General features: G+C 44.9%; 2 protein-coding genes across 5 annotated transcripts; both read left to right on the top strand.

The window, feature by feature from the left end:
• The first annotated feature begins 13,989 nt into the window (after nt 1-13,989).
• On the top strand, nt 13,990-30,461 carry LOC117873010 (prolactin-releasing peptide receptor-like). 3 transcript variants are annotated; one of them, XM_034761961.1, is made up of 3 exons: nt 13,990-14,077; nt 15,939-16,382; nt 28,236-30,460. In XM_034761961.1, the coding sequence occupies exons 2-3, from the start codon at nt 15,964-15,966 to the stop codon at nt 28,867-28,869; spliced, it is 1,053 nt and encodes a 350-aa protein (XP_034617852.1). In that variant the 5' UTR covers nt 13,990-14,077; nt 15,939-15,963; the 3' UTR covers nt 28,870-30,460. The 3 variants fall into 3 exon arrangements, with proteins under 3 accessions (XP_034617852.1, XP_034617853.1, XP_034617854.1); XM_034761962.1 differs by having other exon boundaries at nt 13,991-14,077; nt 15,474-16,382; nt 28,236-30,461; XM_034761963.1 differs by lacking the exon at nt 13,990-14,077 and adding an exon at nt 14,313-14,487 and having other exon boundaries at nt 15,474-16,382; nt 28,236-30,461.
• Nucleotides 30,462-39,649: 9,188 nt separating this feature from the next.
• On the top strand, nt 39,650-61,604 carry RAB11FIP1 (RAB11 family interacting protein 1). Of its 2 annotated transcripts, XM_034761959.1 has the most exons (6): nt 39,650-40,064; nt 50,434-50,882; nt 52,070-52,916; nt 53,928-56,276; nt 57,639-57,744; nt 60,007-61,604. In XM_034761959.1, exons 1-6 carry the CDS (start codon nt 39,706-39,708, stop codon nt 60,220-60,222), a joined length of 4,326 nt encoding a protein of 1,441 aa, XP_034617850.1. In that variant the 5' UTR covers nt 39,650-39,705; the 3' UTR covers nt 60,223-61,604. The 2 variants fall into 2 exon arrangements, with proteins under 2 accessions (XP_034617850.1, XP_034617851.1); XM_034761960.1 differs by lacking the exon at nt 53,928-56,276 and having other exon boundaries at nt 39,654-40,064.
• Nucleotides 61,605-67,347: the final 5,743 nt, after the last annotated feature.

Genomic DNA, 67,347 nt, shown 5'->3' with positions numbered 1-67,347 from the left:
TCTGTCTTTTACACAGTGTGTTGTTTCAGTGCGGACTGAAGAAGCATGGACATAAGATCAAAGCAGGACAGCATTAAAGCTGCAACAGTGTCAGGCTCTGATTACACACAGCCTGCGCTTACATTTAGACAAGGAAACCTGAATAAGCAATGTCCCATGGGGAGCTCGCTGTGGAGAAATTCCAATTTGATGCCCTGACTGCGCAGCGATGAGCTGCAGAATGAAGGGATGCAGTGTGTTAGTCATGTCTGACTTGGCTTGGAAATTAGCTCTCAATTATTCCTCTTAACTACCTCAGTTGTCACTGTGTTCTGCTCTCAGAGGAGACATCTCAGAGTGGCTGTGTAAAGGGATGTGTGTAGCCTAATATGGGGACTGGGTCCCAGGCTGGCTTTACTCGCTTTGAACCCTCTGAGGGGAGACTGGCTGGGATTCCATTGCTGGGGATTCCCTCTGTTTGCGGAAGTCCCCAGTGAGAACCAAATTAGTGCAGCTGCCTTCTATGCTGCCACCCACAGCAGGCCCTGGTGTGGTGTGAGGGGATGCCCGGGGCTCGCTGGTGCATGTCAGAGGTCAGAAGGAAGTGTACAATATTCTGACACTCGTCAGATGACCCCCACTCTAGGCCATGCCCACATTCCTGTCATAATCCAAACCCTAGATTGAGTTAATCTGAAATCCCCAGCCTTGAGCAGCTGCACCAGGGCACTTTTAGTGTGCGTGGTAAGTGTTTCCACCCAGGAAGGTAATATGGCATAGCTAGTGCACTTTTAATTCACACCTAGTTTACTGCGCACCAACTTCCACTTGTAGACAAGCCCTGGTGAGACTCTCGATGCTAGGCGTGGGGGTAAGAATGCAGAGTGTGAAACAGAAGTGGGGCAGGAGGGCAATTAGAAGGAATGGAGCTGAGTGGGCATGTTCCCCACCCCCATCAATCTCTCTCCCAAAGTGACCATACGTGTTCAAAGTCACCAAACGTGTTCAAATGTCCACTTGCTGTTTCAGCATAAAGAACTCACGTTATAAAATGATCATAAACATCAGTTAAGCCTTAAAATTTCTCCTTCTCACACAGCAATTGCTATGTCAGATAAACCACTAATGGGGCTTTGTGTCTATATCCTGATTTGCTAGACTGATAGCGAGCCAGGAATAGAACCCAGGAGTCCTGATGCTCCTGCTCCAACCAGTAACCCACAGCACTGTGGATGGGGAAGAATTCTGCCTCTTTTGCTTCCCTGCTGCAGTTACGTTTTTGCAGTTACCACGTGCATGCTGGGGGGAGAACGCTCTGGGGGAGGAGATGCTTCTTCCCAAAGGCTGGGGTTGGAGCCGCAGCAGCTATTTTTGGAAGCAGTGTATTGAGAGAAACAAAGGGCATTTGCACAGGGTTGTGATGAACAGTGTCTGTATTAAACAACAGAGAGTCCTGTGGCACCTTTAAGACTAACAGATGTATTGGAGCACAAGCTTTCGTGGGTGAATGCCCACTTCATCGGATGCATGTGTCTATTGTGTGTCCCAGCATCCATCACGCCGCATTAGCAGCACAGTTAATTGGGGAAATAAGAGAGAGACTCTCAAGGCCAGCTAAAACGCTGTTGTAAATGTCACACAAGTGGGTTGCACAATGGCCCCACGTACCGAGCAGTGCTCGCCATAGGATGAGCTATGAGCCGAGCAGACACTGAGCAGGAGAATTATAGATGGTGATGTTTGCAGACAACCATAACTCACTTCATTGGGAGGCGTTCTGAACTGCTCCTTAGCTGGGTAGAGGCTGGCTCTCCCACGCTGGCAGCACCTAGGGGTTCGGAACTGTAAGTCACACGGGTAAAAGCAGCACAGCAAAGGCAGGTAAGCTGCCTTGCAATGTGATGCTTTGAAATAACTCCTGGTTGATTGGACCCTCCAGACTATGGCGAGGGGTTTGTTTAGATCCCCTTTATTTGTTAGACCAGCACAGGCCAAGTGTCTTATCCAAAGTATTGTGGGCATCCATTCCTAGGCAGTGTTGGGGTAGAGCGCAACTGTCTGCTGAGGTGATAGAGACAAGGTGGGTGAGGTAATGTCTTTTATTGGACCAAATTCTGTTGGTGAGAGAGAGAAGCTTTTGTGCTTACACAGAGCTCTTCTTCGAATGTATAAACATGAACACTTGTCTCTCTCATGAGTAAAAGTTGGTCCAATAAAAGACATTACCTCACCCACCTTGTTTCTCTAATAGCTTGGGACCAACATGACTACAACAATACTGCATACACCATGCTGATGGGACAGCAGCAAAGAGTCCTGTGGCACCTTATAGACTAACAGACGTATTGGAACGTGAGCTTTTGTGGGTGAATACCCACTTTGTCGTATTCATCCACGAAAGCTCATGCTCCAATATGTCTGTTAGTCTATAAAGTGCCACAGGACTCTTTGCTGCTTTTACAGATCCAGACTAACACGGCTATCCCGCTGATGGGACAGTCACCCAGAACGTCACCTGCCTACTGTATTTTTCACTCCATGCATCTGATGAAGTGGGTTTTAGCCCACGAAAGCTTATGCCCAAATAAATTTGTTAGTCTGTAAGGTGCCACAAGGACTCCTCGTTGTTTTTGCTGATACAGACTAACACGGCTACCACTCTGAGAGCTTTCTGCCTCTAGAGGTGTTATGGAGAGAGAGGAGGAGTTGAAGAAGTTGGTAAGGGAAGGCTGGGTGATTACGCTCTGGGCTTCCAGAAGAGATGCTGAGCCCTCTGTCTGCACCTTCCCCTGAAGCAGCTGGAGCTAGCCCTTTCCAGAGAGAGGATACCGGGCTAGGTGCAGCCCTGGTCTGATCCCCTCTGTTTGGCAGTTCCTGTGTAACAAATGCATGTTCTAGAGGGACCCATTATCTTGATTGGGGGTCATCAACTCCTTCCAAAGGGCTCTTTATGTAATAATCAGGTCATTTATGGGGCATTTTATCGGAGGGCCTAGGAATAGGGATCCCTGTATTTTTCCCTTCCCCTGTGGCTACAGAATTTTATTTGTTTATAGTACTGCTCCATACGTATTCTTCTTTTCTCCTTGTTCTTGATGTTCCCAGTATGTATGGCTAGTAACAAAAAGCATCAAAGAATAGATTTCCATTTATGTAGTAATTGGCTGAGGGGGAGGCTAATGGCATTTGGGAGGCACTGGCTACTCACTGCCAAACAAAACCTAGCAATTTCTGCAGAGGGTGAATTGCCTGAAAGGAGAGTAGGACATTCATGTGAAAAGATGTGTTCTTTAAAAAACAACAGTCTGTGAGTTAATACCAAGCTACATTAGCAACTGGGCGAATGCATTGATGAATGCCTGAAAGGGACAGGAGTATTGCTGACTGCAGAGTAATTAGCGAGCAGATGCCAGAACCTGGAGGATTTAATGTCTTTACAAAAACATTAAGTCTTAAATTCTTAGTCATAGAGTTTAAGGCTCAAAGTGACCCACCAGATCACCTAGTTTGATGTCCTGCACATCACAGGCCACTGAAGCCCACCCACTTTACCCCGGTATTGAACCCCATAGCCGGGATTAGATTTAGACCAGTCTACAGGCACAGCAGTGCAGCAGCGTAGCCATAGCCATGCAGCTGCACTGCTGCAGCACGTCTGGGGAAGATGCTGTATGCCGACAGGAGAGAGCTCTCCCATCAACTTAAAAAACCCACCTCCATAAGCGTCGGTGGGAGAAGCTCTCCTAACAACAGTGTTGTGCCCATGAGTGCTTATGTCCATTTAATTTAGGGCACTAAGGGGGGGCAGTTTATTCACATTCCTGAGCGATATAAATTCTGCCGACGTATTGCATGGCTCAGGCAGAGAATTGCAGGGCCGGGGTGCACTGCTGCTTGCACCCCCTGCAATGGCAGAGAACTGATTTAGTGAGCTAGGCACAGATGATACTATCTTCTTTTAATGGGGATTCAAAGGTGCTGGCTCAACAGCCTCTGTCTACACGCCATGCAGCAGGGCCAGGGATGGCTAAAGCCACACGCCCAGCCAATGTGGCTCAACCCAGATATGGAGTGATCATGTAGTGGTGAGAGGAGAGGTCAGTCTCCATGGCCCATTTAGTCCTGGACCTGCCTGCTGATGCAGCCAGCAAGAAGGCTAGTTAGTCAGGGCCCGCGCAACCCATTAGGTGACCTAGGCGGTCACCTAGGGCGCTAACATTTGGGGGGCGGCGACCTCAGCGGCCGGATCTTCAGCCACCCCGGTCGTCATCGGTATTTCGGGGGCGGGGCCTTCCGCCACCTAGGGCAGCAAAAAAGCTGGCGGCGCTCCTGCAGTTAGTACAGGAGATAGAGGGCTCATCCCATAGAAGCCATTCGTACTAGAAGGCCCCTGGAGATGAGGTTTTGACAGAAGAAACAAGCAGGCTCTGCTCCTCTTCAGTGTGGCTTGCACTGCAGACCCTAAAAAAATAAATCAGTGAATTCTGGCTTGTCTCTTGGTCCCAGTTCCTTGGCCCATTGCCCAAAAGAGTTTGGGAGGAGGAAAGGGTCTTGAACGTAGTGACTTAGGCTGTGAACACATGGCAGCTTACATCAGTATAAGTTACGTTGCTCAGTGGTGTGAATAAACCCCCGATCTATGTAAATTACACTGACCGAAGTGCCGGTGTGTTGGCGGGAGAGCTTCTCCCAATGACATAGCTACCGCCGCTCCTTGGGGGTGGAGTAATTATGTCAACGGAAGAGCTCTCTCCCGTCCACTTAGAGCAGCTACACTACAGAGCTGACAGCGGAACAGCTCTACCAGTACAGCCGCGCCACTGTAAACTCTCTAGTGTAGCTGTAGCCTAAGCATTAAGACTCCTGGGCAGATATCACTTACTTTCCAGCTAGGGTAAGAAGCTTAAATGAGCATGTTTGTAAGGTGTTTTCAGCTAGTCAGATAAAAAATCCATCATGGGCTTGATTTTAAGTCCAGTGAAATCAATGGCAAAGCTGCCACTGACTTCAGTACCTGGAAAGATACTTGAGCAAATTATTAAACAATCAATTTGTAAGCACCTAGGAGAGAATAGGGTTATAAGGAATAGTCAGCATGGATTTGTCAAGAACAAATTATGCCAAGCCAACCTCCTTTCCTTTTTTGACAGAATTACTGGCCTAGTAGATGGAGGGAAACAGTAGATGTGATACATCTTGATTTTAGTACGTCTTTTGACACAGTCCCACATGACATTTTCTGAAGCAAAGTAGGGAAGTGTAGTGATGAAATTACTATATGGTGAGTGCACAACTGGTTGAAAGATCATATTCAAAGAGCAGTTATCCATGGTTTGCTGTCAAATTGGGAGGATGTAGCTAAAACGATCCCACAGAGGTCAGTCCTAGGTCTGATACTATTCAACATTTTCTTTAATGACTAGGATAATGCCTATAAAATGTGTGGATAACACCAAGCTGGGAGAGTTACAAGCACTTTGGAGGACAGGATTAGAATACAGAATGGCCTTGAAAAATTAGAGAATTGATCTGAAATCAACAAGATGAAATTCAATAAAACATGCAAATCAATAAAAATCTACAGTGGTGAGGCCTTGACTGGATTACTGTGTCCAGTTCTGACACCACAGTTTAGGAAAGAGGTGGACAAATTGGAGAGAGTCCAGAGGAGAACAAAAATGATAAAAGGTTTAGAAAACCTGATCTATGAGAAAAGGTTTAAAAAATTGGGTGTGTGTAATCTTGAGAAAAGAAGACTGAGGGGGACTTGATAAGTCTTTCAAATATTTAAGGGCTGTTATAAAGAGGACAGTGATCAATTGTTCTCAGTGTCCACTGAAGGTAGGACAAGAAGTAATGGGCTTAATCTGTAACAAGGGAGATTGAGGTTAGATATTAGGAAAAACTTTCTAACTATAAGCGTGGTTCAGCTCTGGAACAGGCTTCCAAGCTTGAAGTTGTAGATCCCCATCATTGGACGTTTTTTAAGAACAGGTTGGACAAACACCTGTCAGCAACGGTCTAGGTTTACTTAGTCCTGCCTCAGCTCTGGGGGCTGGATTTGATGACTTTTCGAGGTCCCTTCCAGACCTACATTTCTCTGACACTGTGATTCTATAATAAGGAGAGTATTTTCCAGAGTCTAGTTCTGGCAGAGTAGCCAACCTCCCAGGAAACCTGAGTAAAGCTGGTAAATACATTTCTTTTGATTTCCAAGGTGGGAATTAAAGGTTGGGCTAATTAAAAACCTCACTGAATGCCACTTGCTCTGCTTGATACAGCAACAGCATGAAGACTGCTTACTGCGGGAGGATTAAGCTGGACAAAGAAATCCAGGAAGAAAGGAAACGCAAAGCGGATTAAGATCAGTACAAATGAAAATAAGAATGGCTAGGCTGGGTCAGACCAATGGTCTGGCTAGCCCAGGGTCCTGTCTTCTGACAGTGGCCAGTGCCAGGTGCTTCCGAGGGAGTGAACAGAACAGGGTACTTTATCAAGGGATCCATCCCCTGTCACCCAGTCCCAGCTTCTGGCAGTCAGAAGTTTAGGGACACCCAGAGCATGAGGTTGTGTGTGTCCCTGGCCATCTTGGCTAATAGCCACTGATGGATCTATCCTCCAGGAACTTATTTAATTCTTTTTTGAACCCAGAGAGCCCGATTGCCCATTGTTCTCTTGTGTTGTCATTCACACCTGTGCAGCGTGGGTGTGAAATGTTACCCAATCGGATTTCTCCACCAGATTTCTGCACAGGTGGGAGTGACTGCAGAGGTGCAAGTCAGTGGAGAACTTTTAAAAGTCATGAACAGGTAGGTGTCTGTGTTGCAGTCCCTGTGTGCTTGCTAGCACATGATGAAAGATGCATGAACACTGTGTGTTTTCCAGCAGATGAGCACAAGGAAGCTCAGCACAGATGTCCCTGTAAGTGAGGCATTAGAGGAACATTACAAGGTTTAAAAGCTCTTGACCTGCATGCTGCCAGCTCTGATTAGAAGATACAGAACATAGGTCAGGACTCTGGCATGAAAAACAGGGGAGACAGGGTGTGCTTTATTCCTGGGGGTGTGGGAGGGTGAGAGAGCAGGATGCACAGGTTGAGATGTAGGAGTGCCAGCATCTGCATTGGGGGTTTACCCCCAGTGTAGCTACTCCTACGTCAAACTCCATAATACAGACAAGCTTTTAATCTCAGCATCAGCATCTTGCAATAAAAATTCTGAGAGCCCCACTGCATCAGTTACTGCTGGGGGCTCGTGACATGAACGAGTTTATTTTTACTCGTGTAAGTTTTTCCAGTCTTACCGATGGTGGCAAATGACTGTTGTTTTGAGCTGGATTGACTCTGATTGTTCTGGGACTTGTCATGATGGCATTTGGGGGCTGATCTTATGCCGCTGCTCCTTAGTGTGTCTGAAAATACTTTTCTGGAATAAAAAGCTCGGCCTTGAGAGGTGGCGATGCACTGGAGCAAATTACATGCTATGGTAGCCAAAGGCTGTAGTGCCTCCTTCATGCATTGATGCAACAATTTGAAGCTCAGGCTCCTGGCCGGAAACCGGGTAATTAGTGCAGTTGTGGTCTCTCATCTTCTGTCCCACTGGTATTTTTAGATACATAAAGGTGCTCGGTGTTTACAAACCACATCCTTTTGTGACTCAGGCGGAGAGGTGGAAGGAGCAAGAGGGTTAAACAAACCCTCTAAATAAAATATCATTCAATATGGATCCCCCTGCCCTATGGTCCTGTCTTGTTAATGACCCAGTGAAACAGAAACGCTGTGCTCAGAGAAGGTCAAGAAACTGAATTTCACTTCCGTGAAAAATGTTGAGGTTTTAGAAAAAATTTTGCCCTGAATTTTCAAAGCCAAACCCACGGCATTTTTCATGGAAGTGAAATTCTGCCATCTTTCATCTTAGAAACACTGACACATTCTGCAGTGAGGTTTCCAAAATGAAAGATCCCCCCCTGGGCATCCAAGCTCCCCTCCAAACGGAATAGTTTTGTGGCTACAGCACGGGCCCGGGACTCAGGACATTTGGGTTCCACACCTGATTCTTCCTTTGCCCCCCTGCATGACTTTGGGCAATACACTCTCTGGGCCTCAGTTCTCCAGCTATAAAATAGTGATAACAGTCCTTCCTTTTCCCACCCTTTGTCCAGCTTGTCTATCTCACCTGGGAGCTCTTTGGGGGCAGGGACTGACTCTTATTGTGTGTATGCACAGTGCCTAGCACAACAGGGCACCTATCTCAACCGTGGCCCCAAGACACCAGTGCAACACAATGATGAGAGTGAGACAGACAGCTAAGCTGGAAACGCCCCTCCTCAGACTGCCTACCCTATTCACCATGTCTCCTAGGGCTACTGGACCCAAGCTAGATGGGATTTTCTCTCATTTAACTCCCCCCAACCATCCCCCACAAGGCATGTTAAGAGCCAGAATTGGGGACCCAGCCACACACCTTGTGCCATTGTTGATTTCTCAAGCCCCGGCCCCGCTGGTTTTCTGTGTTCAAATCCTCCAGCTGATGTCCAGGTTTCTGATGCGCAGAGTTGCATCCACCCAGCCTGGCTTGGATCACATCATTGCTTTAAAAAAAGAAACAAAACAAAACTCTGTCTAGAAAAATTAATTAAAGGGTGAGACTTTACTCCCCAGTCTCACGCTGACAGGAAAAGCAGGTAAATGAATAAGACTTAGGGCCGATCTAGCACCTTTTTTCTCCATTAGTTAGCACTTGCAGGTTGCTCTGGACACTCACCATACCTCCTGGGACAGCTATGACCCCTAGTGCAAGTGACAGACCCACCTCCAGCTCTTGGCTTGGTCTGTGGAACCCATTGCCAGATGGAGTAAAACCACCCACTAACCTGCTCTGCATTCAGAGCTAAACACAAACCCCACCTCTTTGCCCAGGCCGGCCTGTAATAGCACTCACAGCTCACGCCCTCATCCTCACACTGCTGCATCCAGTAAGCAGCCCCTGAGTCTGCACCTTGCCAGTGAAGAAGGAAGGAAGAGAGGCCCCTGTTGGGTAGGTGGGTTGGTTTGTAACTCAGTGGGAGGCACTCAGCTACTAGACTGATAGGCTCTAGTGTAACACCCAGGATGGCTGAATGGATGGTGGTTTCATGTCTGTGGTGGGAGATAGACAGACGTCTGTATGGGGGATCGATGGATACACACCCTGTGCGGTAGGTTCGGATTATTATGGGCTCTGGTTTACAGCTGTGTAAACTGGAGAGATGAAGTGGCTTTAGCAGAGCTGGGACGGACTCAAAAGTGCCTGGCTGCTAATGCTGCTAACAGGAGATCGTGCAATGGTAACACAGCCTGGTAGGATCCAATTACAGCCCTCCTCAACTCAGACCCAGCTCCGCTTGTGGGATTAGAGATGAATGGATGGAAGCCCTTTGAGAGGAGATCCGTGCTTTGGGCCGCTCGCTGCCGGTCTGGACTAGGAGAGATCTCAGGTACCTTCACCTCATTCTTTTTCTGTTTTCCCATGCCCTTGTTTAGGTGTTTGTGGAGTTCAAACAATGTCCTGCATGGCGGCACATCACAGAGCACTTTGAGATAACCATGGCAACAGGACAGTAATTAATAGAAGACACTCAACGCCATGGAAACAAAACTGCAACAAACAAAGCGAGCTAGCAGGTGAGCTGGATGGCTCAGGGGATCCGAAAGGGCCTTGTAGCCCTAGGTCACCAGTTCAAACCTAGCCCGGGCACATAGCTCCTGGGTTTTAGCATTTGGTGGCCTATGTGACACTGGGGAAGGCGGAGCTTATCTCAGTTTGGTTCTTAGCAGAGATGTGTTGGCAGGTAGCACTGACTGGTAGTCTTAGCTGAAGACAAAGACTGAAGGAGCCATGCAGAGGTGGGTCCCCCCGCCCCAGGTCAGTCTGACTCAGTAGCATCGATTTGCACTAGTGTAAGTGTTACACAAGGTGCAGGGTAGTGGAGAATCAGGCTCTAGCTTTGTATGACACCCTGTATGCACCATTCAGAGAGATTTCTTCTGTTTCTCCCCTAAGCCTTGTTTTCTCATTGACGTAATGGCTGGGAGCTTTAGCTGGATCATTTCCTGGTACTTAGGAGCTTCCAAGCTAGTGCATTAATGGCCTGCAGTGCAAAGAAAATGAATGTCCTCAGCATCACAGCCATAGTAGCTTCAATTCATAAATCCGAATGATTTGGGGAGGGACAGAAGAGCTCAGTGAAGGCCAAACCGGTGTCCTTTGCCCCCTGCCCACCAGCCCCCAGGGCTGGGCATCTGGGGCTTGGAGAATGACACGTTTCACCCCAAGAGCAACAGACTGTTTTCTTCTAATGTTTGCCAGTGAGTGGCGCACTGATGAAAGGTGCTATGCTGAGCCCGGGTGACTGATGCTCCATCCTCTAATCATCCAGGGTGAAATTCACCCCGTGCACCACTGCAGCCCTATTTCGAGGCAGAAACATACTCCTTGTGCTGGCCCCTCTGCATGGGGTGAATTTCTCCCCTCACAGCAGGTGCAGCCTAGGCTGTGTCAGCTCAAGCATCCCCCATATCCCTCCCCTGACCAAGCCTCTCAGCCTGGATGGACCTGTAGAGCTAAAAGGGCAGTTCAGACTCCATGGCAACCCTGGAAACTGAACGGCTCCTTCTCTGTAGCCACAGGGCTTTGAATCTCAGCCCTTACATAGCAATGAAGTCCCCTGAAATCAATGGCTTCACTGCAGAACAGACCAGGGCTGCAGGGACTCTCTTGGGTAGGTCAGGGGCTGGGGCTCATTCCATGCTTGGCCTCGCTGCTGAGATGGTCCATAAGGATGACTGCCAATTAGAGCCAACTGGGTTGGAGGGTTTTGTGATGTGGCCATCTCCCGAAAAGGAGTTAGACCAGTGGTATTAGCCAGAAAGTCTCTGCCCACTTGCAGTTCAGGTCGTTACAATTAACCCCCATAAATCCCCCTGCGGTTTCAATCCAATATGGAATTCCTTTCCACTTCCTCTCCACTTGTTGAGCAATGTTGCTGTGCACTCCTAGGACATGATCTGAAGCCCATTGAAGGCAGTGGAAGCCTTTCAATTGACTTCAGTAGGCTTCAGATCATGCCCTTAAACAGCTGCTGCACTCCACCTCAGAGGTGGCTGCATTTCAGGAGTGGGAGAGGCAGAGTGGAAAGGGCATTGCTCTCAGGCTTAGAAAATCCAGGTTTTCACAGGCTCCCTGTGTGACCTAGGGCAAGTCCCTTAATCTACTCTGTGCCTCAGTTCCCATCTGTACAATGGGGATAATCGCACTGCCTTGCCTCACAGAGGTGTGACTGTGAGGGCTCTGATGCTAAGATGATAGGCAGATCTCTATATATATGTACAGTATCTGTTTTCAGTCTGGGCTTGTAAAGGGCTTTAGGAAGAGTAGTGCTATCTAAGCATGCGCTGTAAACTATCAGTAACACTAGAGATGTTTGGGTTTGGTGAGAGATGAAATTAATATAACCACTTTATTCTGTAGTGTATCTTTCATGCAAAGAGTAACCCCAGAGCACTTCACAAAGTTATATGTACAAGACAGCAGGCAGTAAATGGTATCTCTTTTTTAATGAATAACCCAGTGGTTTAAAGACATTTGATGGTGAATAAATTAAAGCACATTTTCACATGAGCAGGAAGTTCAAACACAAGTTTAATGCTGATGATACTCTATTTAACATAAAAGACGCTTTAGATATTTCTCTCAGGCTAGCTTCAGCTTCCCCAGTGAGTCGGTGGATTCTGCACAGTTGTGGGTCTCCGAGTGAGCGTCAGGCAGAGCCCACTTCCAGAATTAATAAGGAGAACTAGAGATGAAAGCCTGTGTGTCCCACTGGGGTAGGACTCTTTTTGAACGAATGACATAAAAAAGTAATTCTCAAATTCATGGGGTGCTTGTTCTGAACTTGTGACCACAGACAACCCCCATGGGGGGATTTGAAGGACTGTTCACCAGCCAGAACCCTTGTTGGAGTTGGGGTGGTCTCAGGTATTAGCATGGGTGTAGCTTCTTTTATTGCTTGGATATGTTTTCTCTGTACTGCTTTTCCCTTGAGAATAAATGTGCTTGCTTAGAAAGATCTGTGTGGTAACTTCACTGTGGCAATTTCACTGTTTTCTCCTCAGAGACGGTAAAGTAAAGCAGGCCTGCTGAGGCAGTCTGATTTTGCTGGGAAATTCACAGTGGAGGCAGGGAACTGTGCAGCCTGGAAATAGCCTGATCATAAGAGAAAGGGATGCATGTCTCCGCCCAAGAGAGGAGATGGCTGGGGAGCTGGAAGTCTGAGGGTGGAGGAGGAATACAGATGCAGGTGCCCAGAATTGTGACAATCAAATAATGCCTGCTGAAAGCAATTAAAACTGATCACAGTAAAGGACAGATGTTGTGTTCTTTTTTTAATACAAGTGGCTCATTATTGAGGTTTACATAAAATTTCATGATGGCTCAGATGAACTGGGAATGAATTTAGTAGAAGGTTCTGTAGTCTCTTTAGCTTTGTTGATCAGGAATTCAAACAGCTGTTAATGAATACCCCTGAATTAAACAAGCAATGGAAAAGGAGATGCATTGTAAGAAAATAGTTATTATAAAGAGGCAGTGTCCTCACAGAAGCAAACCTCTTCAGTGTTGAGGGCATGATTATCCAGCACCAGCTGAGGTGGAGCGGGCACTGTGTGCGCATGCCTGACATACGCTTACCACAACAACTGCTGTACGCCCAACTCACCAAAGGAGAAAGGAAACGGGGAGGCCAAAAGAAACACTTTAAAGACACTCTCAAGATAAACATCAAGAGATGTAGCATCGACACCACACACTGGGAGACAGCAGCCCAGGATAGGGATAACTGGCAAAGTCTTGTCAGAGAGGGAACGTCCACTTATGAGGAAAATCGCCTTGTCCTTGTTGCAGAAAAACATCAGAAAAGGAAGGACTGACAACTATCACGCAGCAATTACGGCCCAACCCTGTCTTCCATCACCACCTGCAATGTCTGCCAACGAGCCTGTGGCTCAAGGATCGGACTCCTCAGCCACGAAAGGACCCATGAAAAATAAAAGCTGTGAAAGATCATCCTTGACCTCGAGGGATCACCAACTGGATAACATTGTTCCTCCCAAAGAATCCTCGTACACAGGGATCCTTTCATCCACTGCTGAAATGTAGCCACCTCTTGGGTGGAACATGATAGCTGGATTTAACACTCTGACTCTTGCAAAAAGCGCATGCCAGTGAGATTAAACATCAGTTGTACTTATTTTATCGGCTTGTATTGGACTGATGAGGGCTTTGAACTATGCCGCCAAAGGTTACAATACCGTCTAGAAACAGGGGTTGTCTCTTAGCTGCACTTTCAACCTTTGACTTTCCACCTGGAGCTTGTTCAGCACTTCACTGTTCTTTCATAAATATCACAGAGAAGCAGTGCTTAATTTATAATGACAAAGGTCCAGGCCTCAAGCAATCAGGTGCTGGGGCTCAAGTAATTTTTACTTTCAAAACTGATGTGGCAAGCCCAGAGATGCTGGGGCTACGAACTGCCAAGCCCAGAGATGCTGGGGCTACAAACTGCCAAGCCCAGAGATGCTGGGGCTACGAACTGCCAAGCCCAGAGATGCTGGGGCTACGAACTGCCAAGCCTCAAGGTACTGGGGCTCAGCCCTGGTGAGCCCTAGCACAAATTAAGGACTGTAGAGAAGGGCCATTGAGATGTAAGCAAAAAGGGCCTTTGACATCTCTGGGCTGAGGGCTCCAGCCTGGAATTTTCTCCTCCTCCGGCTTCAAAGAAGTTACTGTTAATTTGACAGTTGTGCCAGAAGAGAATCAAGCTTGCTATCCTCATTGCGGTTACAGGAAGGAGCAGAGAGAGGCAGCAGCCAGTGGGGGGAGTGAGAGGGTTGGAAGCATGGATCTCCGTAAGTTCAGCACACAGCTATGAGCATAGTTGGAATACAGAGCCTCAAAGGATCAGAGAGCAGTCTGAATTCTCTTCCTCTCTCTGACACACAAACCCCTCCTGGAATTAACACAGTTCCTGAGTGCCTTTCCACCCTGACTTTCCTCTGCACCAGGTCAGTAGAGAATGCAATAGTTCTGTTGTTTGCACTTACAGATGGAATATTCAGCCCAAATGGAGAAGCAGATTTTTCTTTTTCTTTTAAATGTACTGTATGCATAACCAACTAGTGAGCAAGAAATGTACCTACCCGGTTGGAATGGTTCTGTAGTTAGATGCTACTGCATTGTAGAAGTTACTTAATTCCTGACCACTGGTGTCTCATTGTAAAAATGCCCTGAGCGCACTGAAAGTGTAGACAGCTGAGATGGAATTATTTTGCTGTTTAGTATATCATTTCAGAAGAAGCAAGGACTCCTATACAAAATAACGTACAGGAGGATTTTACATTCATCGTGTTGTTGAGACAGCTAGCTTCTTTCTACAGTTCACATTTGGAAGCTCATTTGGGAGCAGAATGGAAAGGTTTGAGTGATATAAAATGTATTACTTTGCTTTGATTCCACAGAAATAATACTTTGAAATTGCCTTTAATAATATATTGTTTATTTTGAAAGCATCTTCCATATGAACAGTGTCTCAAAATGCTCCCTGTATGGAAAAGTTCTATACAGTTGAATAAGGATAAAACCAACGGGGCTCAATAAAAATTAATCTAAAAATATAGATTTAACAGAGTCTGCTAAGCTTTCTATAGGTTTTTTGACCCACCCTATAGAATTCGAAAGCAGGGATAGAATTATTTATTCAGTCCTGTAAGATGTTTTCTAAATATCTATAGAAAGTGTGTGATTTTTGTTCTATTAAATTAGATAAGACTTTGCCGTAGGAGTTTACAGAACTGACAAAGACAGAAATGAAGGGTTTCAGGAAAGGAGAAAAGGGCTACTTTACTAAAAAGCTCACTAACCCTCTTCCATAGACGAATGGGAGATTAGGCACTAGAATAATGTTTTTCAGGTCAGACTGAAAAATAATTTGAGCAGCAACTCACAATGCTTTGTGGGAAAATATATATTTTAAGAACATAATAAAACCTGCTGGATGTGGAATGCACCTGTGTGTACTCATTCTGAATAACAGCAGGAATCCGTTCATTATCTCCTACTTATGGGGAAATGAGTTGTATACGCTCTTGAATGATGTACAGAAGAAGTTCTCATGGCATCAACTTCACCAGCATGAGTGCTCTGTCCTTGTGGTTGTGACTGGCCAGCCAAAACTCCCTGACAGACAAGGATAAGAAGGGACATGAATGGTGGGGGTGACTTGGAGGGATTTGTATTCCAAGACTGAATCTAATTCTATGTCCACCGATTTCTGTCTTTCTTTCAAATCCTAAATTTGGGGTCTGGCCCTCTCTTCTTGGAATTGTCCCCTTTATCAGCGGAGAGCTGTTTATCTGAATCCCTCTTCTTCTAAACCTCCATTTTCCCATCTTTTTTTCCCAGGAATCTGTAGAACAAAACCCTTCCCAGACCTTCCAGTCAAGCCAGGAAAATTAAACAGGGGGAAATATTCTGAGGAAGTTTGAGACAAAGAAGTCAGATTATGAGGAGGCTAAAGGGACAGGACTGAGGGGAACTGACATTTCAATTCAACTCTCAGGCTGTGACCCGTGAATTACAGAACAGAGAGGAGTATCAGCACATAGACAGTCATAAATAACTGTTCACACAGGGATACTCAAACATAGATGGAACTGAGAGACTGAATTAGGTTAACAGGTCACATTTTACCTCTCAGGGATTGTTTCCTGCTCCAACCAAAAGAGATGCCCACAGAAGGATTCAATGGCAATTAAATGGTGCATACACGGGTTGCTAACTGTGTCCATGAACTGCAAATGAATGGAGTCATGGTTATGACCCTGTAATTAAGGTCACTAATGCTGACCCCTTCTGCTCTTGTCTAAGCTTGCATCTCAGTTGACTTTGACTCATGGAACCAATTGGGAATTGGGACAGGCTCCCGACCAATGACAGCATCAACGAGATCATCCTCAAGAACAGCTCCAATTCCAGCTCTCAGTTTACGGGAGTCCAGTTGATCCAGTCCTTCAAGCCCCTCATCATCCCCTGCTACACCCTGGTGGTGCTGATCGGCATCTTTGGCAATTATCTTCTCCTCTACGTCATCTGTAGGACCAAAAAGATGCACAATGTCACCAACTTCTTCATCGGGAACTTGGCTTTCTCAGATATGCTGATGTGTGCAACGTGTGTTCCTTTTACCCTGGCCTACGCCTTCAACCCACAGGGCTGGATCTTCGGGAAGTTCTTGTGTTACTTCGTGTTCCTGATGCAGCCTATGACAGTCTATGTGTCCGTCTTCACCCTCACAGCTATTGCTGTAGACAGGTAACTGTAGTTCCTAGGTTTCAGAGGGGTAGCCGTGTTAAGTCTGTATAGGCAAAAACAACAAGGAGGCCTTGTGGCACCTTAGAGACTAACACATTTAGTTTATGCCCAAATAAAGTTGTTAGTCTCTAAGGTGCCACAAGGACTCCTCATGGTTTTTGTAGTTCCTAGCCTTTGGAAATAATTATTTTCCTTTTTTTTTCACGTGGGCGAGGGAGTTATTTAGTAATTTTTTGGCCTCAAAATAGCAAAATCTTTTCATGAAATTTCACTAAGAAATCTTTGCAATTTCACTGCAGCCCATCTTGCAGCCGCAGAATTTAGCTTTTCATTAAACAAGTATTTGCCGAGTGGTGGCTTTTTATTGCATTGGAGCATGTGACGCTTTGCAGTTTTGCGTGATTCACTGTGAAAAATGAATTTCAGCAAAATGAAATTCCAAGTGTAAAAAATGTCCAGGTTTTTGCACAGAAAAAGGATCACTTTGGAGATGAGGGGGAACTGAAATTTTAATTATTTCAGTAATTAATCATAAATCTTATTACTTTCCCTTACATCACACTTTGCATCTTCAAATGTACAAATGTTAATATGATAACCCTTACAGCACCCTAACGAGGATAGTCATGATTTTACAGATTGGAGAAACTGAGGCACAGGGTGGTGAAGGGACTGATTGATTTCGTTTTATTAATGTATTTGAATGGTGTTTATCTAATGTGCCTATTGACACCTCTAGGATCTGTCACTGACTTGTGAGAGACTGTGGGCAAGTCAGAGGATCAGACTTTCAGTAGAGCTCAGGAACAGATTTGCAAACATTTAGCATCCACAGCTGGAGACAGATTTTTAAAAGAACCCTCAGCTCCCTCTGCAACACTTACGTCCAGGTACTAAAAGAGCTCAGCCATCAGCATGTTGAGTAGAGCTATGCCAGGACAGGAATTCTGTTTCAAGAAGGATTCTGAGATGTCTAAATCTTAGCTCCGTTTCAAATCGGAAAAAAACTTGCAAATTTCAAAATGCTCTAGGAAGGAAAATTCCAGAAAAAAAAAGTTTCAGAGCAATCAAAATGTTTGGTGTCAATTTTGACTCTATTATTTTATGTTATAATATATAATATAATACAAATAAAAAGAAATTCAAAGCAAAAAGTTGTTTCAAAAATGCAAAATCAAAATGGTTGGTTTTCATTGCCGGGATTTGTTCCCCCCAAACCAAATTTTGGTGCATACAACATGGTTTTGATTTTGAGACAACTGCATTTTGTAAGGCAGTTCCACTGAAGTTCTTCCAACCAGCTGTAGTTCTCAGCTCTTTGATAAGCCTGGCCACTTACAGGTGTCTAAGTGGGAACTGGGCTCTTCTGGAAATCTGATTCTAAGTTGTTTTGTATAATGGGAATACACTATCCAGGGTGAGAGGCTTAGTGTTTGTAAAGCATTTGGGCATCCGTGAATGAGAGGTGCTAGAGACATTATTACAGACACAGCCGGGAGTTCCTGTGTCTCAGTCGGAATGAATATTAATTTCCCTCCCTCTTATTATTTCCCTCCATTTCCTTTGCTGCAGCTGTTTCCTACAGTTCTCGTGGTCAGTTCTGCTCACACATGTTAACTTGCAGCCCCATTGGCTCAGTATACCCCGCTGAGATCATTTAAAGGATCAATACATTCCTTCAGGGCCCCTCCTTGGCCTGACTCCAAGCTCTAGGGATCGAGGCTGGGAAGGGGGATTGAAAGTTGTGTAACACCAGGGCAACCAATGGGGAGCAACTCAGTAGTAGCCCCTGCATTCCTCTGTGTTCCGGGGCTGTGTTTCCCTGAAGAAGGCTGCAAAAAGGAGTAAGCTCCTTATTTTCTCCCCTCCACCGCCCAGGTGTGAAAAGGAGGGACCTACTCTTGCCCACAGGGATCTGGACCAGTACTGCGGGTTTCTTCTCCCACAAGATGGGATTAAAGGGTGCTCAGCACTGCATAGGATCAGGCCATTAGGGCCAGGACCGGCTTTAGCTTTTTTGCCACCCCAGGCAAAAAAAAAAAGGCGTCCGGACTGCCGAAGCAAAAAAAAGAAGAAAAAAATGGCAGCCGCAGGGAGCGCGTGGAGGGCAATCAAGGCGGCTCGCAGGGGGGTGAAGGGCAGCACCCGCCCGCTTCCTCCGCCCGTGGGAAGCCAGGCGCTGCAGCCCGCTCACATCTGAGAAAGAGGGGCTCCCCCCTCCAGCCTTGGGGTGCCTCTCCCAGCTGGGCAGGCTCCGAGGGGGCCGACACAGGTAGCGCTGGCTGGGGTCTGCGACCTCTGCGCGGGGCCCGCATTGCAGCGGGGCTCGGCACAGTGCAAACGGCGCTGGGATCAGTGGGGCCCGCCCCTCCGCTGTCCGTCTGGCTGCCGCAGAGCCCTCCCTCCCTCCGGTGCCCGCCGGGCCGCCGCAGAACCGTCCCTGCCACCACTGCTCACTGGGCCGCCACAGAACCCTCTCTCCCTGCCTCCGCTGCCCGCCGGGCTGCCGCAGAACCCTTCCTCCTTCCCTCCCTGCCTCCGCTGCCTGCTGGGCCACCGCAGAACCCTCCCTCCCTGCCTCCGCTGCCCACCGGCCGCCACAGAACCCTCCCTCCCTCCCTCCGGTGCCCACCGGGCTGCCGCAGAACCCTCCCTCCTTCTGGTGCCCGGGGGCTGCAGGAGGTGCTGGCTCAGCCGCTCCTTTAAAGGCGGCTCGGCCGGGCCGGGCTCAGAGCAGCGCGGGAGGCGGAGGCCGGTGCAGGCGCCAGGGAGTGGTACGTCCCGGGGAGCCTGGCGGCACGATGAGCGGTGGGGATCGCTAGTTCCTGCCCGCCCCGGACCGGGGTCCATGCCCCTGCAGGGCTGGGCTGGCCGCCCCAAGATTGGCTGGAATGCCTCCCCTTACAATGTGCCGCCCCAGGCACGTGCTTTCTCATCTGGTGCCTGGAGCTGGCCCTGATTAGGGCCAGATTTTCAGCAGAGGTCACCACCTGTTTAGGCATCTAAAGGAAGTGGATGGGTTTTCCATTGAGAGCTATGGGAGCTGCTGGGCACTTTTGATAATCTGGCCCTTAATGTGTATAAACCAAATTCACAGGCCCTTCCTCAGTTTTTACTCCCACAGAAGTTAATGGGAGGCTTGCCTGTATGAGGACTGAGTAAGAACCTCAGGCTTCGGCCCTAGGTTGGGTCAGTTGTTTCTTGCTCTCTAATAGCTTGATCTTGAGAGGCATTGAGTAGCACAATCAAGCCCAGATGAAGCAAGCACCTGGAATTAGATTCCCATTGGTCACTTTCTTCTAACCCAGCTCAATTTCTTGAGGCTTCTCTTCATTTTCAAGTGCTTTTCTTTTGGTGCCTGTCAATTACCTCACTTACAATCCATGCTGTCTGGAGTCCCCTCAGGGCAAGATTAATAAATGTCAGCCATCCAGCTCTTCAGATGTTTTCTGCTCACTAAAGCAAATCAGCTCTCACTCCTGACAGTTCCCAGGCAGACTTCCCATGAGAATCTGCCACACCAAACACAGTGCTAGCGGTCATTCAGCATCAAATCTAGCACTAGTGCACATCCAGGCCACCAAAGACTGAACATCTGAACAACTCAGAGCATCATCTCCTGCAGATGACAGCTTCTATTGCTCTGAATTCTAGTACATAACCCTAGAAACTAGAGTTGCCAATAGCCTAGTAGGTCCAGCTTCCGCTGCACGGTGCAGGATTGCTCCTTTTCGTAGTTCACTGTAGTAGGAGGGGCTTGGGTTTAAGTCATAGGACTGAGAATTAGGAGATCTGGCTGCAGTTCTGGCTCTGCTGCAATTCTGTGTGTCACCTGAGGCAAGTCACTTACTCTGCCTGTGCCTCGGTTTCCCCTCTGTAAAAGGAAGTAACAACACTTTGTTCCCCCAAAGGGACGTCGTAAGACTGTTCATTAAGGTATGTGAGGTGGTGATGGGTGTCAAAGGAAAACCAATCCATATTTATACCACTGTAGATCTTCAGTAACTTCACTGCCATCAGAGGAGTGACACTAGTGTAAGTGAAAGGGCCCCCAGACTCGGTGTTACAGACTGACTGACAGTGGAGTAGTGCCTCATGCCCACACTGGAAAAGAACAGGTCTGTGCTGCTGCAGTGAAAAGACCAACTGGAGAGAGTAACGTTGGGTATGTCTACACTGCAAATAAAGGTTATGGTCGTAACTTGCCTTAGCTAACTCAGGTTATAATAACAGTGAAGACACTGCAACTCGAGTTAGCAGCACAAGTTCAACCCTATAGGCCAGGGGTTGACAACCTTTCAGAAGCAGTGTGCCAAGTCTTCATTTATTCACTCTAATTTAAGGTTTCGTGTGCCAGTCATACATTTTAACATTTTTAGAAGGTCTCTTTCTATAAGTCTATAATATATAACTAAACTATTGTATGTAAATTAAATAAGGTTTTTTAAGATGTTTAAGAAGTTTCATTCAAAATTAAATTAAAATGCAGAGCCCCCCGGACTGGTGGCCAGGACCCGGGCAGTGTGAGTGCCACTGAAAATCAGCTCGCACGCGTGCCATAGGTTGCCTACCCCTGCTATAGGCTTCCACTCGAGCTGCTAACCCAAGGTAAAAGCCGAGTTGCTGTGTCTTCACTGCTACTTCAGCTCACATTAGCTAACCCAAGTTAAGAACACGCCTTTTCTATGGCGTAGATTTCCTCTTAAAGTGAGACAGTTAGGACCAGAGCCTCGGCTGCTGTAATCCATGTCGCTCCAGTGAAATCAGTGGAGTTAGGTCAATTTATACCAGCTGAGGATCTGGCCTGAGATTTTTACATTCACTGAATAATCTCTGGCATGTTTATTCAACTGTGTGTACGCACAGGAGACTATACATATGTCCTCCTCTGTGTGTCTCATACGGTGCTGAGCACATTGTCTACACTACACAAACAGCAGTAATAACTGATCGTATCAACAAGGAGATTATAAAGCAGGCATCAGGGCAAATGGAAGTTAATCCTCCTCAGAGGGATGCAACAAGACTAGTCTCAGGAGAAAGCCAGGCAGTATCTCCATGCTTCCCCGTGATGTGTTCATTCACTATTTGCTAACCCGCTCTTTGCACAGCTCTCCAGTCCACTGCCTGGCAAATAGAGACTCATTCAGGAGAGAAGCTCAATCCTGACCCACTCCCCACACACCCAGCTCTGTCACTGCACCTCATTGCTGAGCTGAGCACCCACTGCTTTTCCAGCACCAGGTTTCTGTTGAGCAGAAAATACCAGCTGTGCACTATAGCTATATGGGTACAACTAGGATCTAGGATGAGAAAGAAACAGCCCATTTTCCCTTGTGCCAGGACTGGGATTTGAACCATAATCTTTTGTTCTTTTCTGTTGTCTTTGGTTTGGGCTGTAGCAAGCTTCTGACCTGGTTGGGAGAAGAGCTTGTTATTGAGGGCATTGACATGAAGTCACTGCAGAGCCCACTACACATACATCAAACTCTGTATTACAAGGTGTCTTTTCCCTCAGTGCTGTTGCTTGCTGTAAAAGTGGGAAGTCTATGTGACAGTGCGGCTTATGGCATGATAGTGACATGATCAAACATCTCTACTGTGCCCAGACAAGACTTTGTAAATCCAGTACCAAGCTTCTTACTTTCTTGGAGCTGCTGCAAACACTGGGTGTGACAGATTGATCCAATGACAGAGCCTAGATCACTGCAAATAGCAATTCCATTTCCTTTCCTCCTTCTGCACTTTGTATTGAAGTCCTGTGGCTTTGGCACTCATCAGGGCTGGAGAAATGCCATGGTACGGTGAAGATTAAACCAGTGTCATCACGCCAGAAGATTCCAAATTGTGAAGCAAACACAACAGGAATATGCTACTCAATCTCCTTCTCTTTGTGTGAGGCATATTTGTGCCCCATGCTTCTTTCCCTATAGGCAGAAATCATAAAGTGTTCCCCATGCTTGCAACTTGTAGCCAGCTGTGTTGCAAAATAAGCTAATTTCACATCCCTTCACCTGACCAGGAGGGCTAAGCAGCCAGCATGGGACTGGAAATGTGTGTGTTTAGTTTGGCAGTGAACTTTCTACTGCTCTTGTTCCGATTTCAGTGCCACTAAATAATGATGTCCTTGACTGCTGGTTCTGTAGAGCACTAGGTATCATTTCTGCAAGTTCCAGGTTATTAATACCTTGCCATACGAATCTGCACCAGACAAATTGTTCTGACCCCCAAATGGCAGGCACGATCCCTTCCTAAACGGAGACAGACATGGGATCTGGGTTGGGGCTTGTTTTTTTGGGCTTTGGAACATTGTGTTTCCATGGCGATATCACTTTTGTAGGGAAGGCTGCAGTCCCAGTGGGGAATGGAAAGAAATAGGCGGATTCCAAAACTAAGCCCCAGATACAAGGAGCATTTTTAATGCAAACATGACTCAGATGCTGGCAGAACAAAACAGGTGCAACAGAGGCAAAGCAGATTAGACGAACAAAGGGAAGATTTAGGCTGGACTAGCAGGAAAGAACTTTCTGACAGTGAGATTTCAGAGTAACAGCCGTGTTAGTCTGTATCCGCAAAAAGAAGAACAGGAGTACTTGTGGCACCTTAGAGACTAACAAATTTATTAGAGCATAAGCTTTCGTGGACTACAGCCCACTTCTTCGGATGCATATAGAATGGAACATATATTGAGGAGATATATATACACACATACAGAGAGCATAAACAGGTGGGAGTTGTCTTACCAACTCTGAGAGGCCAATTAATTAAGAGAAAAAAAACTTTTGAAGTGATAATCAAGCTAGCCGAGTACAGACAGTTTGATAATAAGTGTGAGAGTACTTACAAGGGGAGATAGAGTCAATGTTTGTAATGGCTCAGCCATTCCCAGTCCTTATTCAAACCGGAGTTGATTGTGTCTAGTTTGCATATCAATTCTAGCTCACCAGTCTCTCTTTGGAGTCTGTTTTTGAAGTTTTTCTGACAGTGAGATCTCTTAGGATGTAGGATGACCTGCCAAGGGGGGTGTTGGAAATCTGGTTACGTGAGACTTAAATATACTTGGTAACTGTGCTGTTTGGTCTGATCCTGCATTTTCTGATGGGGGGGCTGGACTAGTTATGTCCCAGTAAGGCTTTCCCATCTTGAATTTCTGTAACTCTCTTTGCATTTAGTGTTGGGCTGTTCCTCCATGTTCAAGAAGAATCTAGACAAAAGGAGCTGCAGCATTCATAACCCCCTTTATAACTGCACACTTAGGGCTACATGTTCAGGGAGCCCTACTTTTAACTACTCCCTTTCCTTCCCTAAAGCAGCATTAGTGGGTGATTCTGTGGTACATTGCAAGGTACAGAAGGCACCACTAGCTTGGAATGGAAAATGTCATTACTGAAAATATCTCTCTGTTTCTGTCTGTCATCTTAGATGTTTCTCAAGCTCCCATCACCATAAGTCTTCTTGGCTGCATATTATTTATCAACATAAAGCCTGATTCACCACTCTCTTATACATGTTTCATGCCAGTGTCACTTCACTAACTCCAAATGAGTCATGCCAGGGTGAAGCTAATGGAGTGGAGTGGTGAATCAGGCTCATATTATTCAATCAAACCAGGCCTCTGTGTTAATTTTTCTCCATCCAGTCTTTGGAGTTCTGGCACCTTCCCAGGAATTACGAAACTGGTCAGTACCCTTAAATTCAAAGGTTTGGTTAGGAAATTATAGCAGATCAGAAGGATTTAGCTAGAACACTTAGCTGCCCTTTTCCAAGGGACTCTTTCAGATAGGATGACATTCTCCTGTGTGCAAAGAGGCAGCACACAGCCTATTCACCACCCCAGTTCCACATGAGTCCTCAAAATAAGTAGGACTTAGGTGGTGCAGGAATTTCTCACCCTTACATCCCTAAAGAGATATATACGTTCTGTGAGAAACGGTCATATCGCAGCCCAACAGCATCCAGAATGAAATGGCCTTAAAATATTTACTCTGTGAATGGGGCAAGTCACAGAACCTTCAAATTTTGTTTCAAAGTATCACCTTTGCCAATGCAATGCAATGGTCAGGTAATGTTTAGTTCAAAGGTCCCATTTATACTAGAATTAAGGAATTCCCTTGCACCCCTGAGAAGGAAATCAGGAGTAAGGCTCTGATCCTGCAAAGACAGGCGTGTGCTTCATCTCAATGAGCTACTCGTGTGTAAAGTTAAGCGGGAGCACACATCTTTTATAAGCCTAGGTCCAGCCTGAATTTAGCCCTGTATACGGCTATCCCATTCATATGATAGCACAGATTGATCAGAATCCTGGTTTTGGGAGGTTCATGTCAGAGAAATCAGTTCAATTGCTATGCAAACTTCTTCTGCTGAAGGTTTGTTTAATTTCAGATGCTCCTTTCCAGTCCCTATTTTCCATTATAATCTTGAATGTTTTGTGCAATCTAATTATAAAATACAAGTAAAGGGATAAGAAGGTCATAATAAAAATAGAGATAATTTGAATAATATCTAACTGGGGCATTTATTACTAGCTGGAATGTAGGCTGGGACACAGCTAGATAATTTCAACCAAAATTCTCTCTGGCCCCAGGGTGACCAAATGTCCCAATTTTATAGGGACAGTCCTGATATTTGGGCCTTTTTCTTATATAGGTGCCTATTCTCGTCTCTCCCCCACCCCGTCCTGATTTTTCACCCTTGCTATCTGGTCACCTTATCTGGCCCTGAAACAAGACACCACATAACCATGTGCTGAAATTTGAGCACGGGCTTAAGTCTCATTGACTTCAATAGGACTTAAGCACGTTTAAAGTTCAGCACATGCTTAAGGGCTATCCTGAATAGAGCTGCTTTCCTTGCATCCGACGAAGTGGGCATTCACCCATGAAAGCTTATGCTCCAATACATCTGTTAGTCTTAAAGGTGCCACAGGACTCTCTGTTGCTTTTTCCTGGATGTGAATGTCAATCAGTTACATAGGTTCAAACATCAAGGTGAAGAGAGAGGTACGGATACCTACATAGACAGACAGTCAGAGGGTTGAGGGGGAGAGCTGAGTGTGAGTTAGTGCTGAAGGTAGAACACCCAGTATGTGAAAGGTGCTACATAAAACCACATTTTACTCACTTAAAATGGCTGGCAGGAGGCTTAGCTCTTACGAGTCTTTGATCATAAGAAATAGTGAGGAAATGAATACAATGCACAGAGTGAAGGAGGAGAAAAGAGATTAATTAGGTGATTTTTTTTGTTTTTAGTCTTTTTAAAAATGCTGCCTGAAGCTCCCAAGTATAATTCAGAGTAACTTCATACAAAGGGCTGCTTGGGAGGTTGATCAGGAGCCTTCTGATAGGCCGGGTGTTTCTGGAGACAACTGAAGGCACCCACTGTTTAACACAAGGCCTCAGGATGGGGAAAATAAAAGCCTCTATTATTTCATTCTTCCACGATAAAAGCTGTTCCTAGGGGTTAATTCTGTGCCTGTGTCTCTGCTGGGATAATTACAGCTCTTAGGGACTAGAGGCTTTTCTGCGCTGGAAGGGTATCATTTCCTGCAGATTTGGCACCTCACGTGAGGCCTTTTTGCTTAATTTAATGCAATAGAAATGTAATGTTAGTGAAATAAGAAAAAGCAGCCATTAAATGTTTGACTAACTCGAAAATGACAGCTTTGCAACTGAGGGGAAAACCTCTTTTGTAGCTTTTGTGCTCGGCCCTGGAATTTGCTGCTGCTGCTGAGCTGATGGCTGCTGATTCCCCTTGGTTATGTGGAGTTGTATCGATTAAGGACTACCGGAAGCTTTAGGGATTGTAACTAGTGGCACTAGTGTAGGACTAGAACAGAGCAAGGGCCCACTGAGTCTGATAGCTTGTCTCTGATGGTTGTCAGTGCTGGATGCGTCAGGAGATGTAGTTCTCCCCAACTGAGCAGTACTATATATATACATTATGGCCAGGAGCGCTGCCAGCTTTTCTGCCGCCCTAGGCGGCGGAACGTCCCGCCCCAAACTGCCGCCCCCCACAGAGGTGGCAGAAGGTCCCGCTGCCGAAATACCGCCGCGGTCGCCGCCCCCCAAATTGTAGTGCCCTAGGCGACTGCCTAGGTCGCCTAATGGGTTGCGCCAGCCCTGATTATGGCAGGAAATGGCTTTATTACACCATCAAGTCATCACTTTAGACCCTGAAACCTGGTTGATAGTCCTTGTAATTTTACCTTAGCTAGTGCAACTGGCAGATTCTGTTCTTACTGCACTCACTCTTTGCCTCAGTTATATACTGTGATGGTGAGTTCCAAAGGTTAACTACAGAATGTATGAACTACTCTCTCCTTTCATCAGTGTAGAAACTTGATGCTTTTTAAAATGTAATTTAATGTTTAACCTTCTAATTTCAGCAAGTGCCCTTTTGTTCTTGTATCCTGGGATGAGGTAAATAGGAGAAACCACCTGGGCATCTCTGTACCCTTTGATACCTGTATCCTATACTGTCTGGCCTTTCCTTTTCCTCTGTCATTCCTCCAACCCAGGTAATGTCGATGAAGCTGATCAAATATACAGTAGACATAACTTTGTGGTACAGCGCCCCAGGATTCATTAACAATGATGGGAGCTGTGCCTCTGAAACCATACACCGAAAGATAGTCCTCTGTAGTAGTCACCAGCAGATGAGATCTTTCCATCAGTGACTCCACAGTTCAGTAGGGGGCAGCGTTCTTTGTTCTCTTACAGAGTGGATTCCCTGTGCATTAATTGTGGGTGAAGCACCGTCCTGTGCAGAGGAGCCAGCACAAGCCCTAGGCACCCTGTGGCGCCCACTTGAGCCGTATCCGGAGGATTTCAGGGATGCATAGCACTAGCTGTCTGCTTGGAGAGGGGTTTAGCCCTCTGCGGAGAAACTTCAACCCCATCCTGACACTGAAACACCTGGACCGGGGCTTGGATGAAAATGAAGAGCACTTTGCCGCGCTCCGGCCGGGGGAGCGGGGACGCGGGACTTCCCGCGCTCCGGCCGGGGGAGCTGGGCCGGGGGATTTGCCGCGCTCAGGCTGGGGGATCGGGGCCGCGGGGCTTGCCACGCTCCGGCCGGGGTAGCGGGGCCGCGGGGCTTGCCGCGCTCCGGCCGGGGGATCGGGGTCGCGGGGCTTGCTGCACTCCGGCCGGGGTTGCGGGGCCGCGAAGTTGCCGCGCTCTGGCCGGGGTTGCGGGGCTCCGGCCGGGGTAGCGGAGCTTACCGTGCTCCGGCTGGGCGAGGGGCCCTCTTAGGCGGGGGAATCGGCCTAAAGCCGGCCCTGAAGAGCAGTTATAGCTTTCAAAGGTGGGGCAGAGAGAGAGTGCAGTTAAAACAGCATCTCCACTGTTGTAAATACATGAACACAAGGACAGCAGCCGAACATGTGCAGTTAATGTAAAACGGTCTCTAGCGGCTAATTTAGGTAACCGTTACTCAGTATATATCATTGTGGAGGAGTCTCACCCTCTGGCAGCTCGGCAGGGGGCTGTGTAGCTGGTAGTGACCACTCTGTTCATGCAGTTGGTCACTGGCGCATTTGTTTACTGCTCCAGCTCCACCATCCTCTACCCATGGACCCAAACGCTAGTTTCAATGTCTGTCAGGTTCAGTGCAAACAATAAGTTCTTCAAAAAGCAATGTGAGCTCAGCTTGACTCCTCCCCCAGCTCAGTCAAGAGGACCCCTCATGACCCCTCAGGGTGAGATGCTTCCTATACATGCTGAGGCCTTATTTGAGTCTTGATACACGCACACACGCCAGGAGCACGCCCTGACTGGTGAGATACATGAGCTACAGGGATAACGCCATTTAAGAGAAAGCACCCACACTCATTCCCTCTCCCTCTCTTTCCAGGTACTATGCCACGGTGCACCCGCTGAAGAAGCGCATCTCAGTCACCACCTGTGTGTATGTGGTGGGTGGAATCTGGTTGCTGTCCTGTGCACTGGTGGCCCCTGCCATCGCCCACACGTATCACGTGGAGTTCCAGAAGGAGGGCTTTGCCATCTGCGAGGAGTTCTGGATGGAGGAGGAGAAGGAGCGCCTGGCCTATGCCTATAGCACCCTGATCATCACCTACATCCTGCCCCTCTCAGCTGTCTCCCTCTCGTACATCTGTATCACAGTCAAGCTGAAGAACCGTGTGGTGCCCGGTCACCCAACACAAAGCCAGGCAGAGTTCGACCGGGTGAGGAAGAGGAAGATCTTCCGCCTCATCGTGCTGGTGGTGGCTGCTTTTGGGATCTGCTGGCTCCCCATCCACGTCTTCAACATAATTCGTGACATAGACATCAATCTCATCAACAAGCACTACTTCCTGCTCATCCAGCTGCTCTGCCACTGGTTCGCCATGAGCTCCTCCTGCTGCAACCCCTTCCTCTACGCCTGGTTGCATGACCGCTTCCGCAGTGAGCTGAAGAAGATGTTCACCTTCAAGCAGAAAATCATCCCCACTAACAACTGCGTAGCTGTGAGTGTGATGCTCTGAGGCCCGGAACCTGGATTCTCTGCTTTCTGACGGTCTCGCATTCCTCTCACCCTTTGCATCCCAAACTGATACACACAAGAATCAGCTCCTCGCAGGTGGAAGGCTATGACTATTTAAGTGTTTAACAGCAGCCAATCACATTGCACCAGAGTTCCGGGACGTGAAGTGAATGATGCTGTATTGCAATGGGAGTTTGGGATTTTAAATTACAGAAGTAGAATGTTCCCTAGCTCTTGCAAAAAGTGCCACCCGGTCTTTAATGTGTGCAAATCATGGGATCCTCAGATTTCTGCCTCATGTGCTCCAGCAGTATCATGTCCTTTAGAACGTGATGAAGCTCAGTACTCACTCAGAGGAAAGAGCACAGGGTATCTCCCACATCTGCATGGTCCCCAGATGTCACCCGTCCAAGAACTGAACTTTAAGAAGCAGAAGTGCTTTTTAACCCAGAGCACGATCAGTCTGGGGAACGCACCATCACAAGGGATCTTTGAGGTACAGAACATAGGAGATTTCAGAATAAGGATACCCACAACACTAGACAGGACCAAAATATCAAAGGGATACACACCGTCATGCGTAAGCCAAGCACTAACTGCAGAGGGTCAGGAAGACATTTTCCCAGGGGGACTGTACTACATAACTGTCCATTGTGGGGGTTTACACTTTCCTCAGAAGCGTCTAGTATTGTCCACTGTGGCAGACAAGATTGTGGACTAGCTGGATCTCAGGTCTGGTCCAGTCTGGCAGTTCCTATGTTTGTACAGCCTGCTTGCCTTGTTGGATATGACACTATCACAGCACAAAGCAGCATGACTTCAGGGCAATAGCCTGGGGAAAAGTGGATTTGTGTCTAATGGTGATGGGAGGGTGGGTATATGTGAACAAATACTGCACCATATTCAGCCCTTCATATATGGGTGCACAACCCCCACCTCTCCCGATTGAGTTAAATAGGAACTGCTCCTCCATTCAGCGGGCGTGAAAGGCTGACTTATTGTGCATAGTTTTCTTTCTTTCTTTCTCTCTTTCTTTTTATTATTTTATTTTTTATTTTTAACAGAAGAATGATTTGTTTGGCCATGGGAGGGGCTGCTTAAGTCAAACAGAAGCTTGGGACAGTGAAGTATATGCACCAGTGTTTGGGGTTGCAATGTAACCTTGTCAAAGCATTCCTGTGTCTAATACAAAACTCTTTCTTTCTTTCTTGCATATCTCAGAATGAGGTTTGTTGTAATAGTACAAAATATATAAAGGAATAACTTCAAGATTCCTCTCTCAAATGCTGAGCTTAGAGGCGATTTTCTTTTCCAAAGTGCAGATGCTGCAGCCCTGATGCCTGCTGGGAAAAGAACTGCAGTGAGTGAGATCCTAGTGACGTGTAACTGACATGATTCTAATGATTTCATCCCTCACCTGCTGTTCGCTGAGCGATGTGTTTGATGCCTAATAAAGCAGTACCAGAGACTTGAGATTCTTTTTTCTCATGATGACTCCATCAAAGAGAGGTCTGTTTTCATCCAGACATCAGTGGATCTGGATATGGGAGGAAGGGGAGGATGTTTCCCAATGGCTATAGAACAGGACTAACAGTCAGGACTCCTGGGTTCTGTTCCCAGCTTTGCTACTCTGTGGCCTTGGCCTAGTCACTGCACCTCTCTGGGCCTCAGATGTGGCTAATAAGACTTCCCTATCTCACAGGAGGGTTACGTGCCCAACCAACATTGGGATATGAGTGTTCAGCCATGGGGAAATGTCTATGCAGTGAGTGAGGAAGGAGATGCTGGGTGGGTGAAAAGCCTCTTATGTAGTCCCTGTTCCATTTCCTTCTCCCTCTTTCCCCCTCCTCTTCCTGTGCCTTTAGCCCAGGGCCCAGTGAGGGGTCCTGGACCTGGATTTCCCACCTTCTCTCTGCTACTAGCCACATTCAGAAGCTGGCCTGGAAAGGGTTTCACTACTTCACCCCATTGCCTCTCTCCAGGCCTTAGTGCAGCTACAGGATTTTGGGGCAGGGAGGTACATTGGTACCATGGGGATTTTGTGATGTTACGTTGTGGCCTCTCTCCTTTCTGGAATCAGCCCTGATAATCCCCTTTGACAAAGGGCTGCAGCAGGCTGACACTCGTGTCACCCAGCCAAAGGGCACTGTGAATCTGCCCAGTCACCCAGCTACCTAACAGCTAATCACCTACCACCCATAAAAGACATACACTGACCTCAGAGAGCTCCCTGTTGAGGGACTCCACGTTAGCCCCTGCAACGCCAGGCCCAGTGGGAGCTCAGTAGCAGCACCCTTAGGGGGACTGCCCAGATTGTGTTCTGTAGGGTCCCAAAATGCGACCCCTTGTTGCCCCACTCTGTGTAACTTCAGGGTGAAGGCTGGGGAGATCAGATGCAGATTTCTACTGCTTTGATGTGACAAAGCCAAGCCAATGCGGTGGCTACACTGTATGCATGTATTTTGGTTTGATAAATGCATATGCAGAGTTGATGTGGCCCATAGGACCCTGACAAGATGCCTGCGTGGATCTCAGTGTCAGTCACGATTTGGACAGACCAAATTCCTTCCAGGCTTTTGCCAGCCTGTAGGATACTGGCAAGGATGCAGCAGAATCAATGTGTTTCTTACATACTTCATTTCCCATTTATGAGAAGGAGGAGGAAGCAGAAGAAAGAGGAGGGAGGGAGGAAAAGAAGCAGAAGAAATTCTAAGTCTGAGCAGCAGAGAATGGAGAAGGGCAGAGTTCTTTGTGGAGAATTCAGTGCGGCTCTTTTTTTTTGGCAAAGAATTGTTTAAAAATGCATCAATAAATCATTTTGCTTGAAAATGTCAGAGTAACTCCTGAAAGCCAGTCATTCTCCCTGGGGTGTATTTTAAACAGTCTCGGGATAGGAGAAGGGAATTTATTCTTAAAAGGAAACAAGCGCCAGAGGAACTGCAGCCTCGGAAAAGAGGAATGTGCCTCCTTTATCAGGAAGCAGGAAATGCTGGAGCCCATCTCCAGAGCTTAGCAGGAGAGGGTCCCACTCAGCTCTCCCATGGCCCCATCCTGTGAGGTGCTGCTGGCCTCTGAGTGGTGCTGAGCATCTTCAGCTCCCGCTCACATCAAGCGAGGTGCTCAGAACCTCTCACAAGGGGCTTTCCACCTGGCAGGATCTGTCCCACTTTCTTTCTTCTGCAAATCCTTGCAGAGAACAGGATGCAGGAGGAGGAAGATCTGACAGAACATCAAAGCAATCACTCCCCCTTGAAACTCATTTTGTTGCTTAATAAATTCCAATGATAGATATGGAGCGGCTGTGGGCTTTCTCAGTTCCTGAGCTCCAAAGAGACTGAGATAGCTGCAGGAGGGAATAGAGCTCCCTCCCCCTAGTGCCACAGCAACCCCATGCTCTGCCTGTTTCCCTCAACAAGGGGCATTTCTGCTCCCCATCCCTCTGCCCTCACTGACCATCACAGATTTTCTCTTGTGCGTGTTCAGTTTTTCTTTTCTGGTCCCTACATGAATTTATAGCAACCCCCCCCCACACGTCCTTATCTCAATGACCTCTTGTAAACACTGCTCTGATTGCCTGGGAGAGGAGTTTAACGCATGACTCATTATCAGAGGGGTAGCCGTGTTAGTTGGTATCCACAAAAACAGCAAGGAGTCATCTCCATTCAGCTGAAGAAGTGGATTTTTTACCCACGAAAGCTTATGCCCAAATAAATCTGTTAGTCTTTAAGGTGCCACTGGACTCCTTGTTGTTTTCATGACTCATTCAGACTCAATAGGCACACAGAGTGGATCTCCTTCCGAAGGTACCAGCCCTCCCTGAGCTCCGGTTTGGTTTTGGAGAGTTCTCTCTCTGCCCCCTCATTGCACTGCCTGTCACACTGGGGTGCCTGTTGGTGGGGTTCTGAATGTTTTTCACACCCCAGTGACAGCAGTAGCAATCTAGGCGGGAGAGTGGCTGGGCTGCTCAGTGCTGAAAGCATGCTAGAGAAAATCAGGGCAACTGCAACTCTCTCTCTCTCTCTCTCAGAAAAACCTAGGCACCCAGTGCTGGGGAGCAAGGGGATAAAAAAGGCTCATTGCTGTGAGTCACATGTTGCCTTCCGAAGCCGTTCTCCATATTGCATCCGAAGAAGTGGGCTGTAGTCCACGAAAGCTTATGCTCTAATAAATTTGTTAGTCTCTAAGGTGCCACAAGTACTCCTGTTCTTCTTTTTGTGGATACAGACTAACACGGCTGCTACTCTGAAACCTCCATATTGCAGTCTCTCTATTTCAGCAGCTCTTAAAGCACCCTGGGTTTTCCACATGAAGTACCATAAAGTGGAGGTCTTATCCACTCCTGTGTTGAAGCTTATTACCTCATTACTGTCTACCTCAGGAGCACCTAACTCGCCTCCCAACCTGGAGGGAATGCTCACATACTGTACTAATATTTTACATGTGGATCCATCACTAGGCTATTGTTGTGCTCTGCTAGAACCATTGCCCAGAAATCCACTTGCCTTTTTTCCTCCCACTCTTAAGCTTTGTTTACTGAAGGGTTTAAAGTTTTATCCTGCATCAAATCTCTCCAGACAGTGCTGCGGCTCCGTGTGCATGAACATTTCTCTGTGCACGTAAGACACTGTCTCTAGTGGTTAGCCCATTTGGATGTGTGTTGCCCTCCTCATTTGTACTGACTGCTGCCTTCCTTACTTTTGTATCATCAGCAAATTCCATTGCCTCGTGCATTTCATGTTCCAGCTAACTATACACTGTATAAAGCAAACAATATCCGGCTTCCTGATCCCTGCAGCTCTTCCAAATTTCCCTCAATACTTCCTCAGGTGCAATTTTACTCCTGTCCAGAAGGCCCATCATGAGGCCTATACACCACTTAAACCAGTGAAAATAGTGCATAGACCTTGAACTGGCCCTTGGCACTGGGTGAATTTCACTCAAAAACTCTCTTGAAAGCCAGTTCTTTAGGCACTCACATGGCTACATCCTACTCTCCCATCTGGGACATCAGCCCTTTGTGATGCTGTACTCTACTCCTTTTCTAAATCCCAGGGAGACCCTGTGGGTTTCTCTGCCATTCTGTTTGTTACTTTGAACATGAAATCTGATCATTCATGAGCTGAAGGAGAACGTAAACTGCCTGCACAGTAGGAAAATTCACAGAGACTGTCACATTGAAAGAAGTTGCAAATGCTGGTAAAGACACAGAAATAATCCAAAGGGTCCCAGAGAGTTTGGAAATATGGGCACATAATGACAAAGTGAGATTCAGCTTGTAAACTGTATGCTAATGTATCTGGGAAGAAATATCTATAACCAAAGAGAAGGAGGGGAAGGGGGATTGTACCCACCCGATCTGTGCACGGAGGGGACCGCCCCTAAAACCTCAGATGCGACCAGGGCTATGCATCTACCTAGAGAGATAGACCAACGACCGTATGCACATGGATTTCTCCCCTCTCACACAGAAAGAGGAGCTGCCTGATCCCCTCAGCTCCCTCCAGATACTCCATGGTTCCAGGGTATGTAAGGAGGCGGTGGAGGCAGGTATGGGAGCTCAAGGCCAGGAGGCATTCACATCATCCCTGCCCACCATGTGGATCTGACCCAGACAAGATACTATACCCTAGGGTTGTATTGTCTTTTCCATGGAGACCCTGGTGTGCACGGTGTGGTACAGCAGACACTGAAGATGCCCCTGGAAGTTAAAGTCTGATTGATTCATCATATAATCAAAGGTGGGATGGGGAGCAACACAAGCGTTGTAGTTTCCTGGCCCCTCGTTAAGACCTGCCCTTTCTTATTATTGTTATAATTTATATTACGGTAACACCTATAGGCCCCAACCAATAGTGCTGGGCACTGAACAGACACATAGTAAGAGATATTCCCTGTCCCAAAGAGCTTACAGGATAAAGAGTCAAGATAACGTGGGAGAGAAAGGAAGGATTATTATCCCCATATTACAGATGAGGAACTGAGGCCCAGAGAGAGTAATTCACATGTCCAGGGTCACACAGGGAGTCTGTGGCAGAGCTAGGAACTGATCTTCTGAATCCCAATCCAGTTCCTCAACCACAGAATTATCTTTCCTTCCTCACTAATATTGGGGTTGAATTAACCTGCTTCATCTCTCAGCACATGGTTCTTTAAACCATCGCATATTCTGGGACAGAGCTCCTCATTTTCTAGAGAGTTCTTCAGACTTTCAGATTTCCTGATCAGAGACTCTGGCCTGATGCTGCTTATCTTCATACCTCCTCCTGCTCTCAGGCTTCAATGGTGTCTGCTTGCCTCTTGGGCCACTAACTCCTCCTGGGCTGTCACTTGCCCTGTTCCAGCACCCATTACAATACATGGAAAATTCCTATTGACTCTTGTGGGGGTTGGATGGGATCCGGTGTGCTGAGGAAAGCCTTATATCTTACTGCAGCCTAAGGGGAAATCTCCTGTTCCTTCATCAGCTTTTCTTGTTTTTAACACTTTCCTACCTTGCAGTCTTTCATGTCCTGCTCTGCCCTGCTTGGTCCAGCTGTTTTATACCTAGTTGCCTGCACATGGCTCTTCTTTAGCTTTGTGCTTCTTGGTACAACATCACAGGCCTTATTTTTACAGCTCCTGCTATATGCATTACTACATTACATGTCCTGTAGTTGGCTACTCATTCTCCCTCACTGTACATTTCATCAGTCTTTCTTTGCCTGCATTTGTCATTCAGTATTTCCCACAGTCTTCCAATATTTAGTCTGCTGAAATTCAGTGCATTTTCACTTTCATCCTTTGGGATCCCATTACTATATCACATTACTACAAAATTAACCAGATTACAGCCACTGAGCAAGGAGCAGCCCTGTCAAAAGGAAAAGTCCTCTGCTGCCAATGATTTGTACATCTGTTTCCTCCAATTAGCTGATTACTGAACATCTGGAATTTATTGAAGTACACGGGTACAGAGTTGGCTGATACAACCCAGAAAGAGAGGGCAAAAGGGAAGGAAACAAGAAAAGGCTTGTTATTTTTTCATTTACCTCATGCCAGTTCCTAAAGCAAAAAATAAAAATAAAAAATCAAATTCTAATAGTTCCAACATTTTTAAACAACGGAGTTAATATGAACTGCATGGCAGAAGGGGGTGCTGTTGTTTAGCACACAATTACAAGACACTGCTCATTTAGAGGAACTGCAGAAGGAAAACGAAATATGCAATTACACAAGCAATGGGTACTAAATGCCCCTTTTGCTTGTTCAGCGGTGCAGGCTGCAGCCTCTTCCCCTAATTAATTGTCTAACAGGGACATTTATCCACACCTGGCCTAGCTACTGTAAAATGGGCTCATAAATAATAAAACCCTTTCAGTTTAAAATCCGGCCTATAAACCAGGCTACCTCTAAAGAGATGTGACAGTGTGCAGTGTGTTACAGTGAAGGCTTTCACTAACCCAGCTGCACATATTTTAATTTTGCAAGTATCAATGCTAGACTTGTTTTGCCTCATGCTGAGGTCTCCCATACTTGATCCATGCCTAGAGTTGGGAAAAACTGAGTATAGCCCAAACTGTAAGTGTCACAGAGCCATGGCTATAAAAGGTGAAACATAGCTAATCCAGTGCACAGGCGTGCAACGAGAGAGGATGAGACAGTGGCACTGGTGACCATAGGGGATGGGGGTGACTAGCCAGGACGGGCTACTGTAAATCACCTACAGATTTCACAAAAATTATCACAGAGGTGTTGGAAAGCAGGTGTGCTATTTTTCTTGTGGGATTAGTTTAAAAGGAGAATGAGTATTTTTCCTGGGGCAAGGAGACTGAATAACACTAGTACGTATCTAGTCCTTATGGAATGCTTTACATCTTCAAAGCACCTCATAAACATAATCAAGCCTCCCAGCTCCCTGAGAGGTAAAGCCCAGGTTTACAGTTGGAAAAAGACAAAGACAGACAGAGAGAGAGGGCAGTGTAAACTGTATTGAATTAGCAGACACCAGAGTTTGTGCTCAGAACAATTGTAGCGTCTACCCTTAAATGCTACAGCAGTGCAGCTGCAGCTGTGCCCTGGTAGCGCTTCAGTGTAGACACTACCTATGCTGATGGGAGGGGTTCTCCTGTCGGCATAGGTAATTTATATCCCCAAGACGTGGTAGCTACGTTGACAGAAGAATTCTTCTGTAGACCGAGCGCTGTCTACACTGGGGAGGTAGGTTGGTATAGCTGTGTCTCTCAGGGATGTGGATTTTTCACACTCAGAAAAGATATATCTATACTGATGTAAGTTCCTAGTGTAGACCAGCCCTTAGAGAGATGTAAGTCTGAGGCCTGGGATGTTCTCACAGCTTCCACCAAACCACTGAGGTATATTTCCAAGCTCTCTAGGTCAGTAGTTCTCAACCAGGGATCTGGGGCTCCTGGGGGGCTGTGAGCTGAAGCCCTGCTGCACAGGGCTAAAACCCTGGGCTCCGAGTCCCGCAATCCGGGGCTGAAGCCAAAGCCTGAGCAACTTTGCTTTGTGGAGCCCCCTGTAGCATGGGCCCCAGGTAATTGCCTGGCTTGCTACCCCCTAACACCAGCCCCGGGTTTTATATGCAGAAAAACAGTTGTTATGGCGCAGGTGGGCCGTGGAGTTTTACAGCATATGGATGCTGCCTCCACATTGTCAATTGTCTATTGTCAATTGTATATTGTGTATCATTACACATTGGCCATCTAATATAAACTATCTAAGTAGCCAGGGTCTAATCGCATTTGCTATAGCTAAGGTTGTAAAACAGTTGCTCTCATAACCCCATATTCCTTTGATTATAGTGTGCTACAGCATTCAGCATTAAGCTGACAACTTCCATACTTGGTCTCTGCTATGACGATAAATTTATTTTTTTCCCCATATGTGTGTTTATGATTTCAGTTCTGCATTCTATTTATGTCTGGTGTCACATGGAGAACACAGACACTTGACTCGTGGGTCATGAGCCTATTTGCATTAGGAGTGGCTCCTAGCATTCCTCTTTAACTGGTCACACAGATCCCCAAGGGAAAATTATTGGAAGGCCTAATGATTTGGATGGCAATGTAAACATAAGCATTGAGGATAGAAGTTCCAGGATGAGGGAAGGTGAATCTCCAGGAAGTGTTAACATGAGTCATTAAGGGTGAGCTGCAGCTAGATTGAGCTGTTTATTTTTGTGATGTATTGAGAATTCCTAAATTGCCTTTTCCCCTCAAAAAGCTGTTTTTTTACAAAGGAATGCAGGTCATATCTATCCCGAAGGCCCCGATGGAGACCCAGTGAAATGGTGATATCACAAGAGTCAAGAGAGTGAAAAGTGAGTAGCTGAAGCTTTGTCTATATTAGGGAAATGTTCTAAACATTTACTCCTGCATTGGCCTTAGGAACATCACGAGCCTTAGTAGAGGTAAAGTTCCTGTTTTTAATACTCTATTAATCTTCTCAGTGTAAGTCTCAGTGCACTCGGTCTGTGAGCATGTGCAAGGAGTGACTACAGAGGGTTCTTATTGGGGAACTGATGTTAAGGAAACAGGTGAGATCATTGTTTACTAACTTGTGTGAATGAGTAACTTGTCTGATGCATTCCTCACATAAAAAGCACCACACCCCGAAAGCATTACATTGGTATGAGCCAAACACCGAAACTACAGAATGTAACAAAACCACATTCTCCACCTTCTCATTCTTCTCTTCTCTAGGAAGAACAAGGCATCCTGGTGTAAAACTGTCAATTACTGAAAAGGGGAAGGTCAGAGACAAAAGCACATGCCGAAGGAAAGAAGCTCGTAGAAACTGTAAATCTCATACTTCACACCTATATTTGCAGCTTTTTCTTGGATAAAACTAAGCAATCAGAAAGCATATTCGGATATGTTGAGGGTGAAAACCTGTTTGTGACTGATATAATCACAAAGTTCAAAGTTACAATACTGTACACATGATTATTCAGAAGTACTGCCAAATAAATGTCACCACCTCTCTCCCCTGTATATCCTGGCCACTTGTTCTATGACATGATGCTGTTCCCATAGGAATGGATTGAAGGGGACAGTTCGGGGGTGGCTATTCATATGGCCAGGGCAGTTGTGGGGCGGCTGTTTGAAGGGGACAGTTGGGGGGTGGCTGTTCGCATATCCAGGGCAGTTGGAGGGTGGCTGTTCGCATGGCTGGAGCAGTTGGGGGGCAGCTGTTTGAAGGGGACAGTTGGAGTGTGGCTGTTTGAAGGGAGTAGTTGGAGGGCGGCTGTTTGCATGGCTGGGACAGTTGGTGGTGACTGTTTGAAGGGGGCAGTTGCGCGGCGGCTGTTTGAAGTGGACACTTGGTGGCGGCTGTTTGAAGGGGTCAGTTGGAGGGTGGCTGTTTGCACGGCCAGCACAGTTGTGGGGCGGCTGTTTGAAAGGGGCAGTTGGTGGCGGCTGTTTGAAGGGGGCAGTTGTGGGGCCGCTGTTTGACGGGGACACTTGGCACTGGTCTAAGGGGACAGTGGTTACTATGGTTAGCGTTGCTGACTGTGGCAGTGGTACCCAGAGGCCCCACTCGGCAGGGCAACCCCTGGCACCATCGCGCTGCACACACCCAGGGGCGCAGACAGTGACTGCTGGAGGCGGCTGGCGGGCGCTGATTGGAACTGGGACTCAGGCAGCCAGGCCGCTCGCCCCATCTCGGCTGGCTCCGCCCCTTCCATCTGGACACGCCCATTTTCCCCACACGGAGCCTGTGCCCCGCCCCCACACACCTGCCCCTCCAGCGGCGCGAGGCAGCCCCGGCTCTCGCGAGCTTTGCCGCGCGCACTCCCCGGCCGGGCCAGTCCCAGCTCGGCAATCGGTCGGTCGAGATGTCGCTGTCGGACTCTCCGCCGCGCTGGGCCCCCACCCATGTGCAGGTAACGGTGCTGCGGGCCCGGGGGCTGCGGCCCAAGGCCAAGGGGGCCGGCGGCGGCAGCGACGCCTACGCGCTGATGGCGCTGGGCAAGGAGAAGTTCGCCACCTCGGTGTCGGAGCGCTGCCTGGGCTCGCCCGTCTGGCGGGAGGAGGCCACCTTCGAGCTGCCCCCCCGCCGGCCCGGCCACGGCGGCGAGCCGGCCCTGCAGCTCACCGTGCTCCACCGCGCCCTGCTCGGCCTCGACAAGTTCCTGGGGCGGGCCGAGATCCGCCTGGCCGAGCTGCAGGAGGAGGGCGGCCGCCGCAGCACCCGGTGAGTGCCGCTGGCGGTAGCGAGGCGGGGGTCCGAGGGGCGAAGGGCTTGTCCCTCACGCTGCCTATTCGGAGCAGAATGGGCTGGAAGCTCCGGTTCTGACCCGAGCTCGGGGCGGGGGGGGGGGGTTCCGAGGCGAGCCGAGCCGAGCCGAGCTCTCCCAGGCTCGCTATAGCCCCCCACGGTGGGATCGCCCCTGGGTTTGAGCCCCGTGTCTGGTTCCCAGCACAGGCCTTCCCCGAGCGGCAGGTTGCTCTTAGGGCAATGACGGGGTGGTTCTCCTTCCTTTCTCCCCATTTATCTCTCTGGGACTCAGGCAGTTTCTCTTTGCTCGCCGACAGCTTCAGTTGGAGGAAGGAGTGGGGTGCGCCTCTGAAATTCTCTGTTTCCTATTCTTGGAAAGCCCGGAGTAGATCAGAACTGTTACCTCATGAGCTGAGGCTTGGGTGTTCGATTTGCCCTCCCCTAGCATCAGTTTCTTGGTGCAATATGTCAGCACTTTACCACAATAAAGCGAGAGAGATTTGTGTGGGATGGAATCAATCTGGGTTGGCATCCAGGGAGTGCCCTTTGATAACAAGGAGTTAATTGAGAAGTAGGGAAGCTATAAATCAGCTGAAGTTTTAATGTGTGTTTCTGTGTAGACAAATCTTCTATTATTCCATGACAAACTTAATCTGAATTTTGCAGCTAGGTCCTTAGATTCTGTTCCAGCTTAATTTAAAGTTTTAATAAAATGATAAAGAATATACCCAGTATAGCATCAAGGATATTTATTTTGATAAATGTAATGTAGTCTGCATTGTCCTCACATTTTCAGTTTTCAGTATGAGAAACTTGTATTGGCCATGCATTACAGAAGTTGTCAAGGTGAGGGGAAGCAAGTGGGTTGGCAAGTGGGTGAAGGACAAATGAGGCTGTTGATAACTAGGAGGGAGTGGAAAGCAGTTTCAGATTGCAGGATAAACACTTGAGCAGGTGTTTCTGAAACAAACAATGTTGAGAGTTAAATTGGATGTCATCATGAGGCTTCTAAATTAACATAGCATTGTGATGAATAGGACCAATTTACATATCTTAGCTATTTTACTGGAGACTTTGGGACAGTATTGCTCTGCTGCTTGTTCTTTTGTGTGTAATGTTTATTTCATGAGGGCTAGAAAAACTTTTTTTAATTTAAAGCTTGTATTTGGGAGCACAGTTGGTCAGTTCAGGAAATGACAAAGATATAGGATTGTTTGATGAAGGAAAATGATTTTTAAAATGTCATTCTGGGATTTGCTATTCAGGTTCAAGTACTTTTCATCAGATAATCTCAGTTTTCAAACAGGAGAATATTTTTCTGACTCCTAGTCTTGCAGAATCAGATGGGGTCTTTCTTGTGCATTATCAGCGGCAGAGAAGATTCTGTAGGTCAAATTATGCCATTAAACATCTTACTATAAAACAATGTATACATTTTTGTGTTTGCAGTTCGTTTCTTTTCCTTGCAAGCGGACACAGTGTCTCTGTGTCCCTTTTTGTTTGAGTGCCCAACACAGTTTGGACCCTCTGGGTTGGATCATACCCTTTTACAAAAATATCTGCAGGAGGGGAAATGGGAGGATGAACACGAGTTCACTACAGGAGTGAAGATTTAAATTTTTTAATGTTAGTGCATTTTAGTTGTGTGCTTATTAAATTATATTTATTGGACAGGTGGAGTTATGTTCTGATTTTAGTGTCTTTGGTTTTATACACTCTGGATGTTTTTAATATTATACTACTCTTAAGGCATCATTGCTCCAAAGAGATGATTGTCTTCTGATTTTGCAGGCTGTATTAAGAACTATACACTGACTTATTGGAAGTGTTTTTTAGTAGGGTCAAGCATATTAAAGGAGAGCTAAAAGGCATGTTTATTACCATAGTTGTTCTAAAATGAAAACTTATTTACATATGAATAATATTTGCACCACATCAGAAAATTCTAGTCAAATGTGTTTGAGATCTTCACTTGCTGCACTGTACCCTTCTACCGGGATGGAAATGTCATTAGTAATAAGCTGACTTCAAGATTAGGGTCATCATTCTCTTCTATATATATTTCATACCTGTGAAAATAAAACTTTCCGATGAAAATTTTGAACTTGCATTGAAACTTCTAGAGCGGGAAAGTACAACTTTATGACAAAAATACAATCACTGGGCATCTATTTTAGCAGGCTTTGGCTTATTTTTTAACTATACCAGCTACAACTGTTCTTGTTGATTTCAGTATGAAGGGATAGTTTTCTCCTCATGCAAAGTATAGTAATTTTAAATATATATTGTTTTATTTGGATTCATAAAAATGTATACCGAGGCTTTGAAAACCCTAACAATACTAAACTTATAATAACTGTAACTATCAATCAGCATTAAAAACCAAAGTACAAATTCATTGAATAAGTCATTCATGATCAGTTTAATTAAATGTAGTTTTCATAAGGGGCTAACTTGTTATAGCCTAGCCCCCTCGGAAAACTACTTGTTTTGATTGTCTTGAAGTATGATGCCTGGACTAACGACCATCAATGTATAGGAATTCAAATGGATTTTTTAAAGGATTGTATCTACCTTCCTTTGAGGAGGAAATCATTGACAAGGTCATCTAAGTAGATAATCTTTAAGCCTTTTTTTTTTTTTCTTTTTCTTTTTTTTTTTTAAATTAAAACTCTGCTATCAAGATTCAACTAGTCTTTTCTAAAGCTCCTGTGAAGGTATTTCAGTACAGACAAGCTTAAGTTCTCTGCTGCTGTTGTACATATGCTTGAGTCAAAATAGCATGTTCACAGAAGCTGTGTTAGTTACCTCTAACAAAGTCTGACTGCTTGTGTTACTTACAAAAAAGAAAATCCTTTTCCTTTGAAAAAATGAAACCGTCTTAATGATTCAGTGTTGGGGTCAGTCTTTTGCTAGTCATATCTGGAGGAGACTAGGATTGGGTTTTACAGGTTAGTCAATGTCCATTTTTTAACCTTTTTCTATTGTGGAGGCAATAATGGCTTTGAGTAGGATATGGGTTAGAGGGAAGTTTTCAATATTTACTTCAGTTTTGATATACACTTGGTTTTTGTATATAAATCTTCAAAAAGAAACTGTAACAGTTCACACTGAGAACAGTGAAGTCACCCAAGAATATTTAACATGTTTGTAAAGGCCTCTTGTTTAGGTGAAGAATGAAAGTACTGTCCAATGCAAGTAATAAACACTCTTGTTCTTAATAAATAAATACCCTTAAAGGGCATAATCTCCTGGAATAGTAGCTCCTTCAGTAAAGTGTTACTTTCCGTTAACTGTGCAGTGGAAATGGTATGAAGTTAAAGATTTTTCCTCCTAGCTTTGTATACAGCTAGATCAGGGGTCAGCAACCTTTCAGAAGTGGTGTGCCAGAGTCTTCATTTATTCACTCTGATTTAAGGTTTTGCGTGCCAGTAATACATTTTAACGTTTTTAGACCGTTTCTTCCTATAAGTCTATAATATACAACTAAACTATTGTTGTATGTAAAGTAAATAAGGTTTTAAAAATGTTTAAGAAGCTTCATTTAAAATTAATTTAAATTAAAATACAGAGCTCCCTGGACTGGTGGCCAGGAAAATCAGCTTGTGCCGCCTTCGGCACGTGTGCCATAGGTTGCCTACTCCTGAGCTAGATCAACCTTGCTTTCTCGTATTTGCTGTTTTAATGTAAATGCTCTTGGCTGCTCTGAAATTAGTAAGATTGTGGTTTCTACTGTGAGACTATTTTTAATGGAATAACAGTGTGTGACTAACATACATTCTGACAATCATTTAATGAGCTGTTTTAACTACCTAGCTGATCTACCTAGGTGAATCTCATGAGGGCCGGTTTGGCCTTTACTTTCACAAAAGTGATAGGTTTGGCAGCACTGGCTTCTTATAAATTGATTATGCCCATGTAAAGGCTCCTCCTAACGGACTGACAACCATGAATGCTGGGTTTGGTGTGGACTTATTTTTCTTCCAGGGACTAATTTTTTAAAACTAGTTCTGGGCTGATATCGGGCATACAAGAGCATTAGCACCAACTTGGCCCATAAGTAAACACTCAGTGGTTCTTGACAAAGCTGTGTAGCACTCTGGTGTGTGAAGGACTTCTCAAACACCAATATCTAATGAAAAATGTAGCTGTTTTTTAAAATGCATTGGAAAAGATGGCATATGGCAGATGTTTATAGCCTATCATAGGAAACGTGTCAAGTTTTAAATATTTCTTATTTTGGACTTTAAAAGCTCTTCAGCCATCAAGGTTCAGTATGCAGGAAACTTATTCCATTAGATAGTGGTGTAGTATTCTTCCAGGTTTACTTTTATCCAAAGATCTGAAGAAAATTAAGGAAAAACCTGGTAATGCCTCTTGGAAAACGTAGTTTTGTCAATAACTGTTTTCATATCTTGTTTCTTACGTTGAAACTTCCTTGTCATTGAGCTGTTGGCTACTGGATTTATTTTAAATTTTGTTGAAGAGGATATAATAAAATAACCCACCATTTTCATTTTAAGTTTTTCTTCTAACCTCCCACTTAGGTTATGTCTACACTATGAACCTTACAGCGGCACGACTGTGCTGCTGTAAGACCTCCTGTGCAGGCACTGTATGATGGCAGGAGAGAGAGAGCTCTCCGGTTGGCATAATTAAATCACCCCTAATGAGCGGTGGTAGCTATGTCGGCAGGAGAGCGTTTTCTCACCGACATAACCCTGTCCACAACGGTGCTTTTGTTTTTTTTTAAATACCCCTGACCAACAAAAGTGCTATTGTAGATGTAGCCTTAGTTACAGTATGTAGAATATATACAATCGTGACCCTGACTGCTGACATGCACATGGTTCGCTAATCAGTCTGTGGGGAAGGTGCCTACAGTTTGTTGCACAATATTGCAAAGATTGTGTTGCTGAAAGTAAATAGCTATTACTTGCACAGCAACTTTTCTTAGAAATGATGGCTGTACTTAAGTTAATAGAAGTTGCATTCCTTGAATATTTAAAGCTTTTTTGAAAACATTCAACTGGGACCATTTTATTAAACGGGCTATGCAAAATAAACAGGATAAGCTCACTGATGTACATTTGGAGCCAGAAAATACATAAGAACATTCCTTGAATTAAACACACTTTTGAGTCACAAAAATGGTCAGTGGCTTTTTACATTTAAATGCAAAATATATTCATTTTTATACTTTTGTCTAAGGCTTGATGAGTGGAACTTATTCAACTTGTATTCTTTGATACTCCAATGAGAATGGTCAGCATTTCCAGTGTAGGTTTCATTTTAGGGATTTTGTAATTTGGCTGTTTGTCATTGTAGGCTGACACTTGGAAGAAAATTGCTTTAATAAAACTTGAACTCAAGTTTTCTCACCCCTTTCTCTTTAATGCGTTTCTTCAAGAGTGCTTTTTATGTTTGTCTGAAAGTGGAAACTCATTTTAGGGTCAACTGTCCAAAATAGTTTTGAAACAAACTGCCTAGACCCATTATTTCTCTTCACCTCCAATGTGTGGCAGTGCAAAAACAGGCAGCAAGGCATTTTCATGTTTCATGCTTTTCATTCCACTTGTGATGGAATACTTCTGTTAGTTTGCTTTAATTTAGTAGTTAAGCTGTGAGGGAAAATCCCAGCTCCTTTCAAAACAGCCTTTCATGTCAGTTCTGCGGGGTCAGCAGATCTATAGCTCCTAGTGATTGGCAAAAAACTATTCATGGTGCATGATGCCAGTAAATACCTACTCTTTGTGCCAACAAGATTGAAATGTCATAAAGTAGTACACCATGCCTGGTAATTGAACAAGTTTAATAGTCTAACATAAATAGCCTGCAGTGTTTAAAACCGTAATTTCAGAAACAGATGAAGCGTTCAAAATATAAGTGCAGAAGTCCTGTCTATAAAGAATCTTGCTTTTGGTACCTTGATTCTGAATCAGTATTGTATTAACAGACTAAAGTAAATAGAAACATCCAACAATGATAAGGTGCTTGACTCCAAAGAGAAAATTATAGGCATTTTCCCTCTGCTGTTCAGGAGCTTCTACATTTGAAAAGTATTGAAATAGTAAATGAACAGAGAATTGGAAAGAAAGGTATGGGGTGTTTGGAGAATGCCTTGACTGAACTATTTCAGGTGTTGGTGTGTAGTTTGTTCTGTTGCACTGATGCCTTTTCTGGCATACCTGCTTCTACTTTTAACCCCTGGAAGTTTCAGGAAGCAGAAACAAAGTATAAAGTTTGGGAAACCAAAGTGAAATGTTACTTTACCCTTCCTCATTTAATTAATTTTTAGTTGATGACTCTCATTAGTGCTTTAATATTGTCTCCTTAAGAAACTATGGCCCTCTGGAACTCCTTTATCCCTTAGGCCTGGTCTACGCTGGGGGAGGGTGGGTGGGAGGGGGGATTGATATAAGTTACGCAACTTCAGCTACGTGAATAATGTAGCTGAAGTCAACATACGCCTCTACCCTGATATAAAGCGGTCCTCGGGAGCCAAAAAATCTCACCGTGTTATAGGTGAGTAGGGAGAGGAACCGCTTCCCGCCCCAGCTCACCTCCGTTCTGCCTCAGGGGAGGAGGTGGAGATGAGCTGGAGCGGGGAGCGGTTCCTCTGAGCCCCCCCCCTTACTTGCTGTGGCCTTCCCCGGGGCACCTGTGCCCCAGCTCACCTCCATTCCGCCGCCACCTCCCATGAGTGCGCTGCAGCTCCGTTTCCCCGGCTTGCCGTGCCAATCAGCTGTTTGGTGCGGCAAGCCTGGGAGGAAGGAGAAGCGGAGCTGAGCAGCGTGCTCGTGGGAGGAGGCAGCGGCGGAGCGGAGGTGAGCTGGGGTGGAGAGCGGTTCCTCTGAGCCCCCCCCCCCTTACTTGCTGCAGCACTGTGGTAGGGAGAGCGCTCAGCAGATCGATAGTGCCGGAGGTAAGTGTAGCCATGCCCTTAGTTTTGTTTTGTTTTGTTTTCTCCATGGGACCTTACCTACCAGTTCTGAGTTAAAGTCTTCTCTTTTGAAGTCCATGGTCCTTATTCTGCTGCTCATGATTTCCTTTCCTTAGAATCATGAAATCTATCATTTCTTGGTCACTTTCACCCAAATTGCCTTCTACCTGCAGATTACAACCTGTTGGTCACAATCAAGTCTAGAAGGGCTGCCCCCTGTTTACTTCCTTCACTTTCTGAAACAACAAATTGTCTCCAATATATTCCAATAACTTATTGGACATTTTGTGTTGTTATATTACTTTTCCAATAGATGTCTGGGTAACTAAAGACTCCCATTACTACCAGGTCTTGTGTTTTGGATATTTGTTTGTTCTAGAAATGCCTCTTCCGCCTCCTCTTCCTGATCTGGTGGTCTGCAGTAGAGTCCTACCCACGAGGTCATCCCTATTTTCCCCCCTTTTTGTCTTTACCCAGAAACTTTTATCTGGTCTGCCCAGGGTGGATTTTATTTAAATCAAATTGATTGAAATCACTAGTCAGGAAGACTCAATTTAATCATGGATTTCTACATAAAAGCGCATTCTTGTTGGTTGTTGTAACTTTAATATATATTCTTCACAACTCAGAGATAGATGTAGGCTTCATTTTTGGAAGGTACACACTATGCATTTTTAAACAGTGATTTATTTTGAAAACTTTTCAGATTAGTTTTACAGCTATATCAGAAAATGAATGATTGTTTGGTTATTTCATTTACCAAAGGTAATTGAAACAGATAGTTCACCTCCCAATGACTTCATAAATATCTCCAATTCAACAGGTTAATCATTAATATTTGGAGGATTTTCTTGCCATGCTGTATTAGGAAGAGAACATCACCAGACAGACATTTAAATTGTTTTATTTAACTATTTCTCACGTCTGTATTTTATTTATTTATTTAAAAACATTTTTGCTGTTAACAAGCATGTTATCTTGTTTGGAAAAGAGAAGACTGAGAGGGGACATAATAGCAGTTTTCAGGTATTTAAAAGGGTGTCATAAGGAGGAGGGAGAAAACTTGTTCCCTTAGCCTCTAAGGATAGAACCAGAAGCAATGGGTTTAAACTGCAGCAAGGGAGGTCTAGGTTGGACATTAGGAAAAAGTTCCTAACTGTCAGGGTGGTAAACACTGGAATAAATTGACTAGGGAGGTTGTGGAATCTCAATCTCTGGAGATATTTAAGAGTAGGTTAGATAAATGTCTATCAGGGATGGTCTAGACAGTATTTGGTCCTGCCATGCGGGCAGGGGACTGGACCCCTTGAGGTCCCTTCCAGTCCTAGAATCTATGAATATATTAATCTCTGGAGACACAAATCCACAGTTTAAGAACTGCAAAACTAAGCATCTCTGATGGTACACCTCTACCCTGATATAACGCGGTCCTCGGGAGCCAAAAATCCCTACCGCAGCAGCAGGGCTCCGATGGTGATTTAAAGGGCCCAGGGCCAGAGCCCCGGGCCCTTTAAATTGCTGGGCAAGCAGTGGTGAGCTGGAGCTGGTTCCAACCGGTTCGCAGGAACCGGTTGTTAAATTTAGAAGCCCTTTTAGAACTGGTTGTCCAACCAGTTCTAAAAGGGCTTTTAAATTTAAAGTGGCGCCCTAGACACCAACTCTGTGAGCTCCGGCAGCTCCCTGCCCCTGGCCCCAGCTCACCTCCGCTCCGCCTCCTCCCCTGAACTCTCTGCTCCCTTCTCCCTCCCTCCCCCTCCCCCCCGCTTCCCGCGAATCAGCTGTTCGTGCGGGAAGCCTGGGAGGGCTGAGAAGCAAGTGGTGGCTTCGTGCTCAGGCCCAGGGAAGCGGAGACGGAGCGGAGATGAGCTGGGCCGGGGCTGTGAGGAGGGCTGCCCACGCCGCGGCAGGTAACCCCCTGCTCCCTACCTAGCTATGCTACACTGCCCCTAGGAGCCAGAGGGACCTGACGGATGCTTCCCGGGAGCCGCCCCAAGTAAGCACCACTGGGACTCCCCACCTCGACCCCCGGCAGGTCCCTCTGGCTCTTAGGGGCAGGGTGGGGTGTGCACCCACTATGGTGGCCCACGAGACCTTCCTGCCCGGCCCCTGAGCTCCCAGCTGGGGAGGCTAGTCCCCAGCTGTTCCCTCTCCCCCACAACTTCAGCTCGTCCCGCCGCCAGCGCATGCTCTGGGCGGTGGACCGCAAGCTCAGCCTGACCTGGTGCTCCAGCCGAGCGGCACAGCCGTTCACCACCAGTGCTTCACGAGGTGCATGGTGGCGGCAGCCTGGCCTGGCTCCAGCTAAGCGACGCGGTTGTAGTGCCACCAGCCACCTCCAGGCAGCGTGGTAAGAGGGCGGGGGACTTGGATAGAGGGCAGGGGAGTTCGGGGTGGTGGTCAGGGGGTGGATAGGGGTCGGGGCGGTCAGAGGGCAGGGAACGAGGGGATTGAATGGGGGCAAGGGTCCCGGGGGGGCAGTCAGGAAGGAGCAGGGGTTGGATGGGGCGGTGGGAGGCAGTCAGGGACAGGGATTCCAGGGGCAGTCAGGGGACAGAGAGAAGGGGTGGTTGGATTGGGCAGGGGTCCCGGGGGGCCATGAGGAATGAGAGGAGGGGTTGGATGGGGTGGCAGGGGGCAGTCAGGGGACAGGGAAAGGGGGTGGATGGGGCAGGGGTCCGGGGGGATGTGTCAAGGAACGCGGGGGGGGTAGATGGGGCAGGAGTCTCCGGTGGCGGGGGTGGGTTGAGGAGGGAACTGGTTGTTAAGATTTTGGCAGCTCATCACTGCGGCTGAGCCCTGCTGCTGCAGCCCCTGGGGCAGCAGTAGGGCTCCGACGGTGATTTAAAGGGCCCAGGGCTCCCCACAGCAGCCTGAGCCCAAGGGTTACCGCGCTATATACGAGCCCATGTTCTATCGGAGTAGAGGTGTATCTTCTAGACTGAGCCCTGAGTCCCATTGGGTAGATAGAAAGATTAACCTAAATAATCTATACAGAAGCCCCTGGAACCCCATAAAATTGGGTCCCTAATCCATGAACTATTGTTTCTGGATCTTCTGGATCTTGGAACAAGTGTGTGTATTCTTGATGTATAATGTAGCACCTCCTCCCTTTTTACCCTGCCAGTCCTTCCTGAAGAAGCTGTACCCGTCCTGCTATACCTGTATTCCCGTCATGGGCCTTATCCCACCAAGTCTCTGGTGCCAGTTAAAGCATGGTACATGAAAAAAGTTATTTTAGTAGGGATGCCCACAGTAAGCTCTCTGATCCTTGTCTAAACATGAAGTAGTTTCCCAGCTAGGGAGTCTGTTTTCTCCTTTTTCCCTCTGCCATATTTTTCTGTGGCTTGCATTAACCAGAGTTTGTTTTCGAAGCTTGCATGACATTTTGTCTTTCTTTTGCAGGTGGTATACACTTCACTCCAAACCTGGCAAGAAGGAAAAAGAGAGAGGAGAGATTGAGGTGGATATTCAGTTCATGAGGAGCAACATGACAGCCAGCATGTTTGATTTATCCATGAAAGACAAGTCCCGGTCTCCATTTGGCAAGCTGAAAGGCAAACTCAAAGGAAAGCGGGCCAATGGACTGCCTGACACGGCATCCGCCATCATTCCCAGCATAACTCACTCGCCAGCGGATAGCGAAGAGGAAAGCCCTGAGAAAGAAAAGAAAAAATCCAAGATCAAAACCCTGTTTTCTAAACCTGGTTTGCAGAAAACCTCCCTCTCCCAGTCCATGTCAGTTTTACCTGGTTTTCAGCCAGCGACGGAGAAAGTTAGGCTTAAACCTGGTGACTTTCAGGCAAAGTGGGGGGAAGATGATGATGATGAGTCCTTTCCTCCAAATTCAGAAAGTGAGTATTTCCTCTCACAATATTAAATTTTATTACTATCTTAAATCTTTGCTCAAAAGAGAGGTTGATTTTGATACGGTAGGTTAATATATTGACAGAATATTAGCAAAGGTTCCACCCATTTTTCTTATGAGAAAGAAAGTGACAAAATATTTGAAGATGTTGGCTAAAATCAGCATTAATGCACTGTTGGCAGTACATTTGTAGGTGGGTGATCAGATGCAATTTTCTTTTATTGTATACGTTTTATTTAAAACAGTAAAGCTAATCGGGAATTTTCTGATGAAATGCTCTGCCTGATTAGGAGTGGGGTCTTGAACCTGGGTGTCTGATATCCTAGGTGAGTGCTATAGCTACCAGGCTTTTGGCTAGTCTGCTGGTATGGGTGCATGTCTCTTTGCACACCAAAAAAAAAAAAATGTCTTGGTGTTTGTTCCGAATGCAGAATGAAACCAAATATCAAACCCTTAATTTTTTGTGAAATGGAGTTCTTGTTTTCTGGCCAACACTACAAAACAGGACTATTATAGCTGTATGTTCCCAGATCCATTGAAAACATTTAAGAAGAATTTGATACTATTCTTTGTATTGCTGGAGCCATTTTGGATGAAATAGGATACTTCTTCCTTGTGATCTGCCACCTTGCCTCCTGTGCACATCACCCCCCCAAAACCCACAAACCCTGTATAGCAGAAGTTTCCAAACTGTGGGGCCTGGTTTTGAGGGGGTGCGACAGGGCCCTGACCAGCCCTCCTGAGGGGGCGGCAGGAAGAGAGCAGCACTAGCCCCTCCCTGTCCCCAACTGTGCTCCGGTCCCGCCCGCGGCTATGTTCCTGGCCCCACATCTGGCCCTGGCCCCACTCTCAGCCCTGTGCCCTCTTCCCTGCCCCTCCCCACCCCCCCGCTGCAGTCCCAGCCTCGGTTCCATTACCCTTGTCCGCGTCCCCTAGCTCTGGGGGGGCATGGCACAGACAGGGGTAGGGTGGGCCCAACCTGCAAAAGTTTGGGCACCACTGCTCTACAGGGTGATACTCCTGTTTTAGATAACAAATTTTCTGTATCTCTAAACATAATTTTTCCATTGTCATGAGTAATCACTGAGTCTTTCAACACTTTAGACTGTAATATTGACTGTCACCGGAAAATGTTTTTCATAGCTTTAATGTCTCTTTTTTTTTTTTTTGCAGAGGCCTTTGGAAACAAAGCTGAAGATAACTCACTTCATGTTCCTGTACTCATGGCTCATAAGAGAACAGCAAGTGCAGACAATAAGCAACTAAACGAAATAACCTCCAGCAACACCAAGAAAGAAGGACTCTCCTTATTCAGTGGCCTTAAATCCAAAAATGATCCCACACCCCGATCCAACGTGTGTATCAATGGCAATCATGTTTATCGGAAGGAAAGTGAAACAAAAAAGGAAACCATGTCAAAGGACAACACTCCTTCCTCTTCCCCTCAAACATTCAGGAAAAACCAGCCCTCTGAATCAGAAGAAAACCTGTCTTCAAAATACACTAAGGAACATGAAAAGACAGGAAGAATGTCTCCTAGTAGAGGTTTATCTGGGTCCCACTCATTGGAGTCCTTTAAGTCTATGACCCTACCATCATACAAACTACTTAGCGGTGGAGATTTACTGGGAAATAGTGCTTCGCTGAGTTTAGAAACTGAAAAAGAAGAAACTAAAGAGGACAAAAAACAAGAGAACAAGAAGTCTGCTTTGTTGTCTCTAGTCACAGGAAGAAAGGAAGTAGTGAAAAACAATGATGTAGAAAACATGTCTGACATGACTTTGAAGGAGAGAGAAGCCAAACTTCTTGAAGAAAAAAAGAATGAAAAAGAGGTAAAACCTGTTGAAATCCCTAAGGACTATAACCAAGAAAGTACTCCAAAAAACAGCAACACAGCAGATATTCCCAGAAACAAGAAATCGCATAACCCATTTGATGAATCGCTCATGGAAGAAGAACAGAAACCAGACAAGTCTGCAGCCTCTGCAAGGACAATCCAAACCAAAGCTGTCAAACCCAGGTTAGTCTTGTTTTATTTCAGTTTCAGATTCTGATATAAAGCACTGCAGACATATGGCTAGGCTGGCCCACTTCCTGCCACAAGGTAACATTTCTGTAGCTGTTGCCCTTTATAACATCTCTTGTGGGGGACTCATTTGTGTTTCACCACTAGATGAAAGTTTAACCAGTTACACACTTATTAAGATTCTTGGTATAAGTATTAACTTTTACTTCCATTCTTAACCAATTTAACTTCATATAAGTGAGGATGCACTAACATAATGGTTTTTAGTGCCTATATCTTTTCAGATAGTATGAAGTCATTTATTCCTTGTTCTATTAACCCATAACAAAAACTAACAATATTCTCCCGCCTTAGTGTCTACGTTTGAAAGTGTGTAGAAGGGCTGAAATATCCTCTTTAATAAAACCTATTGCTCTCCACTGTACTTCTTGCTGTGGCCTGGAGAATGGCAAATCATGAAACTGTGAATGATGCCAAAAGCAGATGTGTTCCAAGAAGTATATTTCTGGGGTTCTCTGTGAGAGTTTTTTCAGAAATTCTGCTCTGTGACTTACATATATGAAAGAAGCGTGGCCTTACTAACAAGTATCCTGAGTTGTCTGTCTTTAACACTAGATCTTCAATTACATTTATGTTTAAACACCTTGTGTGTAAATGTAAACATCTTAAGCTATTATGCTATTAGTACTTATGTCTTGGATGCAAAATAAATGATGTACAGTTGCTTTAAAAGTAGACATTGCCCTAGTAATCTTTGATTTGCATGTAGCAAACTTTACAACACACGTTTTTTGCATCACAAGTATTGGTATTGCATATAAAATATTTAAACATAAATTATTTCAAGCTTGTTTTATTGGTCCATTAAACTCTTAAGTCTTTGCAGTTTCTTATGCATCATTAGTATGTTGCAAATTTTGTGAAATCGACCTTTAGAACTTGTCTTTCTCTGTCTCTCACATGTTGCATCTGCAACTGACACGCAAGTTTTTGTCCCTTTTACAGACTGGGAGTGTCTTCAGAGGATGAAACCGAAGCCACGCTTCCTACTTCTGAACCTGATTCCCTTTCTGCTTTCCTTTCTGCACATCATTCTAGTAATGACAATAACCCTTTCACTTCTAAATTGGGACAAAAAATTAAAGCACGAGACTCTAGTAGCCCTCTTCCTCCATCTCTCATTTCTGGACAACGTTCTAATGATAACGCTTTCATTTCTGACTGGGAACAGGAATCCAAAGCACAAGACTCGGAAAGCTTCACTAGTCCTCTCTTGTATTTCCCCCATCCTCCTGCAGCTCTGGGGCATGTTTCTTCTCCTCTCCTTTCTACTCACCTTTCTATTGACAATAATCCTTTTGTATCTAAACTGGGACAGGAATCAAAAGTGCAAGACTTCAAAAGCTTTACTAGTCCTCCCTCTTTCTCCCTTCCTTCTGCTGTTTCTAGCAAAAGCTATTGTTCCTTTGCAATAAACTTTGCTGATTCAGAGCACCCTGCTTTTGTTTCTTCAGAGGAGTCTCAAAATGAAAGTTTGACTAATGATACAAATACTGTATCAAATTCTCTGGGGTCACTGTCTGAGTCATCTCCTCTACCTGTGTACGAAAGGGTTGGGCAGACCCCAAAGAAACAGTGTGATGCCAAAGAGGTACAGATGGTATCACCGGATAAAAAAAATAACAGTGGCGTTAAGAAATCAGTGACCTTTCATCTTGATGAGTTGGAATATACTGATTCCAGCAGAAATCATGCTGAGGCTTTAGACAGAGAGCAGCGTGAGAGATGGCATCCTGATCCATGTGAAGAAATGTTCACTACTGATCCAACCATAACAGAAAAGAGAGAAGGGTTTGCCTCTGTGCTGGGTATGGAGTGCTACCGTTCATCTAAACTCTGTGATGAAAGTAGTTCTGTTCAGAACAGTGAGAGCACTGTTCAGGATGACATTGAAGCCAGCAGTACGAGTGCTGAAACCTGGATGAAAGATGGCAAAGAACTGACTTCTCTCTCCAAGTCTAATTATAGCCTTTCACCTGGGAATGCTGTAATACAGCCATCTTCTGCTGAAAGCAAATTAAACGAGGAGCAAGAACTATATAGTGGAAAGAAAAGTAAGCATTCACTCAACATGGAAGAATTTGGGCTCGCATTACAGTCCAAGGTAACTCATGCCATCAAAAGTGACTCTTCAGTTCAAGTAGAGCCGCCAAAACCAACTCCAAGAGTTCACACGTTGCTTCCTAAGGACCCTAACATGTCAGAGGATGTTAGTGAGCTCAATCCTCTATTTGCAAAGCCAAAGCCTGCCCCAAGAATTGCAAAGCCAAAGCCTGCCCCAAGAAATGCAAAGCCAAAGCCTACCCCAAGAAATGCTGTAAAACTAGATAAGTGTGCACCTGTTTCTCTGACTGGTAGACTGAAAGATGAAGAGCTGCTTACTCCATCTGACAGCACAATGTCTGGGTCTGGATTTGTGTTTCATAGAGAGAATCCCATGAACCCACATGAAAACCCAGCAGGTGACAGCTTATTAAAAACAGCCACTCGGTCAACTACACATCATCTTGACAGAGATGATAGCAATAATGGACCCTTAAAACACAAAACTTATGGTCATGATGATTCATTATTTGACTCTGGAACAGACCTTAAGTCTGCCATTCCAGTTACTGGAGATCAGAGTCTAACACATGTTGGCCTTCCAGTTATTCCAGAAGTAGGATCAGATGATGAGCTTCTAGACAGCTCTCAAAAGAACAATGAAATGACTGCAATTTATAAAAGTTTTCCAAATACAGAAAATCAATGTATAGATTCATTGTCAGTCACTGAGGTAGAAAAACTCAGTTCAGGTATGAGCTCTACTGATAGAGCAAGTATATTACTTCAGAAGGGAGAAGGTGGTCCTGAAGATACTTTTAAATCTAGCAAATCATCCAAACTAAATTCAATAGTAGACATTCATAGTGCAAGCAGCAAGACTAGTGAGTCAGGTTTAGATATCCTGTCTTATCCCAGTGAGCATGGATGTGTTGTTGAGGAACAGGAACTGAAGGAATCTAGCAGTATTAAGGAAAGTAGGAAGAGTGATTTTTTTGAGTCCTCTGAAAAGTCTGTTTCTTTTACCTCCCTGTCCAGTTCTTCCCAACTCTCCCTTTCCTCTAGTTCCCCCCAAACTGGCTCTTGCGACAGTAGTAGAGCAGAATCAGTGAAAAAGCCACCAGCAGAGAGCTTCAATCATAAAGTCGAAAATGCTGGCAAGAAGAAGGTGCTTCGGGCATGGGTTTCACCCTCTGAGACACTTCCCAATCAAACACAACAGAGTGGTGGAAGTGTGTCTGTTAAGCACAGGTGAGACTATGGGGAAATACATATAAAATTTCTCAGTGTTGTACAAGACATACTTTTTTCTTGCTACAGAAATATCGTGATCGTTTTTTCATTTTGATGTGACTTCATACAATCTTAACTTGGTCTGACTTTTGGATCCAGTCAGAGACCTATACTATACCATACCAGTGTAAGACCACTGCCACAAACTTTTATTAGCAAAAAAATCAGTGATTGCACCAAACTTAGAAACTGTGCCCCCCAAAACTTAGAATGAGCAGTGGCAGTGCTTTGGGCAGTTCTAACATTCACAATACTTCTATTATTTATGGCAAGTTGTTTACATTAGGAAACTTGGTGCTCATTAGTCAAATATGGATTTATCCTTTTTGAATAATGCTATTTTAATACCACAAATATTCTGGTGTCAACAGCTGGATTTGGTAAACTGCATTATGATCTCTAGCTTTTCAGAAATGAGGAAATACAATCAAAGGCAATACTGAGAACTGTGGTGGTCACTTAACTGGTAGAGTAAAGATTTCTAAGCATTAAAACATACTACAGGCAAACTTACTTCCTGTGACTAATAGGCCTGATTCTCAGATGACCAACATGCTTTTGGACTTCCAGAGCTGTTCACGTTCCAATTAACCGGCACCCCATTATAGTCTGAGGTGCAAATTGGAGCTGTCTTTTTCTGTGAAACTCTGCTAGCCTCAGAACCGCTTTATCTGTAGAGCTCCAGGGAATTATTGTTCGGAAATTGATTGCTTGAAACACAGTTGGGTAACTTACTTCCACTTTTTAAAATTGCCATTACAAATGGGTCTAGAGAATACAAGATTATGCCTAGGCATCTAGGGTGCCTTATGCAAGAATTAGTCCGTTTAGAGAAGATGGAATAAATCTGCTGCCCAAGAGGATATTTGGTATGTAGATTTATAATGAAGATAATGTGAGGAAATTATGTAGAATCTAACTCTTATAGTAATATGTGTGTACTTTAAACAAACCCACAACCAAACAAAAACTAAGCACTCACGAATATGGTGTAAGCACCTCATGTAACCACTTCTGTTATGTGATGTTTCCAGTTACCATGATACTGTTTTTTTTTGTTTTTGTTTTTTGAATGCAATAAAAATAAGCCAGCAGAACAGGGTGAGTGAGTGAGTGTGTGCCCACCCAATGGAAAACTGTAATTGGAGGCAGAACTCTGTCCTGGAAGTGAATTTCTCATATCTTGAGGTGTATAAGGAAATTCATTAAATCCCCTTGTGTTCAGTCTTACTGGATTGAGGAACCTGTTGGATGCTTTGCTTGTGATAAGATCTCAAGATGTTAAGGAACTGCCTAGACAAGTTGTGACTTTTGTTTCAGACCTCATCCTGTGAAGCCAATGAACACCACAGCAAATAAGTCGCATACTAAAAATTTGACCACAACCACAAAAATGGATGAAAACTGGACTGAGAGCAATAGAAAGGTATGAAAGAAATTGAAACTTGGGTTATAGCTTCATAATGGTTAGTGTAAACTTCGTAGCTTCCAGGGCACTCAGTGTGAACTTGCTTACTCAGGGTAACTTACATTTTTTGACTCTGACGCTCAAACAATGTCTGTTAAAGGATTTCCTTATTTTCTCTATTTCCCAGCATTGAGAGGAAGAAATTGAATTCACTTTTTGTTCTTATTCAATGCAAATGACTTTAAAGCAAAAAAAGGCTCCTGATGGGGGTGTCCCAAGAAACTGTGGCTGTACTACTGGAGTAAACCCAGAAGTGCTCTTTGGTTCTCCACTAGATGGGTACGTTGATGGGGAGGTTTGGTTGTGAGCCAGGAAGATGACTAGTAGGAGTGCCTCGGGTAGAGGTTGACCAGTAAATATACTACTTTGGAGACAGCAAGGATTGCCTACAATATGTGGGGTGTGGCCACTGTAACCTGGAGTCTGCTTACACCATGCTTACTCAAGGTGGTTGGGGGCAGGTAGTCACTATCTGCTGCACTGCTGATCTTTTCAGCAGGGACTAGTGGGACCCATCACCTTGTAACTTGCTGCATTGGCAGCTTCCACGATTAAGAACTTCCTCCACAGTCTGAAAGGCCAAATGTCTACTTGTTAAAGCAGGAGAATGTTGCCTCACAAAAGTAGGTTATATTTCTAAATGTGCATGGCTAAAAACTTTCACCTTCTTTCTCTTCTCCTCAAATCTCTGAAAGGTATTGTCTAAGTGTTTGCATAAGTTCTGATCCCTGAGGCACCATTAGATAAGAGGTCTGAAAAATGAGCAAACCATGTTCTGAGAAAATTCTGATTCAGAAATCAAGGCACAAACTGGCTTGTAATATAGGATTCCTCATCTTAAGGAATGTCTACGTGCCTGTGCACACTACCCCAAATGGCAGTGAATCTCACAGCCTGGGTCAGCTGATGTGGGCTTATGCGTCAGTGCTGAAAATAGTCATGTAAACATTACTGCTCGGGCTCTGAAACTCCTAAGTAAATGGCCACAAAAGAAAAATGTGATTGAAAAGTTGAATTTTTTCACTTAAACTCAGGTGTGCTGCTCTTCAAAGTCTACAGAAGCCTGTTTTCTTAAACATCTGGTGTTTCCAGACCACATCTTAGCTGTGCAAATACAAAACTATTCCCTGTAGTGCCACTGAGATACAACTATGAATAAGTCTGTTGTACAATGAGTATTCTGTACTAAAGTAATATTTATGCTAATACTACTTGTATTTTTGCTGCACTAAAAAGGAAGTATAACAAATTATTTGGCAGAGGTTACTAAAAATCATTTCTATTTAAAACTGCAAACAGCATTTTAATTTTAAGAATAACTGTCCAGCAATGTATTGCTAAATAACTGTCTTTAAAGTTTGTCTCAAAGTCGAGTACATTCACTGCTGTTTAACCTGAGCTTGCCTCTCACTTTATTCAGTATATTTTAACTTGTGGTTCTGTAGATCTTTCAGTGCTAATATTACATGGGGAATTTTTTATGCAAGTCTTTGGGCCATTGATGTCCTAGGATCATAACTCATCTGTCCTTTTGTTTCGGACTCAAATTTTACCCTTTAATCCCATGCAAACCTGGCATTCACATACTACTGTAAATTGCTGACCGATATTGAGGCTATGGAAAACGCTACCAAATTTTGTCTCATTTTGAGTCTTCCTTCCCCTTAGAAAAGATGCCCTGGACTTCCTAAGTCCTACAGTATCAAATATTCTTGTGCCATAAAAGTGCAGTACTTAAATATTTTTCCTGTTACTTTCCTTTCCACATAATCTATTGTTATAAAGCTCCACCTGTTCACATTTTGGAAGTGCATGAATATCTGCTAATGATTATAACTTCGCTGTCATTGCTAAGTGCCCTAACAGATGTCTCTCTTGAGATAGCAGTTGCATTTGTGTCACTTTACCATACTGGTTTGGTCCTGTAGCTTTTCCCTGTCATTGCTGATGTTGCAAGCCTGGCAGGTTTTGGCCCTGGGGAACTTGCTTTTCCTGTTCACTGAAGTAGTAATGACTGATAAATCCTGAAATGCCAGTTGTGTGAAACTTTAACAAGGTGTAAAGTACAGTAATTTCTTTGAAGAGCAATCCTGTTTTGGTAACCAATATCCCTGGAATTCTTCAACCTTCCCTGAATACAAAGATCATTAGGCAGTCTTCTCATATTACTGTAAAACACTTATTTCTGCATTGACCCTGTCTGTCTTCTCTCTCCAAAAGAAATATGATCCTTCGGAACCTGCCTATGCTTATGCTCAATTAACACATGATGAGCTGATCCAGCTGGTGCTGAGACAGAAGGATACCATTACAAAGAGAGATCTCCAGGTGCGGGAGCTAGAAAACTACATTGATAACTTGCTTGTCAGAGTCATGGAAGAAACTCCCAACATTCTTCGGGCTCCATCTCCAAAAAATAAGGCTGGAAGGATGTAAAACCTCTGCCAGTAAACCTGAATAAAGGACTGGACTCCCATCTTATTACTCAAACTTCACAGATAGATAATGTGAAGTTGCTGATGTTCTGGTACCTGCTGCCTACAAAAAAAAAAAAAATCACTTTTCCGTGTCTCTTGCAAAAAGTTGATTCCACTTATCTGGAGACTAGTTAATAATTATACCAGGTCTTGAATACATAAGCCAAAAATACAATAGTCAGAAGTCTTCCACCTTTCTTTCTGGTACACTGTAAATATTTTACCACCACCTGGCAGGCATTGTTAAAGAATGTAATCAGAGGCCTGAGATTCATGTGGCTGTGAATGTTTTTGAAGCCACTTTTCTCAGTGAGGCACTGATAGTTGTTGGCTTCTTTATTTTATTAGTTTTGGGAGTTTAGCTTAAGGGTTGGTGTTTTAAAAACTGAACCGGGTTTCTCAGACTAAGAACAACAGTTGTTCTTAATTCTAAGACTTAAGTTGTAGTGCAATAAGCCATCGCATACACTAATTCAAGGATTTGATTGCTTTGTTCAAATAATTATATTACAGAAGTTGAAAAGCACTCCAGAAAGAGGTTTGGGAACCATAAGTTGCCTTATTGTAAAAAAATTTAATGCCCTTTAAACATACTGTAAAATTGGAAGGCCTTTAAATCTACAGAAAATGTGACTACTAATGAAGTGTCTACATCTCATTTTGGGAAGGGAAGCTCAAAGCCTGTATAAACCTAGTGTTGAAAAATTTCAAAGCAGTGCTCTGAGCAGGCTCTTATAGCTGCTTTAATATAGCAAAAATCAAACAAAGATATAACTGCCATTCGACTACATGATTAAAGAACAGTTACAAATTTTAGACGATACAGGTCTGTCGCATCTTATGCGCATTTAACATGCGCGATTTCAACTTTACGTGGTCGGCAAAAACAAAAAAGAGAAAAATAACAATTTTAATACTATACCTGTAGTGCGGGTGAAATTGGATTTTGGCTATACGCGGTTTTCGCTTTATGCGCTAACCACAGAACGGAACCCCACGTAAGATGAGACAGACCTGTATAGTGATCTGAATTAGGAGCTGTTTTGTTTCATAGCCATCATATTCCTGATTTGAAGGTTCTTGTTCAAACTAGGGGGCACACAACTCCCTTACAGTTTACTCTGTATCCTATATAAACATGTATGCACCTGTTTCCTTCGTGGTACACATGCTTAGTTTGTTTATATTGCTATGCTCAGCAAGTCGAAGATTTCTCTGTTGTGCCACTAAAGATCATAAATTTTTAAACATGCTGTATTTGGGAAACTAGGACCTACAGTATGGAACAACTGTCCAAGTTGATCCATATGGATCATCTAAAGTGTGTGTGTGTGTGTGTGTGTGTGTGTGTGAGAGAGAGTGAGTGAGAGAGAGAGAGAGAGAGAGAGAGAGAGAGAGAGAGAGAGAGATGTCCGAGACCTGGGTTTCTTAGTAAAGGAGCATTCAAATTGTGGCTTTTAAAAATTGAGCTGGTTTCCAGTAATAAGATTTGTGGTTGAGAATGTTAGAACAGGTTTTATTTTAAATGTAATCAGAAGACGTGCTGCTATTTTGCAAGATAAATCAGATACCTCTGTCTGAATCTTTTGCCTTAGTCTGCTGTAACTATGGAGTTTGCCATGGGACAGGCATTTCCCATTTATATCGGATAGCAAACAGCAAGACACTCGCAAACAATCATTTTAGCAGGCTCACTTCAAATCATTCTTTTAGGATAGTGTTGATAGGAATTGTCAATAAAATTCAGCACTGAGATGGAAAGTTGTGATTGGATTCAACATTAATCTACATCTACATTTAATGTTGGGGCTGATGTGTGGCAGGCTCTCAATTTTAACAGTTCTGTGCTCACCGCTGTCAAATTGACTTCCTGAAGGTACAGTGAGGATCTGTGATACAATATTAAAGTACTTTGGATAATCTGTTTTAACATCTAGCATGTATTGTGAAGCAAAAAAATAAAAATAAAACAAACTCTACCCTTTATCCAGGTGAAAGGTCCATTAAGTCTTCCCTAAAGTTCTGAGCGATAATTTCACCTATAGTTTAGGAGGGGACAGTTTGTCACAGTATTCTTTTCATTAGAGCACTTTAATGAGAGGTGAGACTAGTTGAATTTCCTATTAGCCTTTTAATAGTCTATTGCCTTATATTTAATATTTTCACAAAACACTGGAGACCACTAAACTTCTCAGATACTGTATTTTTGTAGTGAAACATAATTTAATCTATTTACGTAGAAGAAATCAATGTTTACTGGAATTGTATATAAATATATATGCTGTTATGTGCATTTGTTATTTTGTGATTGATTGTGATTAAAAAGTGTAGGCAAAACTTAACTGCCCTATCATACAACTTTCCTTCAAGGGAAGCCATGCATGAAATAATTCATAATACTATGAATGAAAGGTTTAAGGTGTAATGTTCCTTTCTAGGACCACAGGTACATAGTAGCAATGAGTGATTGAGCAGATGACTTCAGTTAAAGGGTAATTTTCAGTGTCCCAGATCCCATGAGTGGAGTAGCTTATGCTGAATTTTTTAGCAGAATCTCTAGATTTTGTTTATATATATTTAATTTGCATGGAACTAGCTATCTTCACTGAAAATGACTGACTGCTGCTTTTGCCTTGAAATAGCGAGGAAGATGAAACATTAATTTCGGTTGCCTCTACCCCCTTGATGTTTCTGTGGAGAGGAATTGTTGCTTGCACCTCCCTAAAATTTTTTTTGCCTTCAGGACTTGATTCCATAGCTTACCAACAGCTTTCTGGTTGTATGAGAACTGTGGAGAGCTCTATTCTTTAGTGCCTTTGAGCAGTAGCTAAACAGTCTGAATTTGAAACTGCTGTTATAATCCTAATGGTTGGACTTGCTTTTATACTCAGACTAATCTAAATGAATCCAATGATTTGAAGTGATTTTTACTAGCCTCATTTTAAATGGCTGCCCTTCTGCTCTGGAGTTAAGATGCTGCTCCACCACCAGCAGCTGAAGCCATTGTTTGTAATGCTGCACCTGCTGCTTGAGGGATAAATACTTTACGAAGATGTTTATCATTAACCAAATGTATTCTTATCTTGGGAAAACGTAAACCCTGTGGTTTTAATATTTGCTGATAACATTCCACTTAAGGTTATGACATTCTACTTCCAAGATGGGACTATAGAATTTTGATAGGGGTTTTCTTTTTTTGGTCATCTTTTATACCAGTTACACTTGGAGTCTGTCTGTCTGGACAAAAGGTTAGCTGGCTGCTCTTACACAATGAGGCTTGATCTCTTGGTTGCACGTGGTAAATTTCATTTATTGGTGAGATTTGGGCACTGCCAGGAGAGAGTGATACTTTACAGGTCACACTTCTACTTCATTAGCTGTGAAAATGTTGCACAGTCTTATTGTACCTCAAATTTTTTTATTGGCAATGCTGTTTTTGAAGTGTTTTGACATAGAAGGACTGGAATTTTTGTTAAGAAAGGTACTTAATTTGAGTACTTGTGAGATTAAAGCTTGTTTGTCAAGCCCCTGTACAGTTGCTTAATGAATGTTTAATATTGAAGGATCCAAATGTATTTTTATGTTTATATTTTCTGCTTTGTTTGGGTACTTTTTTTTTTTGGTTTTTAAAAATGACTTTCACTCTTATGGAACACTAAAATAAAATTTTTAATTCAGTGTTTGAACACTCTTGTTGTTTTTCACTAGACTCTGGAAGTGCTAGAAAATGCACAAGACAGAATAGAGAGAACTCCGTGTAATGGACAAATCGCTAATGTGTATAATCTGGGGGACTGTTCTGCAGTGGCCCTGCAGAGTGGAATAAGTCTCTTCCATCACTGTAGAGAAAATTGCATTCGCTTTCTCAGCCGTTCCTAAAGTTTGCATGGCGAAATCATTTTATGCCGTATGTGATTGATTACAGTGGGCCAGAGTCTCCTGCAGTTAAAGCTCAATGGCTGAAATGAGAGAAGCTGGGAATGTAGATAACTTAATGTCAAAGTATAAAACAAGCAGGTGAAACTGGCTTACAGTTAGACAAATGTTTGTGTGCTACAAAAAGAAAGAGGTGTTTAAGATTTAATGTGGCATCTCAAGGCAATTCTGATTCATGGGCCTATGGCCCTCTAGCTTTGGCTGCCAGCTCATATTTTCCTCAAGTTCAGGTAATGATTCTCTGCTCCGCAAAATACCAGCATTTGATAGTTGTCAGCAGAGGATGCTTGATGTCCACTTGTGTACCAGGGGGACATGAGGGTGGTCTGTCTTTTCCAGGTCATGCAGTAGTACCATGGTAAGTTCTCAGAATTGTGACTCTTGAATTTTTTTTTTTTTTTTTTTTTTAACTGGTGAAAGGAGCTGGGCTGACGTTCCTCAAGACTGAAATCCACTGCTGAACAAGTGCAGCATAGCCAGCGGCAGGGCAAACTTCCTGTGCTCTGTTCTCCTGGCACTGTGCCCCAATTCTCTTCTCTAGAGCTGAGAAGGGAGTTACGTCTTCAAGGCATTTTCAGTGATCGATTGAGTCTGCCAACTAAGGGTCTAGTTATGATTTTTTGATGTGGACACCTCTTCACTGGGAATTGCACAGATTGCTAATTTTACAGAAGCCGAGAGTAACAGCTTTAGGCCAGAGCGACCTGGCCTAGATACAGACAAGTAAAGTGTAGCAATTACCACTATCCTCTGAGCTAGCTAGACACCCACTACAATGAAACTTGATAATGATCTTCCTTCTGTTTATTATTTGTATATCTGCTCCTCCCTGGTGGGAGGACTTAAAAAAAAAAATGCAGTGGGTTGTGGCTCAGTGATCCAGTACATTCAACATTCTGATTGGCAGAAAGTGAGTAGAAAAGACACTCTTCGGGCTTGTCTACACTGGCACTTTTCGGTGCGGCAACTTTCTTGCTCAGGGGTGTGAAAAAGCACCCCCGAGTGCTATAAAATTCCAGTGTAGACAGTGCACCAGTGCTGGGAGCTATTCCTCTCATGGAGGTGTTTTTTTGTTTGCTTTTTGATTTTTTTTTTTGCCACGACTACACACACGTTGCTAGTGAAAACATGCCCTTTGTCACACTCACATTGCTGCTGCCTATCCCTCGCCTACTTTGGGATTTGCTAGAGGGATGGGAGCTGTCTCTAGCTGCATTGATCCATGGTAAATACCCTGTGGGGTGGGAAGTCTGATCAAGTTCAGCAGCATGTGAAGACTGAGCTTATTTACATGATAGAGAATGTATGAAAGTTATTGCCAAAAACAGTCCATTAGAACCAGGTTAGTAAGTATGTCAGTCCTTCAGGAGCACTTTAACTGCATTAACTTTTAAATCCTCTTCACTCTTTGTTCAGTATATCTGGGGAGCAAAGACAAGGTGGGAGAATAATCCATTTTCCTTTGTCTCTGTCAGACCACTTTAGCCTAAAATGTATTTGCCTTGTCAGGAGAACTTGCATGCCACTATAATAGCCTCCTTGATGCTTCTCTCTGCCTCCACTCTAAGGCATTGTTTCCTTCAAGGGATGGATCAAACTAGCTATTAAGGTCCTTCTGCATTCAGTCTGAATGGTTCTGTCCTCTGCCAGGGCCATCAGCAATAATGCTCTGGGGAAACTTACAAGCCAGCATTGAATAGAAATTACCTGGTACTTTCAAGCATTTCATCCTTGTGCATAGCTCTAAGGAGGTATTGTAGAGACTTGGAAGAAAGCTAATCAGATGCCTACTCTCTCGCTGCAGGTGTTTCCACGTGGAAACCTTTGCTGGAGAAGGTAAATCATAGCTGATTGACTTCATTCTGGGAAACAGGGCTTCTGTTTTTAGTTTCATGTGAATTGTCATGCTCTGTCAGACCATTGGCTCCTCTAGTTTGGTATCTTCTGGTCAATGCTTGAAGCCTCACAAAAACCTCTACTGCCAATGAGCCTGGCTAACTGGGAAACTGCTGTGGCCTGGTAAGCAGCTTTCCACCTCTCCCAAGCTCCACTTCCATGCAAGCACCAGGCTGGCTTATTCTCTGAAACATGAGGGCTGGTTACCCTTAGCTGTAACTGCTCATAATTGGTTCGTATTAGAGTCCTCTGACATTGTTTGGCTTTCCTGGAGCAGAGTGGTGGCTGGTTGATTTCCTTGCTTGTTAAATTTTCTGCCATTATTTGTTTAGCAATGTCTTTAGGAAGGCTTTCTTCATTGACATGTTGTTCAGGCTATATCTACACTACGCAACTTTTAGTGACATGGCTGTCACTACAGCCGTGCTGCTGCTGTTTGTCGGCTCTCCTGCCGAAAAATCTTCCACCCCCAACGAGTGGCGTTTGTGTTGTCAGCAGGAGAGTGCTCCTGCCAACAACACTGTTCACACTGGCGCTTGTCGCGGCAAAACTTTCTTTTGTCTTTCGGGGGTGGGGGAGAAGGACACCTCCGAAAGACAAAAGTTTTGTCATTCAATTGACAGTGTGGACGTAGCCTCAGTCTAGTGTCATAAGATTCAGATGCCAAATGACTTGCACACATTTGAGCTGTGTGCTGATATCAAGACTGCAATAATTTTGGCATATCACTGAGAATGGCCTTTTCCAAGCATCACCTCTTTCTCCTCTTTGTATTATTAAACATCAAGCCTGTCTAATTGATTTCCTATTCACTTTGGGGCTCTTTGAAATTGCCAAATCTGCAGTGCTATATCGGCCTGTTATCACTTCTCCTCCAGGTTGATTGGGACTAAGTTTGTTTTTCTGCAATCTTTCTTGTAGGGGCCAGAATGGCTGCTCGATTTCATAGTGCCCTTCAGTCAGCCCTGAATAAATGTATTGAGTCCCAGTATAGGATCTTCAGGGCCTTCTGAATAAAAAGAGGCAAGTGCTACCAACTGCCTTAGACTAACATTTGACTCTCAATCTCTGGAAGAGTTTCAGCGGCTATGGAATAATTCATATCTTCCTAATTGTAACAAGGACCTGCTGCAATGATAACGAATGCTTAGCCATTAACCATTAATCCTCTCTTCCATCCAGTGGGGCAAATGAGTGTTATCCATATTTTGCTGGGAGGCTGGAGAAATGGAGGCAGAGTTGAAGTGACATG

Source organism: Trachemys scripta, chromosome 2, assembly GCF_013100865.1.
Source record: "Trachemys scripta elegans isolate TJP31775 chromosome 2, CAS_Tse_1.0, whole genome shotgun sequence".
Taxonomy (NCBI): Eukaryota; Metazoa; Chordata; order Testudines; family Emydidae; genus Trachemys; species Trachemys scripta.
Note: the sequence above shows the minus strand (reverse complement) of the source record. Positions and strands in the feature narration are given on the sequence as shown.

What these genes read in the sequence shown, in the direction of transcription:
- RAB11FIP1 (XM_034761959.1), top strand. Translation starts at nt 39,706, where the DNA reads ATGTCGCTGTCGGACTCTCCGCCGCGCTGGGCCCCCACCCATGTGCAG. An exon ending in GGCGGCCGCCGCAGCACCCG is followed by an intron (nt 40,065 to 50,433) that starts GTGAGTGCCGCT and finishes TTTCTTTTGCAG; the next exon opens with GTGGTATACACTTCACTCCA. An exon ending in AGTGTGTCTGTTAAGCACAG is followed by an intron (nt 56,277 to 57,638) that starts GTGAGACTATGG and finishes CTTTTGTTTCAG; the next exon opens with ACCTCATCCTGTGAAGCCAA.
- LOC117873010 (XM_034761962.1), top strand. Translation starts at nt 15,964, where the DNA reads ATGGAACCAATTGGGAATTGGGACAGGCTCCCGACCAATGACAGCATC. An exon ending in ACAGCTATTGCTGTAGACAG is followed by an intron (nt 16,383 to 28,235) that starts GTAACTGTAGTT and finishes CTCTCTTTCCAG; the next exon opens with GTACTATGCCACGGTGCACC.